Source organism: Ptychodera flava, unplaced genomic scaffold, assembly GCF_041260155.1.
Source record: "Ptychodera flava strain L36383 unplaced genomic scaffold, AS_Pfla_20210202 Scaffold_32__1_contigs__length_2955704_pilon, whole genome shotgun sequence".
NCBI lineage: Eukaryota > Metazoa > Hemichordata > Enteropneusta > Ptychoderidae > Ptychodera > Ptychodera flava.
Window position 1 is genome coordinate 1,986,382 of NW_027248354.1, and position 51,119 is coordinate 2,037,500.

Consider the following 51,119-nt stretch of genomic DNA (forward strand, 5'->3'; position numbering starts at 1 on the left):
GTATGGCATCCAGTCACCTTGCAAAACTACCAGAGTCAAAACCATTCATTGGATATTGAGAGATCAGGATGATTTGAAGAGGACAGCGACAGTTTTGTTTGTTAGCTAGTTTTTTGTTTGTTTGTAAATGTAACAAATGGCGACTCTTGCAAATATCTAATCATAAAACACAAATTTATGTTTTGATCCTAAGTTCCGCTACGATATAGCACGGCTGGCTCGGTGAGCGTCGCTTGCTAGAAATACCGTTGAGGGCGCACACCTGAGTAGCGAAGGAAAAGCTGTATAGTCTACAACTCTTCTTACCAACCACTCTTCGTCACTTTATAGAGGAGTACAGTGTTAAAACAACGTTAAAATGCACCAAGTTTCCCTCCCTTTACTACGCACATGTAGACTCTTTTCTTCATGAACTTGCTGCAATGTTACAAGTTAACCAGCTAAAATTTAATATGAAATACAAGAGTTGAGGTAAAGCCCTGGACAAAAGGAGAACAGGTCGGCATCCAAGGTCACATACATATGACGAATGAATATATAGAGAGTTCATCCAAGTAAAATTAGAAAAGAAAGTGAGAATGTAAATATAATGTCATCTTTTACTTTTAACAAATTAACAGTCGACTAACTGTTAGTCTAAATTGTAAAAATAACACTTTTTCGAGAAAAAAATACTCGCTATCAGGCAAATTTAATGTGACTGAGTTCCATTTATGTCTGCTTAACTGCCTTATTGGAGAACCTCAGGTTCGTAAGTTGAAAAATAATTCAGCTTATGATGGCGATATACTTTGTTGTGCAGTGACGTATTTGATTTCAGAATTATACGCAATCGATTTTTCGAGCATCCTTCATTAACTGAATTTAAAGAATGTTAAGTGACCCTCCCCGATATATTACAGCAAACTTGAGTATGTGCAGGGTATATTCTTGGTTGGGTCGAGTATTTTGCATCCCATTCTTCGAATCTCGGAAAGTGTGGCCTGAGATAAACAAAATCCGTATTAGATTCACTTATATTTGATTCTTTTCACATATTAAACAATCGTTCATACTTGAAACTCGTGTTTGCCAGCATTACAGCGGCAACTTTTTATTTAATCTTTTTCCAATCTTTAATGTGTTTTGTTGTTGTTGTTGTTGTTCTTTTTACAATCACATGATATTTTCTGACCAATAAGAAGTGCAAAGTAGGAATGGAAAACAATTCAATAACAGAACTCCGGACTAAGGCTATTAAGTACTGTTGGCATTCAATATCGTCTAATTTCTTATCAAGTTGTAAGAAGGATGAAAGTTTTATTCAATTTCTTCCTAAAAGCCAAACACAACTTAATAACTCTTCTTTCAAATTAGTTTTCCGGGATACCGCACACTAGAAAATTTACTTCAGGTGTCTGGCCGCGCGCCTAACCAAGTCATCTGCCAGTGCCGAGACATATGAAGAACTGTTGGCTTAAAAGCGTGTCAAACTCTCTCTCTCTCTCTCTCTCTCTCTCCTCCTCTCTCTCTCTCTCTCTCTCTCTCTCTCTCTCTCTCTCTCTCCTCTCTCTCTTCTCTCATGTATATACAATGCAAGATCCGAGGTACATGAATATTCCACATTGATTACGGGTCATTAGCATATAATTTTAATACCGAAACAATGCTCATTAATGTAATCTGCATATTTGAATATCATTATACCTCGCATCTTGCACTAATAGCTCATGTATGGTAAATAAATATCAAATTTTATGGAGAACTAGTGCAGTTAATCATGACATATATTGATAAACAAATTGACAACTACAGACGGTTCAAGTTTTAATTATGACTTCCGTATTGCATTTTGCTTCTCCTTATATCAAGATCTTGAAGTTGACAAGTAAGGAAAGTAATTAGATTGATATCTATTAATTATCGAATAACATAAGAAATAAATCTTCAGACTTACCTGTCAGCTCTAAATCCTGACTTTTTGATACCTACATCCACGATGTTCCAAGACAAAAAAAATAAGTGGTTAGGTCATAACATCGGAATGCCGAGTTCGTTTATCACAATGTCGGTTCATTTTTAGGTACATTCGGATGGTTTTGTGAACGTTTAGGTATACAGATAGAACATAATTGAGCTTGTCGCTGATTTTTTGAAGGCGATACACACGGCAGCACAGAGTATTGTTCCATAAACATGACCAAAAATATCATGACGCAGGATACTCGTTTCTTTGACACGAACACCAGATCTCAAATGATCGACATTTGTTGAAGACGTGTCACTATTGGATTTAATTCTCCTTTATCAAATGTAGGATCACATCTTCAACCGTTGTGTGTCTTGTCTTCCCTGTGACTTCTTGGACACAGGAGAAGCGGAGTGAATTCCACATGATTCAGAATTCTAAATAAGGAGCAGGCTTCTTCATAAGGTATCGATTCGTTAGTATGTAATGAATTTGAGATTTCGCGGCATCCGACGCGTTATGCTAAACACAAGCTACGTAAGGTCACATCTGAATACAGCATGGATTAGACATTGTTATACATTCAAATATGACTCGCTTGCCTGGTTGACTCTTATGTGCAAAGATTCGATCAGAAAACATTCAACAGTGCCCTTATCAATAATACTTATCACTTAAATTATCCCAGAAATACTTGGATCGGTGTACTTACATTTTTATTTTATCTTTGCCATTCTAATTAGATAGGATAAACATTAGGGCCAAATTAAAATGTTGTCGTTTGCTAGTTTCAAAACATGTAGTTGCAATACATTCAGTGTGTAGCAGCGAATAAGCATGAAAAAGTATACTCAATAATGCTAGCACAAAATAGTGTCATTACAATATCTGTATGTGATTATATCGCGACATCTGGTCACACTGTCATAGTTTGCTTATGTTTTTATGTATTATCACTTTTTTTGTTGTAAGCGTTTTTAATTAATTGGCTGTGTTCGGGTCAAACAAATAGCTATGATACAGAGTATGACATTTGCATGACACCTAATGTTTACTGGACATTGAAGCATCGCTTATGTTTTATCGTATAGTTTGCTAGAATCGATATACAGAGCATCAGTTATGAGAAACATAAGCAGAGAAAGTTTCATGTAACATGCATACTATCTTCCTTGCTGTATTCTAGTACATCCGACTCAACATTCGACATCAAATGCTCCTGATTAGCGCCCTCACAAGATCTTTGCATATACACATCCGTCTGCAACTCTACCTATATGCATTTTTTTCAATCGTAGCTTATGTATATTAAGAGGGAAAAGTTATATCGTTGCTTTATTATTATTATTATTATTATTATTATTATTATTATTATTATTATTATTATTATTTATTTATTTATTTATTTATTTATTTATTTCTTAAAAAGCGCACTACACTTCGTCTCAGTGCTCTGTACACAAACAATGAAATAAAAATGACAAATAAAAGAAAATCAATACATATCATTAAACACAGTAACATTCCTTAAAAAGATAAGTTTTCAACTGGAGCTTAAAGGATTGAACCGAACAGTTTAAAATAGCATTAGTAAACGCTAGTTCATTTCATAATATTGAGCAGCAACTGAAAAAGTACAAAAACCATAGTTTACAGTAGTGTTCCTCGTATCACGCCGAATTAACAATAGTTTATCGGAGGAACGGAGAACACGTCGTGAACCTAAATATCTATCAGTGACTTCAAATGCTCTGGACATTTACCGGTTAGGATTTTGAAAGTGAGGAGAATAATTTTAAACTTGAATCTTTCTTTTACACGTAACCAATGCATATCAATTAAAACAGGCGTGCTGTGTTCACATTTCCGTGTACGACTAATTAAGTGTGCAGCAGCATTTTGAACAGACTGCAATTTTCAAGTTGGTATTTTTGAATCCCATACAGGAGACTATTACAATAGTCAAGGCGCGATGTCACAAAAGCATGTATAAGTTTTTCTGTGGATTTCTTGTAGATCAAACGACGAATTTTACTATTACAAAGCGAAGAAAGCAGATTTACAAATACTATTTACTTGATTCGTCCTGAAACCATCAGACTCCAAAAATACTCCAAGATTTTTTACCGATGCAGACGGACTGATGTCAAATGTGCCAATTCTTAAGGAATTCAACTTCATCGCACCTCTTCTGAAACGCGATGAAAACTGAATTACTTCAGTCTTGCCATCATTAAGAATCAGCATATTTGACATTATCCTATGGCGCGTAATCAAGGCCAATATTCTAACTCCCAATTTTCAACTATACAACTCGACATTCAACATTCAAACTCCCCATTTTCAACTATACAACTCGACATTCAACATTCGAACTCCCCATTTTCAACTATACAACTCGACATTCAACATTCAAACTCCCCATTTTCAACTATACAACTCGACATTCAACATTCGAACTCCCCATTTTCAACTATACAACTCGACATTCAACATTCAAACTCCCCATTTTCAACTATACAACTCGACATTCAACATTCAAACTCCCCATTTTCAACTATACAACTCGACATTCAACATTCAAACTCCCCATTTTCAATTATAAGCTTACAACTCAACATTCAACTATCGAACTCAACATTTGGGATTGCTATTCCCCATTTTCAACTTTCGAACTCCACATTTTCAACTTTCGAACTCAACATTTGGGATTCGTATTCTCCCTAGGCATCCCTAACTTGCTTCATTGTAGTTACCCACGATTTTCCTTCTGGGCTTTACTACGTCAGAACGCATCATAGATACGTCACATGACGTTTCGGAGTTTTAGAGTTATTCTTATGTGATGTTCTAGAGGGTCCAAAAATATGAACCGGAAACACTTGTGATGCTATCAAGATTTACCGCCGACCTCCGCCATCACTTAGGCCTAATCGGTCGCTATCATGTCGTCTAATCAAGAGCATGCATGCGTGGCTCGCCATGGCTTATTTTAAAATTAACAACTTGCTTGCTAATTTCCACACTATTCACAGCCAAAACACAACTCAAACACTAAACTAGCTCTGCATGGCAGGGCTTAGCCCTGCGTACGATGCTGTGTGTTCCGCTACAGCTAATCGCCTGGTGAGCAGGGCGATTAGCTGTAGCGGAACACACAGCATCGTACGCAGGGCTAGGCAGGGCTGTGTGTTACCGGCGTTATACGGCCCGTATAACGCCGGTAATACACAGCCCTGCAATGAAGAGCTAACACTAAACACACCAAAGCACATACAAGACGAGATGGCTGATGTGTGAAGCCACTTTCCCTTTATTACACCGTGACCACTATGTTCAACATCATGTATTTCACGTTGAGCGGCTTGCACCAGCTGGACATACGCTCACTACACATTCAAATGCCACTTAACTGTGACAAAAGTCTAACAAGACTCTCACACCTACGTGACACATCTCCCCGTCTGTCGGGCTGGTCAAGGTCAAGTAGCAGCCTAGACAAACTACCACTGACGTGGTCACTAACGAACCCGGTGTCGTCCAAAATTAACTGCGAGGTCACCATGTGTTTGGACTCCCTAACAAAGTGATAAGTAGTTTCATGTAAAATGACACCGACGATTTTTTAAAGTCGTATTTGACTATATGTATGCTAATTTTTGCTTGTGTTCGCTGGCTAGTGGTCTAGGGGGACCTATGACTTCGATAGTTGAAAATGGGGAATACGAATCCAAAATGTTTAGTTCCATAGTTGAAAATGTGGAGTTCGAAAGTTGAATGTGTGGAGTTCGAAAGTTGAAAATGGGGAGTTCGAAAGTTGAAAATTTGGAGTTGTATAGTTGAAAATGGGGAGTTTGAATGTAGAATGTTGAGCTGTATAGTTGAAAATGGGGAGTTTGATGTTGAATGTTAAGTTGTATAGTTGAAAAGGGGAGTTTGAATGTTGAATGTTGAGTTGTATAGTTGAAAATGGGGAGTTTGAATGTTGAATGTTGAGTTGTATAGTTGAAAATTGGAGTTCGAATATTGGCCTTGATTACGCGCCATATATCCATTGACGAATATTTTGAACACATAATTCAAGATCTGATCTAACATCTACGGGGCTACTGCAAACAACATAAATCTGAGAATCATCTGCGTACAACATGTATTCCAAACCATGAGCAGAAATATATCATCAAGAGGTGCAGTGTACAGTGTAAAAAGGATGGGTCCAAGTACCGAACCTTGTGGAACACCATAGTATAAAAAGGCATCTTTTGAACTTGTTGTACATCAAAAGCGTGGATACCAATATAGGAAAATGCTTCCTTAGTCTGATCGATAAGCATTTCACCAAACCAAACCTTTGCACAAAATCTTTTCGAGAAATACACTGAAAATTAGTTATAGTTGCATGAGTAATATTGGTACAATAATAACAAACAACAACAAGGCTAAATTAAACAACTTAAAACCCAGTGAAAGGAATAATACAAACTGCAACTGCAATAATAAATGCCCGATGAATGGTAGTTGCAATGATGAACACATAATATACCAAGCAGAAGTCACTACATCGGACACAATACAAACTTACATCGGACTATGTGATACAACATTTAAATTTAGATATAGAAACCATATTTGCTCGTTCAAAAACCAACGCTATAAAAATGCAATTGAGTTAAGTAAATATATTTGGAACTTAAAAGACAAGAACAATGAGTATGAAATCAAATGAAGAAAGGTAAAACAGGCTAAGCCATACTCCAATACCAACAAGAAGTGCAACTTGTGTTTGTGGGAAAAGTATTTATCATATGTAGACCAACCATGGCAACGCTCAACAAAAGAAATTAGCTAATTTAGTGCTGCAGGCACTCTAAAAGATTTCTGCTATCCCACATAAATTAAATACGTATACGCGCGCGTAAATACGCGCATCATGATATGTTCCATTCAGAATGCCTTTGTTCTATTTTCTCATTACTCTAGAATGTATTGGTTTGTATTTGGCAGTTGCCTGATGACTGCATCGCAAGATGCACGATAACAAGTCGCAACTCCTTCCGGTTTGATGGCGCAGGGGTAAGCACGCATTTTGTGACGCTCCGCCAAAGTCAACTGCCTTTGAAAAAATTTCAAGTACAGAACACCTAGAAAGTTGTATATTGTTCCACCGTTTGAAAGAAAGAAGAGAATTATCGAATAACCATGCAAGTGGGTACCAGAACGACGAAAAACTCACAAAAATCAGCGGAAAACTCGTCGACGTCCACAAGGCCAATAACTGAAAACGAAGGCTTCAGTGTAACCGCCAGTAAGGAACAAGATGTTGTCGAAGAAGAACGCGAATTCCGCAAGTTCATGAAGACAGCGGTCCAGAATCTACAGGCCAAGTTGGAAACGAACAAAGACGTTCAAATAAAAATGCTTGAAAGACTGGACAGAGCAGAAGAAGCACAACGCGAATTTGAAAAGGCGCTAAATTTCTCTGAAGCGGAGGTAAGAGACGTCAAAACCGAAAATGCCGATATGAGAAAGAAACTTATAGAACTAAATACTAAATTGCAGGTTGCTCAACAACAATTGAAAGACTTGAAAGAAGATCAACTAAGGCAAGAAAGATATTCAAGAAACTGTAATTCAAGAATAGGAGGAGTAAATGAGCGAAAGGACGAAAATCCTCTCGAAATCGTCAGAACCATACTGTCGGACAAATTGAAATTGTCAGACAATTTTAGAGAAAATGCTCATCGAGTTGGACTACGAAGAAACGGGAAACCTCGACACATCGTTGTGAAATTCTACAGTCGACCACATAGATTCAACATCCTTAGAGACGCGAGAACAGTTTTACAAGACACCGGACTTTTCGTTACTGAAGATTTACCCCGAGAAGACATTGAACAACGTAGACAACTGAAACCAATCATGGATGCCGCCCGTGCAAATAACAAGAAAGTCAGGTACAGAAATGGAAATTTGCGTATAGACGGCAAACTTTACAGAGACTGAATCCCATTTTATTGAGTTAGCAATTTTCAATATCTAAAATCTATAGGGCATTTCAGCAAAATTTACAATTATTTTGCCCTTGTAAGTGTACATTTGAATTGCAGCATTACTTGAAGTGCGGCAACCGAAAAAAAAGAAGGAAAAAATTCAGCTGTTATGTAACACAGGAATTTTTTGCTTCGTTTAGAAGTTGCCACACCCATCAAGTTGTTCAGTACTGACAACTATCTGTAAAATCGTTTAAATGTAAATCGCGAAAGGTGTTACCATTTAGCATTTCAATACAAACAGCGTGCTTGAATCTGGAACTGACCAATCTATCAATCGGTCAAAATTAGTGTATACAGCGGAATGTCACACCTTCCATCCTTTTCTTGAGCCCGTCCGACTCCGCTGCTCACCCCATTTTTTGGGGTTTTTTTTGTGCGTGTGTTTTTTTTTTTTTTTTGTTTCTCCCTTCCATGTTGTCTTCTCTGAAATTGTTATCTTTAAATGTTAGAGGACTAAGAGAACAGAAAAAAAGAAGATCAATTTTTAGGTACTTGAGGAATCAGAAAGCTGATATTATATTGTTACAGGAAACCTACAGTAGCCCGGAAATCGAAAACAAATGGCGTAACGAATGGGGAGGTCCAATAGTTTATGCACATGGTACCCATCACAGCTGTGGCACAGCAATACTGATAAATAGAAAATCATCAATGATAAATATTGGCTCAGTTTTTAAGAGTGACCAAGGGAGATATGTCATTGCTGAAATAACAGTTTCTGATTTCAATTTCACATTGGCCAACATATACCTACCCAACGACGAAAAAAACCAAATTCCCCTCTTGCTTTCACTAAAACAAATTCTCACTTCTCAATTTCCACATTCAAATATTTGTATTTGCGAATACTTTAATCTAGCCTTGATCCATCAACTGATAGAAGAGGCACAGCAAAAGATAATAAAAACAGATCGAGAAATGAACTCCACTGTTTAATACAGTCCGTACATCTCTTTGATGCTTTTAGACAGCTTCACCCAGCTTTACATAGATACACTTGGCGAAGGCAAGGAAGCAGTTCAAGAATAGATTATTTTTTAGTTACAAAAGAAATATGAAAGAAACAAAGAAAGCTGAAATCATAGGGAGCGTCCAAACAGATCATAGTGCTGTGACTTTGACATCTAATTTACCTAACACAAGGCAGAAAGGCCCGGGTTTCTGGAAATTTAATGTAAGTCTTCTACACACGCGATTGTGCACCACCTTTGTTGAAGGTCGATTCCCTCCAAGGTTGTGCTTGCGTTCATGCTAAAGCTTAGACAAAGCTTTGATTCAAAAAAATCCAAGTCAAAGGTTGTATTGCAATCTTGTACAAATGTTAATGCCCAAAGTTTGAATGAGGTTATTTTCGAAGGTTAAATACAACTTCAGCCTTAGAACCTTCGTCAAATGTTCACGATGAACCTTTCGACAACCTTAGTTTTCCGAAAGGTTAGACAAAGGTTACTGTTGCCATTGACAACTATCTTCCTCGGGGAATCGCCATGCGAGAGGGTATCGGGATACAGAAACAGCGTAGAGACTCCAAGTCTTCAAAGATAACACCGTTTATTTCTTATAAATGGATGCTACATATTGCCAGATAGTTCCTTCTCTCAAGATGTTGTCCCCTCGTCTGAGCTGTTGTTCGTAAAGACACCGTGTATATACAATTCAATGCATACAACCCTTATTGACATACAAATAAATGCAATCTTTCCCTGACATATTTGGTGCCAAGGTACCTACGTGTATCAATCGCCAAGACCATAAACACGAGAACAGTGTGTACTTGTTAGATTTCTCACATGACGTAACAGTATGTACTTGCTAGATTTCTCACCTAAGGTATAATCATCGCACATAATTAATAAGTCTGAACCTGTCTGAACCTGATAATTAACCTTTATGCAGAATTGACGTCAGAGTCAATGAACTCTGTAACATTCCCCTTCTTTCTATGAATGCGTCCCGCATGAATTTTCAATTAGAAATAAACGGTAAAATGAAAAGCATACAACCAATAATAAAATAAAGAATAGAAGAAAAATTACATAACTCAAGAAAGCGTTTTAAAATAATTCTACACAACAGTTAATATACTTCGTCATAAATATACATGAATAATGAGTAATAAGGGCCCGTTCTAACTACAATTTACAAAGAATATTTTCATAATTTCTTACAAACCCAAAGTGGAAGGGTTATATCCCTTCATTCTGAAAAGTAAATCTTTCCTTTGTTTCCTTTTTTTCTTTGTATCACTACGTATTACAGAACCATCATTAATATCTCTCTTTTTCGAAACTTGCATTTCTATTTCATATCTTGTACAACTTCAGTCACACAAAATTCACCATTATAGGAGGCAGAGTGGGTTTTATCGCCGATTTTTCAATTCAAATTTCAGAGAATGACGGCTTAAACTATTCCCGTCCTTTTCACCTCGTGTAGCTCCCTTTAGGGGGCGTATTAAATTTAAATAGTCTCAGTTACGTCTTTCTTTTGGTTTCTTTAAGTGGAAGGACTAAATCTCTATAATTTCAGAAGATAAATACATCACTATAAATTCATATTTTCGTTAATTGATCACATTCAGGGGCAAACGAATCGAGTCACGCCACTCACAAAGTTCTAACATACTTAGGCCGGCCTTGCATACACACCAATCATTCATCTCAGACTAACCGGTGACCACACATTCGTTTCACCTTTATATGTGACCAATTAGCAAATTCGTAAAAAAGACAACAATGCCTTGCCTGTAACTTTCACAGGGTGCTCTCGTAAATACTCTCGTGCGGCATCATTCAAATTATTTTCATCTTCCCACGTATTATGTTTGTGCGAATAGTCCTTCCACTTGACTAAATATTGTAATTTGCCGTTTCTATATCGACCCCTTACAACTTTCTCAACTTCATAATAAGGTGCCTGTTCACTTTCTGAGCCCACTGATCGTGGAGCGTTATTGTCATGATCACCACCAATTGTTAAATATTCGTGAACTGAATGTTCATTGTCATCATCATTGTAAGAATGCACACTCTGACTGTAAGCTGAACTAACATCGTCATCAGGAGAATTCCTGATCTCATCAGCTACTGACGATTGAAACGGAACTTGTAATTCATCTTCAGACTCATCGGAAGTCGACGAATTAAACTCTGATGGACGCAAATAAGCTTTCTTCAACCTATTTACGTGGATCACCTTACGATAATTCTTATTGCTATTCAAAAGTCGTAACTTATAATTAACAGGAGATACCTGCTCCGCAATTATATAGGGGCCCGTCCACTTGTGAACAAATTTCTTATTTACTCCTGGCTTAATTGACGGCTTGTACAAATACACCGCATCTCCTATCTTAAACTCTTGAGATTTCTTAATACGGCGATCATAACGCTCTTTCATTTCACACTGATATTTCTCAATATTCTCTCTTGCTAACTGATAGGCTATGTTTCTTTTACTTGCCAAGAATTTCAAATGGGTGTCTATATTTCGTGTTCTACCCTCAACTGGTTGAAATTCTACATCCATAGGGAGGGTAGCCTCCCTTCCGTATAACAATGAAAAAGGGAGATAGCCCTGTTGCTTCTTGTGGACTAACTCGATAAGCAAATAACACAGAAGTTATATATCGGTCCCAATCTTTCTGTTTGCTGTCTACAAACATTGATAACATGTCAACTAACACACCGTTAAAACGTTCCGTTAATCCGCTTGTCTGCGGTCTATACGGGGAGGACACTTTGCGCTCTATATTAAAATATTTACATGTTTCTTTTACTACCTGAGATAAGAAATTTGATCCTTGATCACTCAACAAAACTCTAGGACTTCCATATGTAGAAATTACTTCATCAAACAATATTCTGGCCACAGTTTCTGCTCTGGCATTTCTCAGAGGGAAGGCTAAGGGAAATTTGGAAAAATAATCGGTAAGCACTAAAATGTATTTATGACCATCATAAGTTCGGGGTAATGGTCCAACGATATCCATTCCTAGTCGATCCCATGGTCCAGAAACTGGAATCGGCAGTAATTTAGCACGGGACGGGGCTCAGCACGTTTCCTAGTATGACAATGGGCGCACGTTTTAACATACATATTAACATCTCGAGGCATTCGCTCCCAAAAATACCTTTGTCTCAAAACTCCTAGTGTTTTAGTGTAACCAAGATGTCCACCCAGGACACAATCGTGGGCCCTCTTCAACACATAATTCCTCATAGATTTGGGGATAACTACCTGCCTAATACAATCAGTTTTCGTCGTAGCTTTCCCAGTGGGTTTCCAATAGTGATATAGAACTCCGTCAACAATATCATAATTAGGAGCCATATTTACTAATTTCTTAGCTAACTGTTCATTCTCAGGTAGTTCGTTACTCTCCATATAATTCAGAAGGTTAATCAAATACGAATCATTTCTCTGTTCCTTTCGTAAGTTTTCTATAACTTCTTTGTCAATTTCATTGTCTGCCTTGTCGGTATGGGTTTCCTGATCTGAGAAAGTGTCTTGCCCTGTGGCGTAATCTTTGGTTAAGCTTTCCTTGCTCTCAACAGTCAAACTAGAAATGGTAGGAGGCTGAACTAAGTCTGTATTGACTGCTTTATCAACCAGCTTGGGACTGTGATCAGGTCGATAGTTTATTTCTGGAGCATTCTCAAGATCTGTGACGTCGGAAGGAAAACCTTCACACTGACGATATGGTCGCCTTGACAACCCGTCAGCGTTCATGTGTTTCTTTCCAGGCCTGTAAATAATCTCATAATCATATTGTTGCAATGTCATTATCCAACGACCAATTCGACCTTTTGGTATCTTTTGTTTAAACATGAATGTTAGATTGGAATGATCAGTTACAATAACAATGTGATTGCTCCTTACATACGGATCGCAATATCTTATAGCATGTATAACGGCCAGGGCCTCTAACTCTGTGATAGAATAATTCCGTTCATGACAGTTTAAACTCCGTCCTCCATACAAAATTACACGCTCGACGCCATCTTGCTTTTGTGCCAAAACAAATCCAAGGGCATAAGTCGAACAATCAGTATACAAAATAAATTCTTTACTCATATCAGGGTACCCCAAAATCGGTGCTTCGCATAGTATCTGTTTCAATTTCTCAAATGCCTCCTCGCATTTATCAGTCCACTCAAATTTGACATCCTTTCCCAATAATTTGTGTAAAGGCCTTGCTATTATTGAAAAATTCTTAATAAACTTCCGATAGTAATTTGCCATTCCCAAAAATGACTTTAATTGTGTCACTGTGTGAGGGCGGGGATAATTCTTTACAGCTTCTACTTTACTTTGATCAACCGAAATTCCATCTTGACTTATGATATGTCCTAAAAATTTAACACTACGCTTCATAAATTGACACTTGCTAGGCTTCAATTTTAATCCTGCTTCACGTAATCTCGTCAAAACGGTGTCAATGTGTTGTAGATGGTCTTCGAAGGTGTTACTAAAAATAATGATGTCGTCAATATAACACAAAACGTACTGCCAATTGATGTTACGTAGGACATATTGCATGGTGCGTTGAAAACAACTGGGACTATTTCTCAACCCTTGAGCCAGCCTCCGATATTGATATAACCCTTGATGTGTGACGAAAGCTGTCTTTGGCCTACTTTCTTCATCCAATTCTAACTGAAAAAAGCCAGATTGCAAATCTAAAGTCGAGAAATACTTGGGATTGTTTTTACCAAGCATTTCTAAAGATTCATCTGTTCTTGGCAAGGGAAAGGAATCAGGTATAGTTAATCCGTTCAAAAGCCTAAAGTCCGTGCAGAATCTGAAAGAATGATCATCTGATTTCGCAACTAAAACCACCGGACTTGAAAAAGGAGAAGTAGATGGTTCGATAATACCTTGTTCTAATAAGTTGTCAATTTGTCGTTCTATTTCCTGCCTTTTATCAGGGGTCACTCTGTAAGGGGCGCGACGAAACGGAACAGAACCCTCTTGCAATTGAATCTTATGCTTAATCAAATCACAGTGACCCAGTTTACCACTAGAATCAACAAAAGCATCGGCATTACGCAGTAAAATATCTTTAAGTTGATCACGTTGATTATCAGTTATGTCTAACTCATCAAGTTTCAATTGACCAAGCAAGTAATCTCTCTCATATTGTGATTGACTGTGACTGCTAGCAACGTTATTAATCATGGGTTCAACCAGTGGAATAATTTCACTTGAGAAATGAAGTGGTGAAATGCTCCGACAATACTATTTTCCTTGATCTTAACATCTGTATCTAATGTATTCAAAATTCTCATTGGCATTGATTTCTTATTCGAATACACCAAACCACTAGCTACTAAAACACCAGGCGTTAATCGGGTCCGTTTATCACAGCAACACCCTAACACTCCATTTGCATACTTATACGGCACCTTAACGGGAATTATCATTTCACGCCCTTGGGGAATTATCATATCGACCGTAGTTCTCAATGGTACATCAGATTGTAACTTAACACTATTTGCAGTAAAATCAATGACAGCTCTATAACGCTTCAAAAAATCAAGTCCCACAATTAAATCATGAGTGAGAATATCAACTAAGTTAACATTCAACATTACACGCTTATTCCAACATAAGCAGGTATCTTCATAAACCCAACAACATTCAATTTTCCCTTCCCCGCTGTTTGTACACAACTATATTTTGATTTCAAAATTGGATATTTCCGTAACTCAGGAATTAAATCTAATAATCGCATGGGAGCCACTGTAATACTAGCCCCTGTATCAATCAAAGAATTTACCTTTCTGTTACAGATAGACACAGGAATTAAATTTTCTTCAAAAGTATTATCTTTCCCAGAGGAACAATCTGTATGGGAAATTTTACGAGTTTCACCTTCAGTAAATGACATCCCAAAAACAGCTGGTTTAGTAAATTTGCTCTGGTGAAACCCTACAAACTTCTTAACACATTGACGGGCTATATGCCCTGGTTTCCCACAATTATAACATATTCTACTATCGAAATAGTCTCTCGAATTTCTAAAACATTTCGAAATATTATGTAAAATACCTTGACGGCGATTAGACCGTATTGCTTTGCTGTCAGCCTTTCTTCTTCCGTATTTCTGTACTTTCCGTCGTCTCTGCCTGTCTGTTGTGAGTAATTTTGACGCGATTGTTCATGCAAGTTCGATTCAATGTCCGACATTTCTTTCACAAGTTCTTTCAATTGTCCGATTCTTTCTTTGATCTCCTCCGTTAACTCTGCTGACTCCTCCTCTGGCTCCTGTTGCAATTTGTTGACAACTTCGGCCGTCTTCGCGTGTTCATAGGCGCTTGTAAAGTTGGTGGGATTCATTCCTGCGACGAATGCTTGTAGTGGAGGTTTCAGTCCATTCATAAAGTACGATAAAATTTCCTTGTCGGTCTTCCGGGCTTTCTCTGCCTTCAGCTGTAACAGTGATGCATATTGGTCGACTGTCTGGTTAGACTGCTGTTTAAATTTGAAAAGCATTTTATCGTACAACCATGTTGGACCACACTTATCAAATCGCTCAAGGAAAGTCTCTCCTAAGATTTCCATGTCAGCCCGTCGATCGCCAGGTAAATTCCGAAACCACCTCTCGGCTTCGTCTGATAAGTAAAGGCCAAAGCCTTTGAGTCTTTTTTCATCTGACCAGCATCGAAAGTCCGCAAAGTTAGTATATCGCTGCCACCATCGAAGCGCGTTCTCATTTTCGAGACCGTGGAAAATGCCCGGTCCTAAACAATCGCCGTTTCCAGAGACGATGTCCTGTAACTCTGCCAACCTGGCCGTGACATCGCGCTGCCATTCAGCCACATTTATACCTTCGTTCTCGGCTGCATCCATCGTGCTGTACGTATTTTTCGTTCGGTGTTAACTTTTCCAACTGGAGCTTGCTCTGTATGTTCGGATTCTGCCACCATGTGTTGCCATTGACAATTATCTTCCTCGGGGAATCGCCATGCGAGAGGGTATCGGGATACAGAAACAGCGTAGAGACTCCAAGTCTTCAAAGATAACACCGTTTATTTCTTATAAATGGATGCTACATATTGCCAGATAGTTCCTTCTCTCAAGATGTTGTCCCTTCGTCTGAGCTGTTGTTCGTAAAGACACCGTGTATATACAATTCAATGCATACAACCCTTATTTACATACAAATAAAATGCAATCTTTCCCTGACATATTTGGTGCCAAGGTACCTACGTGTATCAATCGCCAAGACCATAAACACGAGAACAGTGTGTACTTGTTAGATTTCTCACATGACGTAACAGTATGTACTTGCTAGATTTCTCACCTAAGGTATAATCATCGCACATAATTAATAAGTCTGAACCTGTCTGAACCTGATAATTAACCTTTATGCAGAATTGACGTCAGAGTCAATGAACTCTGTAACATAACTTTCACAAGGTTAAATACAGCTTCAGCCTAAGAACCTTAGTCAAATGTTTACAATGAACCTTTCGACAACCATAGTTTTCTGAAAGGTTGGACAAAGGTTACCTTCAGAAGGTTAAATAAAGCTTCGCACCGGGAACATTTGTTGAAGATTTGACTTGAACCTTCAGATAGTTGTTTCTAATAGGTATGTCGCGTGAAGGTTGTTTCCAAAGGTTATATGTTGGGTCAACTTCACTCCCTGGTCTTAGGGGTTTTTTTGCATATACCTGATGTCGCCCCGGAAACAGACAAACCGCAGCTGAGTGGTCATGCTGTGCTGTTCGCATAAAATTGTGATGGTAACTTTTACACTGCACTGCACTGGTCTGAGACAGTGATATGTGTGTTAACATGTTGTCAACGCTGGTCATATACCATGTGGAAAGAGGGGTGTCCGTATTACACTTTGAGGGATAAGCAAACAATAAGCGACCGAGAAATGCGGAAACTATACTGAAAAGCGTATTTTAGAGGCGATTTTGCTTTTTGAGTAGAAAAATTGCTTCATCAGAAAGTTCAATATCACATCATACCTTATAATTCTGACGTTATTTTCACTTGCACTTGACCGAGAATCGATCGTTCTCAAAAGTGTCAACATTACCATCATCCATCTTGAAATGAAAACGAGGTTATGTACAAGGCGTCGGAATTTGAATGTTGTTTTCTCGTGACCGTCGTTGTAATCCGTCTTCGACAAACGATCTGGCAACATAGTGGACTTCACTATAAGCATGGAGGTAGAAAGGAAGAGACGGAGATCTGACTGCTGAACATTTTGCGAGGGCTCCGGAGAGGATTTTATCAAAAGACCAGAATGTTTTCCCGGATCTTACACGATCTTCAAGGTAAGTTGCCACGCGCCACGTAACGTATGCAGACGACAAAATGTTTCAAAATTACCTTCTGTGAATACTTTACATCGAAAAAATGAAAATGAACGTTGTACCTGGCTAATCTTCAAACAAATGGAGTAATTTCGTGAAAACTACATGGAAAATATCATGACCAACAAAACTAAAGTATCAGCAGTGGGCTTATCGATGATAGTTTGACAAATCGCACCACGACGCGATGGTCACCTGACACCAGATCTGCAGAAGGATGCCTCTATCAAAGTGGTTTTGTCTCCCTGAATGTTCTGACACGATCGTTTACAGTCCAGATTTTGTCACGGTCACTCCTGACCGCTGACTTAGCTGCAGTATAGTAGTGGCTCGAGGTTTAGCTTGGTTATTTGGATCGGATGGAAAAATTTGGTTTTACCGTCCGACCCAAATACCCAGGCAAAACCATCACATGGCATCAGCTGCTCCTGACCGTGATTTTGTGTAATATGTGTTGTCTTCATCAGGTTGTAGCGTCTCAATCTGACAGATGTTCCTATTTGCCAACATTGCATTTGCAGTGTCCCTAAGTGCTAATGTCTCAGTTTAAGTTTGCAACCAATGGGTGCAAAAGAGTAATTGACAGATTTTCTTTTTTCAATTTTTTTCAGTGAAAGTTCTTGAGGGAGGCTGTTATGCCAAATGTTTTGTTATTGGTCAAGGGAAAATAATGACTCTCCTCATAAACTGTCTGTAAGTATTGAATCCTCCCAGTATGTTATTTGTACTAACAGTAGTATTTTTTTTGTATTTAATACATTTTATTAGGTTTTCTCAAAAGTGTACAAGGTAATATTAATGTATCAAGGTGTACTTATAAATATGTTTTTTATCAAATTCTCAACTTGATCAAAGTATGCACTGATTTTCCATTTATGACCAGTGATCTAGTAAATATATAAATTTCCACTCATGAATCAGAAAGGTCTGCCTTCCATAAACATTAAAAGAAAATAAATAACATACAAGAACCAGTCAATTTATCTTGAACAGATCTTGAGAAATGTATGGCTAGAGGGTGAAGTTAACATATTGAAAAGTTTTTGTTATTTTTTGCTCTCCTCATCAATGCAGTCAATATGTCAGGATTCCAAATCACGTTGTTCACATAGTGTGTGGCATATCAGTAAATGAATTCATGTTCAGCTGTAAATTCAATTGTCAAACAATAACAATCACTGAAACACAATCTCAAAAATCTGTATTGACAAAGTGCAGACAGAATTTTAAATTTGGTTTTACATGACAATGTATGTGATGCAATGTAAAAATACTGGCAAATTGTCATTAATAGAATTACTTTACTTGTCTTTTGTAGATCACTTATCTGAATAACTAGCCAGTGAGGAAAATCACTGCCATGTACAGCCTGGAAAGGGTTTTGCAACCACATGTCTGCCATGCTGTATCAAATTACACACTACAAAACTATGGGGATCAGAACTGTTCCAGAGATTTAGAGCAACACATCTGTACCACAGTGATGGCATATACCACCCTGGATCCACAGCTTTAAAGCCTGAGACAACATCTGCAAAAAGTTTGTGTAACCAAAGTGTAGCTGTCGTGAAGCATGCGTGAAAAGTACACTTTTAACAATCCCATGAACACTGAATTTCCTGATTTTCACTTTATGACACATTGCAGGAGAGTTCATTGCAACATCACAAGTTTGTACAATTACTCCTAGTGCTTCCAGACAACCATGATAACCTAGCTGCCTCTCATTGAAACAGCTCTTGGTAATTTTGTAGTTGGTAGTCGTCTCTAACCCTAGAAATTAAATGTGCCCAAAACAGAAAATGCTCCTATCTTAAATTTGAGCGGGGAATATAAAGACTGAGAAAATCTAAATCTCAGGAAAATTTAGTGATTTCAGCTAAACAGTAGATTTGCTGACACTTATTGCCAATATTTATCAAATGACATGTAATTCTGTACCTATACTACAGACAATGAAAGCATAATTACATTGCATTGTAATAAGAGATATAGGTAATTAATTATCAAAACAGCGTAGTATGTTGTCATTTACCATGCTGCCTTTTGTTGTTCAAGTTGATTTAAAGGAATTTATTAAACTATGTTTTTACTAAAAATATGTTGTGTACATGGTGATATACAAGTGCGTACAATCACTTGAAAAGACAATGATTAATTGGTGTGACAAAAAGGCAATTTGATGTAACAGGCTAGTATGGCTCTGTAACTTTCAATGATTTTTTCACTATTTTTGTCCTTAATGTCAACTGCAGTTTCTTTTTCTACTCCCTAAGCCATGCTGAGTTACACAGTGTCAAATTTGTAAATTCAACCTGTACATTGACAGACTGCGATATTAGTGTTGACAAATTAAGTGGGCATTGGTCTGGATAAGGGTTAAAATGCAAACAATAACGGTGTAGTTTACAAATTCATGTATTGACCCTGTATTGACGAGCTAAGTAATTGTTTCAATATACTTCCAAGAGTTACACAAGAACTTATAACTGACATTCAAAACAAAAAAAAAATGAAAAAATCATCAAAATGGTCCTTGTGATTCTTGAACAAAACACACATTGGCAAACACAGTTAACAGAACACCAGTGTGAAGAAGACTTTTTGAGTATTTCAGAAGGAAAGAAAAGAGAAATAAAAATTAAACTTTGGGAAAACATACTTAAAAGCAATAAGTCACATTTATAATACTTACCTGAGATAAATTACAGCAGATGTAATCTGTACTTTTGATGATTTTCACAGTAATTTTGTTCTGCCTTACAATTAGATTTTCTAGTTCTACCACATACGGCATGAATTGCCAAAATGACTGATATTAAATTTCTGAACAGAACTTGTATAAATGTATTGTGCTTTGCTATTGTTAAAGTATATACACTGTACCTTTAGGTTATGTTGAAAAGCCAAGCACTGGGCATTTCATCATCATGTATCATCTACAGAACAAGAAAGTGCAACTGTAACAATTTAGTACAAAATTACTGTAAAAATCATCAAATGTTCAAAAGGAATAAACCTTCAGATAATATTGGCAGCACAAAGCTTTGAGAAGGGTTGCATATGGCAACATTGGTCAAAGGTCAGAAGGTCAATGGTTCATTGAAGGTTGGAAGATCGAAGCTTCAACAATGATTGATACGCTGAAGCTTCGAACAAGATCAGGAAATCAAAGCTGCAGTAAAGGTAGGTAGTTTGAAGATTTAACAAAGGTCAGAAAAAGGAAGCTTCGAAAGAGGTTGGAATGTTGAAGCTTCGACAAAGGTCAGAAAGAGGAATCTTCGAAAGAGGTTGGGATGTTGAAGCTTTGACAAAGGTCAGGAGGTCAAAGATTCAACAAAGCTCGGCAGTAAAGCTTTCCCGAAGGTTGGTTCATCAAAGCTTCAACAAATAGGCAAACCTTGGCTGAAGGTTAAAATCACGAATCTTCAAATAATCTTGGTACGCAAATTGGTATTCAAAGCTTGGGCATGAAGCTTCGTCTGAGCTTTGAACAAGCTTTGTCAAAGGTGTTGCACAATCGCGTGTGTAGATGATTCGGATTACATACAAACAATAATGAACACCTTTATTGAAGATACTCTGAAAGAAATTCATATGTTACATTTAAATCCCAGGCGGCTTTTGAATACCTAAAATTTAAAATGAGGGAAAAAACTATTTGTTATAGTAAAGTAAACAACGTAGGATAAGAAACAAAGAAAAGAACTGCAAAATCATATCAACGATTTAGAACAACAAATAGATGAAACCCTCGATGAAAATATTTTAGTCGATTATGAAAGAACTAAACAAGAGTTAGAAAAATTACTTTAGAAAAAGTTCATGGATCGGCCATAAGATCAAGAATTAGATGGTATCAATATGGTGAAAAGAGTAGTAAATATTTTCTAAATCTTGAAAAACGAAATTATGAAAAGAAAACGATAAACAAGTTGAAATTAGACGATACAGAAATTTGTGACCCAAAGATAATATTAGCAGAAATTAAACAGTTTTACAAAACGCTTTACACAACAACAAACCCTGTCATAGATGAACAGATTCAACCTTTTTTAATCCTGACAATATACCAACATTAAAACAAAATGAAATTGAACAATGCGAAGGAGGACTCACAGAAAAGGAAATATTCGAAGCTTTAAAGTCATCGCCTAAAAATAAAACCCCAGGTAGCGACGGATTCCCCCAGAATTTTACGTAGCATTTTGGAATAAATTAGGACCCCACAAGGTAAACAGTTTAAATAACGCCTATACAGTTGGCAAACTCTCAAATACTCAGAGACAAGCAGTTATTACACTTCTTCCCAAGCCAAATAAAGACACGCTCTATCTACAAAATTGGCCTCCAATCTCTCTATTAAACTCTGATTACAAAGCAGCAAGCAGATGCATGGCCATAAGAATCTCTAAAGTTCTTCCATCCATAATACATCAAGACCAAACAGCTTTCATTAAAGGCAGGAGTATAATGGGAAAATATTAGATTAATATCAGACTTAATAGAATATATGGAAAATGAAGATTTATCAGGAGCAATATTATTCATTGATTTCAAGAAAGCTTTTGACAGCCTTGAGTGGGACATAATGCATAAGGCTTTGGAACTATTTGGTTTCGGGCAAGTTTTCTGTAATTGGATAAAAGTATTGTATAATAGTGTACAAAGTTGTGTTGTTAATAATGGCTTCTCCACAGGATGGTTTACTTTAGAGAGAGGTATAAGACAAGGCTGTCCTCTGTCAAAGCCCTCTTTGTTATTTCAATAGAACTTTTAGCGATTGCTTTCAGAAAATCAGACAATTTGAAAGGAATTACTATTCCCCCAATGTATGAAAAAAGAATTTCTGGCTTTGCAGATGATACGACCTTGTTTTTAGAAAATGGAAAAGATATTAAAACAAGTATATTAATTCTAAATAAATTCACCATTTGTTCAGGTTTGGAAATAAATTATAAAAAAACAGATCTTTTATTGTTTGGACGGTTAAAGCGATTATGGAAATACTCAGGTGATTATTCACCCCTTTTCACAGAAACTAATGATCCTATCAGGCTTCTTGGAATTTATGTTGGGCACGATAAAATACAAAACGAGAATTTAAATTGCTGGAATACCTTAAAACAACTGAATGATAGATTAGACATATGGAAAGCCAGAGATCTAACATTAGCGGGGAAAGTCACACTTGCGAAATGTTTTGGAATTTCAAAACTTATTTACACACTGAAGGCTTTACCCGTACCAGACGACTTTGTAAAAGAAGCCAATTCAGTACTTTTTAGATTCTTATGAAAGGTAAAAAAACACATATTAAAAACGCAACAATTATGGGTGACCTGGAAAATGGAGGGCTGAAAATGAGAAATGTCATAGAAATGAATAAAGCTTTAAAGTTATCTTATATAAATCAACTATTAAAAAACGACTCCCCGTGGACACACCTACCAAATTTCTATTTTCAAAAGTTGGGGGACTAAATTTCGTACTAAATTGCAATTACGATATAAAAAAGTTAAATATTAAGCTACCTAGATTTTATTTCAATCTTATGACATACTTTATGGAACTTAAAACAGTAACTATACAATCACCCAAGAAGCATCCCTACAGATACTTTGGAATAATCAACATATTATAGTCGGGGGAACTTCCATTTTTTATAAGTCATGGCTAGACCATGGTATTAAATATGTTAGTGATTTATTTGATGAATATGGTACCCCGCTCCCCTGGAACACATTTCAGGAAAAATACAATATTAAAGTAAATTATGTAACTTACATTGGTTATTAAAAGCTATACCAAATATGTGGAAAATTTATTGAAAAATGAGACGTTTACACATGTAACTGAAAGAGATGATGGGGATTGTCTCAGACAAATTCATATTAAAGGAATAGTCCACCCAAATAACAACCTGCCTTTAAAAGTTGAAGAAGATTATTTTTGTAACATTGATGATGAAAAGATGAAAAATGTGCTGTTTATTATCCTAGAAATTAATGTTTTATTAACTGATGTGTATGACGCCATTTTCGCGATATGGAAGCGCCACCTATCGGAATTCCTCAGAGAGGCTTAACTTTTGATGACGTAAAGTTTTCGTGTTTGGTTGAGGAAGTTAGGGGGTATCGCTAGGGGGTCTGGTCTACCGTACGTTTGTATTGAGCTACTGCCCCATGGATACACTTTGCCTTCAACCTTATAACTTTGAACCGGAATTCAGCGACTCCGAACTCCAGGATTTCGAACTTGGTGTTTTCAACGAAAAGACGGACACATCGATAAATTCAGAAGTAAAAGAAGGGCACGTGGCTCCACCAATTACCGAAGGAAGCTGTACAAGTATGGCTCTTTTGGTAGCTCACTGTTACGTGGCCATGTTTGGAGCTGAACCACGGTCCCTCAACCGTGGCTGAACACATCTTCGATATCGCCTGGTGACGAAACGAACTCTAACTTACCCACAATGGTTGTACTTTTGGGTAGAACATTTTGATCAGCATTGCAAGCTAGCTGTTATCACTTGAAAAATACGATGTTGGATTTCAAACTCCCAAAGAGAACTGTATGTGACGACATTGCTCCGCATGTTTAGCCATTGCAACGCTGGTTTTAAAATACGGTTAACTCTTTTTATAACAAAGAATGATTAGCGAAAATTGCCAATTCAAAGTGCTAGTTTTTCAGTTACATATAGAAAAAGAATGAACGAATGAGGAAAAAATTCCAAGCACCGTTCCCCATGGGGGAGGGAGGAGAGACAAAGCGGACGACCGGAAACGGCTCAGCTGTCCGACTCTAAATGGTATGTCCCTCATCTAACAAGCAACATTTATACATACACACTTTCATATTCTCCGGGGCACTAAATTAAACTTCAAACACACTTTCATGTTCTAGGAGTACTAAATGAAATTTCAATTTATCCTTTCAACGTACAGTCATAAAACACACTAAAATTTTCCTGTTCTCACAACTCACATTGAACTTTAAACGTAAGTTACCGGTAATTAGAAACCGCCATGGGAAAGATATCGCGAATCTAGTAGCCGTTGCTGCTGTCAACTTGGTGCAATCTTGGAAAAAAATAATTGAGAATGGTCAAAATCTGAAAGCTACGACTTCACGACCAGTCATTGGGAAAACTTTGGGAAAAATTCAATACTTTACAGCAACGTCCAGGCGACAGGTCGTGGAGAGAAACGACCGAAAAAATAAACCTGAAAGCCACGACCTCGCGGCCGGTCTTGGAGAAATATGTCGGCAAAAATTCAACACTAAAGTTACAGCCACGACCTCGCGACTGGTCGTAGAGAAAAATTACAGAAAAAAAGGGAATGAAATAAACTACCCTTCGACAGATCAGGAGCGGGAAGATGGCAAAATTAAAAAGTCATGTACTATTATATAGCAATCAGGAGAGAAACAGCTCTGAGAAAACAAATCTGAATCACGGTTACTCTATGATTCTACAAGAGCAATGGTGTCTGAATAGCCTGACTGAGAAACGTTAAATATTTGCGATCACATATATTGAGTATCTGATTCCGTTTTTTCACTTTGGAACTTAAGTTTTCAGGCTTTAGCTCAATGATGTTATTCTATGTGCTTGCTGAGGTTGAGTGGCGTCTTTGAATTACGATACGATGCACTCAAATCTTTGCGTAGTTGAATGGAAATTTCTAGAAACCCCACAAAGAGAGCCTCGTTTTCACTACAATCCAACATGGTCGTACGACCGGTCGTGCAGCGTGCTTATATGAAACGTTGATTCATTTTGGACCATTTATTGAAATCCATGTGATAATATATTTGGGGAAAATCCCTTGTAATTCCGCACTGGCAACGCAGTAACGAACTTCACTTACTGCTTCTTGTTTTTATTTACAATTTAGTGGCAAAATTGCTCATTATTTTTTTCGACGCCACAAAAATATGACTCGCTGCCGTGGTATCGTAGAAACATTGAACTTACAGCATGGATGCCCGATAATAAAGTTTACTTTGACGTGCCTATTTTTTTCTAAAAGGAAGGAAAGACATGTCTGAAATTTTTCCGACATCAATGAAAGTTGTCATCTACGCATCTACTTCTTCTCGAACTCTTTTGAACCTATTCTTGGTTCCAGATAACTCATTTCAACATATATCGTTTCCGTTGACTTGATGCGTGGATGCTATACGGTAGTTGCGTTGATGTGGTTAAACATGCCCGAGCAAAAATACAACTTTCTGATTTCAATTGATCACGCAAACTTTATTATGTTTTAAATACCAATGCGATGTCATAAAAATAACAAGAATAATAAGTAAACTTTTTGTAAGAAAGATGATCTCAACAAACTCTCCGGCGGTTCAGAAAAATCATAAATATTTAAACCATGAACCTCTTTTCTTTTATGGAGAGTCTCTCCCACAATCGCCCTTGTATGTCCTCTTTTCACCAATGCATTTGCTTTCCAGTGTAAGTTTGTGGTACAGCATCATCTTGAAGTCTTTTCCTAATCCAAATTTGATTGTGGGTCGTCAAACTGCCGACGAAGTCCTCTCTTTGGAAACGGCCTTTGCATACGTAAAAACATGCACTGCACTTATAATTTTGAAAACTTACGTCAGTGGCAATCTTTACCGGCAACAATTTCTAGAGGCGGTGTTTTCACTTCGGGTTTCGAATCATTCAGAATGCCTTATCGAAATCTCGCTCACGATTATTGGTACATCCGTAATACTTACAGGCAGGCATAAGCTATTTATGAGATCTCCCTAGATAAGACCCCCTAGCCAATGCACCAAAACACGAAAACTTTACGTCATCATCCGGGCATTTCTCCCGACATGCTTTGCGAGGAAGTAGACAATATGGTCGCGCACAGTCGGCTAAAAAGGTCTCCATATTGCCTGATTTTGATATTTATTTTCATAGATAACTTCAAAAAATCGCTGTTTCTGTGCAAAAGTAATGATAAATGCTTTTATGACATACATAGAAACCTTGTATAGGCAGATTACATTTTGGGTGGACTATTCCTTTAATAAAGCCTCCACAAAGGAATTTTATGAACTATTCAAAAACCGTAAATGCCAGCCTCCATCATCAGAGATTGCATATACTAAAAAAATTATGCAAACAATGTAGAATGGAAAAATCATGGTTATTAATTTGTTCAACAACAAAAGAGACCAAACTGAGTATCTTCCAATTTAAAGTTATGCAACCGCATTTTAGCTACTAACTCGTTTCTACATAAAAATAAGATTAAGGATACCCCACTTTGTTCATACTGTAATTCAGAAGAAAATATAGAACACTTGTTTTGGAATTGTCAAGAAGCTAGCAACTTTTGGGCCTCTTTCCAGTTATTCTCTTTCACAAAAAGACACATCATGCTTTAGATTTTACATGTAAAGATGTTGTTTTTGGAGTACTACCACAAAAGGGGAACGAACTTTTAAACCACTTGTTGTTAATAGCCAAATATTATCTGTATTCCAACCGTTTTTTGTTCAAACACCATCCTTTCCCATCTTCCTAGAAAAAGTAAGAAATATCCTTTTCACTGAAAGAAGTATTGCTAAAAAGACTGGGAAGATGGAAAGCTTTAGATTAAAATGGAAAATCCTTTTTCCCTTTTTTGAAGTGACTCTTTAAATTCCTTGGTACATTTTTGTAAAGACAGTCCCTCTTTGTCGGTTTTATGTTTTTCCTTCCTATTGTCTTCTGCTTTTGTAATTTCTCTGTTTTGTATGTTTTCTTGTGTCTTGTTGTTTTGCAATAAAAGAAAATGAAAAAAAAAAAAAAGATGCACCGAAACTCTGAGTAGCGAATAAATGTTTTAATCAAATAATCCAGCTCCGGACTTTCATCTACCTATGGCTCTAGTTCAACTATTGCACTCTGCCAGTCCGATGAAGACATCAATCTACGTCCTTCTCGTATATATATATATATATATATATATATATATATATATATATATATATATATATATATATATATATATATATATACTATATATATATATATATATATCAATTTATTTCTTAGTGGAGCTTTAACTGTATAAACAATGACACACTCTTCAGGGTCCTGTAAAGTTGTTGATGCTAATGCATTTATATTTGTAACAAAAGAGATACAAGTCAAGGATTGTCTCCTTCTGACTTAATACTCCACGTATTACCCAATATCTCGCACAAGGCAGCCTGTCCAATTTGTAGTTTATATGCAAAGCATCTCAATTGTCAGTTATCAATTATTCGTGGTCTGCAGATGCCACTTATACAATAACTTTCTAAGCAAATCATATCAACTCAAGTGTTTATTCTCTGACAAACAATAAAAACCTCAGATAAATTTCTTTTATCGTATATTTTAGTAATAACCAATATTCTCTGTTTGACAAAAATGAGCATTTAGTCTCCTTAGTTTTTGTTTTTTTATTGTTGTTTTTGTTTTTCCTTCTTTCCTCGCAGTTGAGGAAATTTCACATAATCTTCATAAAACGTTAAAATGACAACATTACTTGCTTAAAAGGACGTTTATCGATTCTAAAGCTTGTCTACATTTTGTTTTACTCACAGGGGACATGCGAAACGTCCATTGAAAATCCCCCTGGCCATATGACATTCGTTACGAGGAATCTTCAGAAGTGTGCCTTATTCTTCCATCGGCAGAATTTATCCAGTCAACTTGATGCCCTAGTGTGCAGGTTTCAGGTATATTTACCCATCAATTGAGGTTCATTACGTATGTCTCAGCGAGTCATAGTCACTTTCATGAAGCAAAACATAATCACGTGTAAACAATGTTCCTATTCCGTCTCCTTGTGAAATCGATCATACCATTGCCCGGAAAGTATCCACCTAAATATATACGTGACTTCCCTGGCAGACTCCATTTGCAGTTATTTTTCTTGACTGACGATGGACAGCACATCAGGGATGTTGCCGTTACGTGTAGTACTTGTCCTGATCGGTATCTGCGGTGGTGTTGTTGAAGCCCAGGGGCAAACAGGTTCTCACCAGGTATGCAAACTGCATTTCTGTTGCGACTGCTAAAAACGCGGTCAAGAGTACGAATACTTCGAGTAGTGTGACCCTACTTCGATTGCTCAATCAGTCGAAAGTTTAATGTGTAATGCAATCAGCTGCGTGTGCCTTTGAACTTGTATAAGCACTGACAGCTTTTATTATACAAACAGTATGATCATGACTGATACTTATATGAAGGGCTATATTCTGATCTTCCACGTTATGTTCAGTAATCTTCACAAATTATTCAAAATAAAAAAAAAACATATACCTTGTCAACTAACGTAACACGCATGCAATTTGATCCACAATTACTGTACGTGAAGTTAGCTCCTACGATGAAATAAGCATAGTCGCCCCCGGGTTTGTAACTTTTCATAGATATTTCATGAGCTGCGTGCATCGACTGGCATCTGTGCGCGGCAAAGGATGCTGTGCAATATCCTTACAGGGCGGGCGGTATCCGTTGCGTTTGTACATAGTGAGAGTGTCATAATTCACTAATCAGTAAATAACAGTGTGGAAATATGAAGAGTCAAGTAGGGTCAAGGTAGTTTTACGAGTAAACAATTCATCCAAACGTTATGGTTGATATATTGACAAATTATGAGCAATTCTGTTGCCTTTGCTTCCGTATTCCAATGATCTCAGCTCTCGAGTTGCAAATTAACATGGAATTCTAGGGATGTTTTTCATATTCAGTCCAAATTTTGACAGAAGTTGGTTTGCTTTTTTAGCTTCATTCTGTAGGATGTCCAGCGCCAGCTGGTATTCCAGGAATCCCTGGCACACGAGGCAGTCCAGGTCGTGATGGGCGGGATGGGGTCAAAGGTGACAAAGGTGAAACAGGACAAGCAGGTCAGAAGGGAGGGATCGTAGAACGAGGTCAGGGCCCTGACCCTCGGAACATCAAACAATGTGCTTGGGACAAAATCAACGACAGTAGAAACAACGGAATCATTAAGGTAATCCATATTTATGAATATGACACTATATATATATATATATATATATATATATATATATATATATATATATAATATATTATATATATATAATATATATATATATATATATTATATATAGGGGCATTTATATATATATATATATATATATATATATATATATATATATATATATATATATATATATATATATATATATATATATATATATATATATATATATATAATCCCATGGTATTTTTCTCTGTTTGACGTCTCGTATACGAGTGTTTTTCGCGGAGCCGTACAACCTTCGAGCCGAAGGCGAGAAGTTGTGCGGCTCCGCGAAAAACACGAGTATACGATGACGTCAAACAGAGAAAAATTCCATGGGATTATATATTTATCACATGAACAGTCTTCTTATTTTTCTTTGATGTGGATGGATCAAAATTATTTTAACAAATTGCATGATTTTTATCGCGATTTTGTGTTTATTTACGCGGATTACTTTCATTTAACGAGTAAAGCGGCCCGTCACCCAGGAGATGTGCAAATGTTTACAGGTATACTTTCATTCATAAATCCGATTAAGCTGAAATTTCGCTACAGCGAAAGGTATCTCCACCAATCAGACATCCGGATTCGGTCACGTGCGCGTGTCAATCATTGTCTCGCGCTGGAGCGATGCCAAGGCAAGTCTGCCATCGATAGCTTTCACCGTACCGTGCTACCGACGGATAGCCATAGTATTTGGGTATTTAGAATATTTACAATTACATTTATGAAGTTAATACAATGGCACTATCGAACAGTAGTTATCATTCTTAGAGATGCTGTGCTTTTTAAAATACCTTAGCGAGCCCGAAAGATTCAGATCGATGACACACAGAGTGTACGCTTGTTGTTGTGGGCACTGCCGTACGTCACCGGTCTCCGCCGCGCCGGTGGCCATCTCAGTCGTCAATGTTTTCGTTTTATGGACTTTGACGTATCTCCCGTAGGTGCATCTCAATTTTGTTACTTGATGGGAACTCTGTTCTGTTGTACGGTGAGTGTTGTCTGAGTCAACTTTCGAAATAAATCAGATTCTACAGCGCTGCACTGCAGAGTAGGGCTACAGGTCGACAGCTGTATATGTCTTCACTACAGCCTTCCGCTGCAGGTTTGATCTCGATCGAGAAACGACGGAATAATTTGTGTGATGAAGGAAATTTATCGTTGTTCGAATGACTTTATGCTTGTGCCTTCTATGTCGCTTTCCCGAAGATTATACGGTACTCATTTATTAAGTTGAACTTTCGTTGAGGTGTATCTTTAGGGTTTATCGCCAACCGGGATCGCCAGGTACGACGTCGCTTGGCGATCGCCAGGTACGACGACGTCCACACTGAGCCTTACGACTGGAGCAGTGACGTTACTGAGCCAAATGATCGATGGTATCCTCATTCGATTCTTGGGAATAGCTAAAGCTTTAGCGACTTGGAATTTCGTTGGACATGCCTTCTATGTTTCCATATCTGGATTTATCGCGCCGGGTCACCTTTTTGTCAAAATTCCATGAGCACGGCCGAAGCACGGCATCGATCACGACAAATCGGTCTGTGTTGCGACGCGTCGACGAACGGTACCATTGCAGGAAAAAAGTTCCGGTTGATGACGTACAACAGGGGTAATATAGATTTCTTATCTGTGCTGGTGTACGTCACACAGGTGGAGATACGGGCCAGTTAATGTGATAAATAAATATAATATATATATATATATATATATATATATATATATATATATATATATATATATATATATATATATATATATATATATATAATATATATATATGGGCCGTTTGTAATTGAAAGCATGCGCACAGTAAACGCTAAGTGCGTTTTGCCTTAACCCTTTCGCCCCTCTCCTTAACGAAAGTTTGGAAGTGTAAAAATCCACCAAGTCTCATTCTGTATCTGCATACCTACAAATAATCGGTAATTATGACGCTATGAATTCACGCATACGCTAACAACCCCTCATGCTGCATGCCCGTCTAAAATCAATATTTGTTCAGCGCCAAGTAGACAATAACGCAACCAAAAGAAATGAATTGGAACAGAGTATCCAAAATGATTGATACGTTATTTTACTCGTACGCTGAACCACATGTATGTCTAAGGAATCCTGGTGTAGTGCCGGTGTCACACTAGCCTGGTATACGCCAAACAATGTGGCGCGATATTTTGCGATACATGTCGCGGGATGATGCGAAATGAAAACATGTAGTGCGATTTTTGATCACCGTAATCGAAATACAGCCGAACTCTCTTCCCCTAAACAAAAACATTGCGTTTACCATTATTTATCTACGGCCCCTAAATAAGATAGACCACATGTACGTATGTTCAACATGAAATTATAGACCCAGAGTAGTAGACTTTTCTTAAGTTCTGAGAGTTTACTTAGAAAGCGATGTACTCACTAAACCACGCGTACGTAGACATACACTTGCTTTGTTCAACCATTCAAAACAATACCGGGAAGCAACACTGCTTATCTGTATCCGACATTTAAGGAAAGTGCATGTCCCCCGGATTTTATGTAAAACGCCATAGGATTGAATAGCATTTACATTTACTGTTGAAAGTTATCATTCATGAAACGAGTGAACAAACTATGGCAAGTAAGTTGCAAGATTCTAACGGGTCAATCATACTATACAAAGTTTGAATAAGAGAGGTGTTGAGATTAAGCGACAGCTTAGCTACACATGAGGAGTGATATGTATATCGGATATTTCTGACATTACTAATTTTAGTGGGTAAGGGTAGTACGCGCAGCAAAACTGAAGAGTGTTAACCTTTTGCTCAATTTTCACTCAATGACAGTTTCGTTCGATCTCTTAGCATGTCAATAATAAAAAATCAGGGGTCACTGTGCAAAGTAGGAAACTAGAGAAACTAGCTACCTGACATTTACAGATATTGGCAATTCACAATTGCCGCCCCCCTGTTTTAACTCTACGAAAATCTACGATGGTTACTTTTTATTTCTCCTAGAACTTAAAAATAGGCCTTCACAAGTAGTACATCAGCAAGGAATCATAAAATAATCAGAATCCGAAAATCAGCCTCTTGAAGGTAGAGTTGACCCTTCAGATCCTCAGATTCAGACCTCAGATTCAGACCTCAGATCTCAGATCCTATAACTTCGGACGCAGATTCAAATTCACAAGCCTTTTACAATACCCATATTAACAGTATGATTATAATATTTAAAATAATAATTTGAATATGTGTACAAGGCAGGTATGAAAAAAAATTGTCTACATAAAGGGTTTTGCTCAGCAAGCCACTGATTAACTTGCTTCTTCCGACCCCTGAATTCCTGATCCGGCGAGGAGTCACTGGCTTCCAGCATTGATTAGTTATATTCCCTCGCCATCAATATTACGAACGATGGTAAAATATGGACGGTCGATAGCCGGCATTTACATGATCGTCGCAGTCTTGATCGTTCGATCGCTGGTGTGTTTATCGCTATGTATTGACTATAGAGGGCGTATATCGGCACTAACTTGACGTTCCTTCTGCCATGATTGCCTACACACGTTATCACATAACATAAGTGGAATCATTGTGCACCCTGTCTTCGACTGATGACGTTCTGATTCTGAGATCGAAGTTTTTAAGTTCAAGATTCAAGATAGGAATAAAATAATTTCTGAAGCCTTTTAAAATTTAAATTAAATTAAATTATTAAATGCTTGTCCTTTCAGGAATGCCAGTTCAATAAACTATCAGATACTACTGCACTGCGTGTTGTCTGGAATGGTAACTTTCGTGCAATGTCTTCTAGCACACCTGTACTCGATGGTATTTTACATTCGATGGCGCGAGAGTGCAATAACCCTTTGCCAATAGACACGTCATCCACACACATACTAATCTGAATATGCATTTCGGCTCATCAGGTATGTAACACTTACACTCACTCACCTCACTCACTCTCTCTCTCTCTCTCTCTCTCTCTCATCTCCTCTCTCTCTCTCTCTCTCTCTCTCTTCCTCTCTCTCTCTCTCTCTCTCTCCTCTCTCTCCTCGCACGCCACCGCCCGTCAAGTAACTTGGCTTAACGCTGTTGCGTTGATATATCCAGCCTAGTATAATGAGATCATATCGCTAAAAAGCTTTGTCCCTGTTTTACGTTTCCCTGATCTTGGTATATGCTCAGAAATTCAACTTTGAATTATTTTTTTAATTGTTATAACTGCTGTCAGCATGTACAATCTGCAATATTGGTTGCATACCCGGTGGTGGCAGTCCCCGATTGGTGGGTACCCATGCGCGTTACCAAATTCACGGAAAGGGGGGTTTTTCTTCAGTCATCTCGGAGATTCTAGGACCGTGAAATCGAGAAAAAGGGGTACTTTTTCAGAGTAACCTCCGAGATTAGGGGTAGTCCTTTCATAATCTCCCTAGGACACTAAATCTGGTCTAGTCTCACTCACAAAGAAAATGAAAAACAGGTGAGGGGAGGTGTATTGTCACACAGGAGCCAGCAGAGAACTCTATAAGGAAGATGATTGTGTATGAATGTGACTAAAATCAGGTGAGGACAAACATTTGTGATGTATGTACATGTATACAAAGTCAACCTCCAGGGTCAACCCTGGAAGTCAACATACTAACCTCCTGGATTTCGAAAATAAGGGTATGTTTTTACAGCTAATTTCTCCCAGATTTGCCACAAATAGGGGGCGTTTTTCTCAGAAATATTCTAGGAAAGGGGGTACTTTACAACTTGGGTACAAGCATGGGTACCAACCAACCCGGGGACTGCCACCGCCGGGGTTGCATATAATTCACAACACAGTGATCAGTACACTATGATCAACTGTTGCGGTGCAGTGCATGCCTTTCTACCCTCAAAACTCTTCCGTGTCTTGATCTCTTTCGGAATTTCATCAAGACATTTAAACTCAGGTTTATTTATCGTCCCGTGCTGAGTTGTTACCTCCACACTTACTGTTATGTCATAACCAAACCCCTGGAATTTGTCGTGACCCCGTGAATTTCGATACTCAGTAAAAGTTTTAAATATATAGTTTTAATTTCTCTATTTATTGCAGTCGAGGGTCTGTGCTTCGGTATTGGAAGAGGGCGAGTGGACATCGAATTTCGCGTAGCAACAGGTTGCTATGACTACCCAGCAGGGGATGCCTATACTGGTTGGCAGTCGGTTAGTAGGATCATTGTCGAGGAAATATCGGTGTAGCTCTGAGGCATTCTAATCAGGACAACGGGTGCATTGGAAGCATCAGAGTGTATGTCAGCAGTTGCATGGACGGTTGATTTGCTAACATCTGGAGATAGGTTAAAGAGCTGCCATTGTAACATTTTTTTATTTCGTGAAAGATTAATTCTTTATCAGAATGGTCGACTCATTTGTAACACTATCTCTGTGTGCATATGATCTACTGAATTAAAACACTGTGCAGCAATTGCTGCTTGAACTGTAAACCGTGTAGCGTACATGTATCTGAACAGATGGGAAATATTCTATAATACGTACCTTGGAAAGCCCTTAATATCAAAATTTGCGTACCACGTTTAGGACTTGCAATCGGACAAGTGCTTTAGTTGTGTGTGGGTCGATTTCGTGTATCTCGGCAGAGACTATCTCGAGCATGCATATATGCAGGTCAACAATAATGTGAATAAAAATCGGGCCTTGAAAACAATAAAATATGATTAATGACATTCACCTGTCCGCAAACACAATCATGAGTGCACGCAAAAATATTTCTCGATGATTGTATCACTTGTAAAGAAAGGTTTCTTGCTAGAGTATTGCGTTTAAGTTTGATTATCCTTTTTCAAAAAACTTGATACGACCCATTCACAGTTATCTCAATGGTGAAGTCGCGTGTCATAGAGTTGCAAAGATGAACTGTTTTTAGTTGCCCAGGGCGCATACGTACGTGTTACCTATCTATGCATGATCTTATTCTACACTGCGCGTAAGGGGGCGGGGATGAAAACTGACGAGTCGAGTGTTTCTGGAATTTGTTGTGAATACGTGGGTCTAGAGAATGGTAGATTATGGATGATACAATGCGTTCCGACTGGCCGAAGGGTATAACATTAAAATATTCCCGATAACTAGCCATGGTCAGGCACGACTTTCGATAGTCTCGATAGAAACGGGGATGCCTTAGAATTGGATAAACATAATGCTTCACTTCTTAGTTTACGGTCACTGAGTTGAGATTCTGGTCTAGGATCTTACTGCTTTCAGTAACTGAGGCTGACACACAAAGTCGTTGGCTGAACGCACCATTTACATCTTTATGCAAAGTACCAACGGTGACCACTCAATTTGCAACTCTCTACCAAATTCTCAGCTCTACTTTTGTCCAGAACGTTTACAACTTGAATAAATTGCAAATTGATACATAATAATGAATGACTCGGCATAGAGCTTTAATTAAAGAAAGTCAGAAAATATTAAAGTGTGCGTGGATTGTCAAAACAGGATGAGATGATCTTTAAACTTGAACATTTGACTCAACGTCAATCTCCGGTCATTTCTGCAGTTTAGCATCTGTTAACACAATACGTCACTCAAGGCAAGCAAATTGTCACTTTGGGTTGGGAATGTAAAACGTTGCAGCAGATCACTCTTTATTTCGACTAATAGGGTAAGTTTCGTCAATGGCAATCGTCAAGGGAATAAATATAGAAACATCACGTGTCTTAGAGGCTACAATCGATCACGTTGATTACTATAACGAAATGAGGCAGGAGGTATGGTGAAGGCATTATAACATATACGTGTGCTAGCCACAGAGTAGATTGACTTTGAAGTTAAAATTAACAAGATGGTTTTGAAATTTTGTTGTCGAGGAACTTTGACCTATGGATTAATATTTCATTTGTTTGTTTGTTAATTTCAGAGAGATATTCACACAAGTGACTCCCGACGGGGTTTTTCCTGTCAATTGATGAAACTAGAGAGTAAATGACAAAATCAATGTTTTTATTAACAAATCATTGCATTTATTTTATTAAAAAGATGTTGATCGAATTATAAAACACATTAAAGTATTTTGAACATCGCTGGAAAGACTACGCAAAGTGCAGATATCGGCAAGTTGATAAAAAATCTCCATAATTCTGTCTGAAGCGAAGGTGGCGCTCTAAACGTGTAACAGAGCGTACATTTTGTCAATTTGTTTCGCTGGATGGGAGAACGATCGATGTTTTAAAAGCCTTGTTGCTAATGAAGAAATACGTGTATTTACAGCGAGGCATGCTTCTTACAAACAATGAGCTTGACTGAGTGATATCAATATAACACATGATATAAAATCAAAGGCAGATATCAAGAAAAGTAAAAAAAAGTTTGGAATGAAACGATTTCCTGCTTGTAATCCTCTTGAGTATATATATATATATATATATATATATATATATAATATATATATATATATATATATATATATATATATATATATATATATATATATATATATGTATATATATATGTAGCTAAAGTTATACCAAGCTTCCATTATATTCCCTAATTTACAATTTTTTTTAAGAATCACGGTCTATCATACGTACAAAGCGTTAGGAACACCTCCCTATAACAGCACATCCAGTAACAGACCCCAAAGTGAACGTCGAGTCCATTTAGCTTGACGCATGCGTACTTATGAACATGCAGGAATCGTTATTTGTCAACATATTCCAACATTTTTCAAATAATACTGAGGTTACTTAAGCATTTCAAATCTTAAAGCTAAAAACTCGCTCATTATTTGCCTTAGTTGATACTTTGGAGATCAAAAACCAGGGTCCGACACCTTTGTGAAAAAAAGCACCAAATTAGCTACAACTTAAATTTACCAAAGTCTGCAAAAAGCTATCGTGGTTCTACTAAACTCTCTGGGATAATTACAATTTTGACTCTCATATCGAATACATTGTGCGAATCAATGGTTCTTCAGACCACTTTGGCAAACTTGCTGCTACAAGTTGCAGTAAAGTGAAGATTTAAGCTCCCTGTAGAGCACTCTACGTCAATTGTAGTCTCTAAAAGCGTAATTTGGAATAAACAGAGTTGTGTACAAGCTGTTAACATCGTCTTTGACGGTCTGCTATTATCCGTACACATATGACGTGTAAATATTGCTAAAACGTTATATCTGGTTTACACCGAAAATAACATCACTGATGCCCTAATGCATTTACATAATAAGTATTCGAAGTGTACAATATCTATAACCTGTCACGTATCACCAGAAATGAAATGTAATATTTGCCATTTATAAGTATCAAAGTAAGCCAATGTCAGATTTGAAATAGTGATCTTTTTGGCTTATTTGTGCAACCATGATTGGTTGTGTTTTCGGCATGTACTGTAAAAAGTACTATATACATCTATATTTTGTTTATCATTGTTGTATTTACGTTTTGTGACTAGTTTCCGAAGGCATACATTCACATTGCTCTAACAAGTAACTTTCATTTCATTAACACATTACTACAAGAGAAGACATGGTTCATCCAATGAATTGAGCCATAACTCCTTTGTGTTTCTTCTTGCGTGTCACTATCACTCACTAGTAACAATTGTTTTTCGTGAAAATTTGATTAAACATACTTCTCATAATGCCTACAGTAAATAAACATCAAACTCTGTCAAAAAACACTTGGTATTTACACTTCACTGTGTACATGGCGATGGCACTGATATAAGGAAAGAGCTGGAAAACATGAATTGCCAAGTGTACTCATGTTTGCAAACAGCATCAGCACATTTTCCAGGCTGTATTCCTGTTTGTTCGGTGCCTGCGATGAGAAAGTTTTTGTTTTGCTTACGAAATCGCTGTGAATGAATCTAGTTCTGGCATAGCTGTGTGACATCACTTTCGTCAGAGACTTTACATGTGATTGAACTCGCTTTTCAACCAAGCGCTACAAATCAGCCTAATTACATCTCGTGTCACTCACTCTCATTGCAGCAAACAAAAAAACAACTCGGGCAGTTTGTGGGCAGAGTAGTGACATACAAAAATCAAGCCCTCTTGTAATATGCCTGCAAAGTCCGCCTGTAATCGCACATACTAGCCTTTCAGGGGAAATGGATGTGATTAGAACGGCTCATTTCACACTTCCTGTATTCTCGATCTGAGTCCTCAGACCGATATTGCGATAATATTTTCAACCTGCAACAATAATTTGATCCATCCACATCAAACGCAGAGTTAGCAGACTGTTCATGTGACATATTTATTTTTCCCCTGTTTATCTTATTCTAAACCCGTAGCGCTGAGCAGCTTCTCGCTATTGGCTCGATGTTGTACAGTATTCCACGAAAAAAAATCTCGAATGCGACGAGGACGAGAGGGAGAGTTTTGTGGAATTAGATAGTAGATAGATAGATAGATAGATAGATAGATAGAGTGATAGATTATATTAACTATGCACTTTGACCCTTAACTTTCAATTAAAATTACAATATTGCTCTGCACAACTGTCATATTATATTCGATGAATCTTAAATCAACTTACAATGAACGTGAATGCTAGCATCTTGCCTCTTGAGGCTGTGTCCTCCATTGGAGTCTTACATTTCATTCACATCAGTATTGTAATAGGATTGCCTGGTATATATTTGCAATATATATATATATATATATATATAATATATATATATATATATATATATAATTTTCAGTTCAAAAGCTTTACTGTTCATGCATCAGTATAATCAGTATTTCCCTAGGCTGTTAAAAACACTTGCACACATAACCAATACCTTGAAATATGTTTAACATTCTGTGCTATAGCCTTGCAACAGTATGCAATGAGGTACCGGTACGTACAAAGCTGATTGTTTTCGGTCATTAAATCAATGGAGTCCTTTCCTCGTTCTTGTTAATTGACCGAGTATTTCAATGAAACGGGTACGGATTATTCTAAAATGTTACATCGCCGATATATTAAGGTGAGATTTCTAAACAATGTTGCAACATTAAACAGTTTTGGTCCCGATTTATAAGAATAAAATGTACATTATTTTTTATTATATTATTTTATATTTTCTGCACTTGATTCTCTTTTTATTTATTTATTTATATAATTCACGACCAACAACATGAATTTAAAATGACTTCATTTTTTAAAAAGCCATGTTTTCTCCCGCGGCTGTCGGACTATTACCGTGTAACTTTCATTCCCCAAAATCGAAGAGCAGCAGAAAAAACAACAACGCAAATGTGCGGCAAAACTGCGTGCACATGTATAGTTGTGGCCGCAAGATTTATAAGATGGCGTAGCGAAAGTGTCCGGCTTTGATAACGTTGCCTTCCTCTTTGCGTTCGTGCTGTTGATAGAAACTGTTGGCGGTGCAATCTCAGGAAGTGTGTGACGTTTGTTTATCTAACTGTTTATGTTCACTTTAAAAGTTTTTGGTCACAGAACTAGATAGGTGATCGTCATTTCAAGTTTTACTGATCTGTACCAGTTTGGGGTAACGAGGAGTTGTTCTCGAGTGGAATAGTTTCTGGTCGAAGAGATTTTCGTAAGAGAATAATTTAATTCAACGTCGTTTTGATGTAAAATGGTTCGGGACAAAGCGGTGTGGCTCGACGTTAATTGTACGAAGTGTCTGACTACCCTGAAGACACTGAGGAGGTTGACGTCTTAATTTCCCTTTTAAAAAGTAATTGTAATGCAAAAATTCATTTTATTAGCGATGTGATTATCTCTTCACGGCTCCAGTCTTTCCTGTTAAAAGATCGGTTGTACCGACCGGGTGTGATGTAAGCGTGGGTAAGTACTGTCCCCTATATCTATATTGATAGGTTTTTCTCCATCTTACCTCTGATGTAAAATTTAAACAAAAATTAGGAAGGTACAAAGCACTACGGGCCTTTGTCACTCTCTTTGCTTTAAGTAGCGTACGATCTTGAAATTGTAGATAATTTACATCACCAGATAACATGATGAATCAACGCATCTTGTTCATGTAATATATGTACACAAAACAAGACCCGTGTTATCCCATATTACCAACATCAATAAATCAATGACATTCATGAACCAGTTCGAAAAATATAGCCTGGATATTCGTTTGACCATCGCAGTAAGCCATGGCATGTTATTGAAACACCCCAATCCATAGAAAGAAATGTGTGATAGCTTAACATTATATTGTCATTAGATTTGTCACACACATCAAACATTTAAAGTCCTTTATAGAATAAAGGTTAGCTATAGGCATATTTGAAACTATAATCGACAACACTGAAGTTTCGGAACTGTCTGGATTTAACACATATACAAGAGCCAGAACTGGTTTTGTTTCCATGGTTAACTCTCACAAGACAAACGGGGTAGAACCTTAGGAATACAGAGGAAATGTTCATCTGGCAGGTTGCGTTGGCTGCTCGACACCTCAAGACTTCGATTGTTAACGGTGGCTAGTCCAAGTATGATCGATTGTGGCTGCAAGGCATTTGCACGGAGGCCGTTGGTTGCTCGGTCGCCATTGCTTCCAGCATGTTGACGCGTTGCATCTGTTTGCGAGAAAAGGCATTACCGTAATGTGTTCGATAGCTGTATGGATTGCCCCATGTCAATAGAAAAAAACTCGTCTTAGGGGGTCTATAGTTCGTGGACTACGCGATGAGATATTTCAAGACATAGTGGCAGTTAATTTTTATCACAGTGAAAGAGGACTATCACCCACAAAAAATGAGCCGGTATTAAAGAAACGAAACATTTCTTTTCACTTGTCATTATATGGAGAACCACTGGCCAACGCAGTAGTCCCAAGAACCTACAATCAGGTGCAGCCAACGGAGCTATTCACCAAAAAAGCTGTTCCAGGCGCAATTTTTGAGGGCAGGGGAAATTTAATTTTGCTCGGGCAGAAGACATGTTTTTAAGTAGCAGGGGAGCAATTTTAGGGTTTTTTTGGGCAGGGCAGATATCGGTTGAGACAGCGCTTGGCGAAAAACGAGGAGAGGGAAAGCTACTTTTAAAACGGGGACAGGGGAAGTTGAGCCATGGTGTTTCCCGGGATTGGGACACAGGGCAAGTACTTATAACTTTTCATGCCTGCGGGGGAAATGGAATGACAAAATTTGAGGGCAGTGTTTTCCAGGGCAGGGGAAATCGGCAAGTTTTTTCGCCACAGGGCAGGGGAGCTTCAAAAATTCACAGTGGGGAGGGGAAACAGGCAAAAATAAGTGGGGAATGGGTAAAAATGAAGTTTGAGTGCGGGAGGGTAGGTCGAAAATTTTTTAGTGGGAGGGCAAATTATGAACAGATAATTAATTACCCTCATGACTTAAAATTAGTCAGTTCACATTGCTTGTCACACACAATATATCCTAACATAGTAGGCACCCCTTTAAAAGTGCATTGTTCGTTGGCTGCACCTGTACAATGTCGGATGCACGTATAGCTCCTCACCGTGCTTTCAGGAAGAATGTCAGTTTTGCTGCCAGTAGGGTTGCAGATACATTCCAAGATGGAAGGAAGTCTCAAAACCTCAGCCATTACTCTATGAACAGTATAAATGCAGCAATGCATGATATTTGAGAGACGCTGAGAAAGGGCGAGGTGTGTCTTATTCTCAAGTTAACCCTGATTACACATATACGCCTTGAACCTTGTCAAAAATTAATCACTAACAAGAGACTGTGTTTACGTCTAGAGGCAGTTAATTTGTTTTTTTAACGCAGCAAATTTTATGGAAGTTGCGAAAAAAATTGAAGATAAAAGTGTCGTTGGAGAACATTGGAAACAGGAGATGATACACAAAAGTTAGAAGTTTCCATAGGTCACCAATGATTTATTACCTACCGAGTTAGTAGGCAAGGTATCAAAATAGGTCCCACTAACGGTAGCACTGAAGTTAAATACAAACATTACCAGTCAAAGAAACATGTCAAAAATTACAATAACATAAGGACCGTCTTGAATCACCAATTAATGACGACACCAGGTGTCGAGAATGGGTTAGCGCACCCTATTATTATGCTAAAGTAAAAATTTAATGTAATCTGGTAAAACCACCAAATTAGCGATGTGATTCAAACCCGGGTCATTTGTAATAAATGATTATTATTATTTTTATTTATTGTTTTACAATGGTGTGCAGTTTTAAATACAACACGATTGGATCTATTTTGGTATAATTGGATGGTGAAGTAATGTCGATTTCATCTGCAAATGTGACTTTATCTACTTTTCTTTTTACGTTACACTATTGTTTTTATGAGTAATTTGTAATATTGAAACATTCAACTATAGGGCACCTAAAAGTTTTGAGAATTTGAAAAATATGAAGATCCAATTATCCCAAATTAGTTCCAATCGTGTTATACGAATGTTAAGGATTTATTTTACACTCTTTACTATTAACTAATACAAGTATAACCATATGAGTTTTAGCAAATGAATTGTCGTGTTTATGTCGCCGTAGTTTTTCCTATTGTTATATTGTGTGGGCTGGGGATCAGAATACAAATGGTAATTTATGAGGAGGAGCTGAATATGTTGCAGCACAAAGTTAAATCGGGTAACAACTAAAAACACGGTCAAAGTATTTATAAAATGATGAATTTACCGTCAAAAGAATACAACTCACAATCTTATCTTATGACAAGGGACCCTTAAGTTTCGAGCGTCGTCTCTTAAATTCGTAATCAATTAAAACAAATCTTTGGGATCTTTCCGAATAATGTTTATTTTAACAGTATGATTTTGACAAATAAAAATACATGTGTTTTCGCATTTAACGTTAGCATTGTTTCCGTACCATAATATATCTCAGGGCAAAGTACATTCGCTATACTCAATATAATTCTGACATTAATTGTATACTTTTTCTGTTTCATTAAAGGTGTATATATTTTGTTGGCACGTTAAATTTGATTGAATAAATAATAGTTGGGCATGTAAAAGTAACCCTTTCGGTGACCTATGTTTATCCTGCCTTATTTAAATTAATACATCACCTGGGGAAATTAAAATGTTGAGTACTCGGACGAAATCAGAGAATTTGGACCGGGGATTAACACATACTGCTATTTATGATGAAACGTTTTTCAACTTCGCAAACTTTACTTTAAAAAAGTCCGCAGTGAGCCTGTAGAACTTCTCTGTTGTGATTGTCGCGGTAGGGTAACAACAAATAGTATAAATTAAATACGGGTCATCATTTGTTAGTAAATTCTCCCCTTTAACTTTTTAAACGTAACCGTCTTCCAGATTTGTTCCTAATAGTTTATTTTCACCTTCAGGCATGTTTGCTTTTGACATGCTGATCGAAAGTCAGAGTAAACCATCCAGCGGTGCCAAACTATTTCTGATTGAATATTATAATAAAATGTACAAGATATATGAAAAATCCTCTTGTGTTAATATATTATTCGAATTAAGTTTAATACCCGTCGAATGCTCTTTGGTTGTACTTCAATTAGGTATTACTCGGATATTTTTAAAAGTTTGTTAAAGTAATCGGTAATGCATTAAACAACATGTGATATGGAAATCAATAACAACAATCTATATGTATAGCAAAGCAATACGTCTAACAAGAAAATTCACATCCGACTCATGAATACACATATTACCCTAATGTATACGGAATTGTGATAACAATGTTTAACGTAGTAAAAGCAACACTCTTCATAATTGACGTTATCTTAATACCACGTGGCTCGGTTCTATTTATGCTAATATATTAATATAAGTGTTTTAAAGTTGACATGTAACAGTACCATGGCACTTGCTTATCTTAATGTCACTAGCTGGTTTACGTATCTACTCAACTATGCATGTTCATTAATCTTCCTGAATTTAATTGAACCTATTAGTAGTTAACTTTATATAATTTCTCTCATGTGTTGGTCCATTAATTTGTTCATCGTCCTCGCTAGGCCCACTGTGAAGAGTTGGTGTACTTATTCTTACAGCTTGTTTGACAAGAATATCTATACGGATTTCTTCGGATTTTGATTGTGTTTTCGTATCGAGGTCATTGTCTCCTTGCCGGGAATCGTTAATCTAGTGGTTTGTCATAACTATTTCTCCGTAGTTCTTGAATCAGATGAGATATCCCGCATGCGACAATCTTCTTTTGAGCAACGATCTTGTACTGCAGAAAGATATAACAATATGTCATACCAATGTTCTATATGGATTTTTGCCGACGTATTACCACCAAACGCTGCAAAGCTAGCCAGGTCAAATAAATTCATCACAAAAACAAGACTCTCTCGGAAGCACATGTTTTTTATTGTACATTTTAAAGATTATCTGTCATTTTCTACATATGAAATCGAAATGGTCGAATATTGTTTTAAGAAAGTGGTGAGTCACACAGAAATTATCAAGACGCTTAATTCAATCCTTAGGAGAATTTAAATCGCAAATACTAACACCAGTTCCTTGAACCTTTCTATTCAAGTAAAGAAGAAAATATGCATTTTGAACTACAATTTATAAATCTAGATGTTAATCTGGAGATTATAACATTTCTTTTGTGCGGACGTACAGATAGGAACAATATATAGCGCGAAACGGATGTGAGATGAACGCTTTACACGAATAAATGAGTTTCGCTAGTCTACGAATATTTCAATTGTTTATTGACCCTTACACATGTAGAAAGTTTAATCACATGTCCTACATCATTTATATAACCAATAAAAACGATACGTCAGTGAAATCTTTCGTATGAAAGCGATAATATGCGTATGCTTGTATCGGAAAATAGCTGGATACTACCGCAACTATAACGACTACAGTGTCTGCTACATACCAAAGATTCAGATATCGTTCAAACACGTTATGTATCTTTTTAATAACATAGTGAGATATTATCCCCTATGTTGTTGTTTTTTCGTTCTACGAGGGAAAAATCAAGTGACGTAATGACCGTGTCACTACATGGTCTACCGCATGAAAGTACTCTGTGCGTCGAAAGTTCAGGCCGGCGTCGGTGGGGTCCGGGATACGAACCCCCATATTGGCTACGAAACTGACACAGAACTCATATTTGCTAAGCGTGTGTATTCTGTCAGACTGTAGATGACTGATTTTACAAATTTTTACGTCAGACAAATTTTGAATGCGAGAGAAATAAGGGCCGCCATGTCGTTTACATCGACGAGCGAGCACATGGAAGTTCGCGATGATGCAACAAATGTTCCGACACACCAAAATTGATAGACTCGGGTTGCCGTGACGTAGAACGAAAAGAGTATAAATATGGTTCTGTTCAGAGACGACAAACTTGGCTTGTACATGTGATAAGTGTCATCATAATATATAAAAAGCATGGTAGCTTTTGATTTATACTTACTCGGTTTTCGTGCAGATCGTCGGTGTTTATTAGTAACAAGTACAACCAGTATGACCACAGATAATGATGTGATGACAATTAGGCACCTTACTACAGCAATAATGACATCGTGGCTCTTTTGTTCAACGTTTCCTTTGCCGGATTCAATGTGATTTGTATGTTTTCGAGACGCATCTGTAGGATATTGAGTTTCTGTACAAAAAGCAGAAACAAAGGTAAAAGTAACTAAACCTCAACATGGGGAATGGTCAAATTATAAAGTGAAATCGGGACAGGGATTTAATGGTCTCCAATCCGTGCGTATAGATTTTAATGTCTCAATTGCAATCAAAAGTCGGTCGATGTGTAGACTGAAACTTTTGAAGAAGTACAGAGTACAATACCAAACGTAGAGTCACTTCCGTGATTTAATATACAATAATCTTGATTACTGGTAAAAGAAACCTATATCGATCTCGCTTCATGACACCAAAACTACAATATAACAAATCACTCTGACCCACAGAAATATTTCAGGGCCTCATAAGTGAACAATAAACGCCAAAATGACAAAAATATTGGACAAACGTACAAGTTTTACTGGTGACCTTAAAGTTGGAGCATAATGTACTAATGAATAGACTTAATCAGAATTCTGTACTCTATTGCTTGTTTAATGTGCCAAAAAAACTGCTGGGTTATAAGTAGTTCATTTTAGAATTAACTACTTTCTAGTTATATTTGTTATTCGGTATATTCGTTATGAGAAACCGTTTTATGCTGTCCGATTTTCGATATAAACTGTTTACTGAGTTCTACATCGAGGTTCGGGTTCCTTTTTATTGAAGTATAGCTTACCAATTTCGATATATTCCTGATGTGTGTTGGTTTATACAAAAAAGACGTAGAAAAAAAATCATACGTGGTTATGTTCCGCTCGACAATCTATTACGTTTTCCGTCCTTGTTATAATTTCATTCATGTAAACACTTGGCTAGACTTAAAGCCCGAAAACCAGAGAGATGTTTGACTGATATGTGACTACAGTATTTAATTTCGCCGCATCGTGATTTCACCCTATTGAGTTCAATATTATCACATTACATCACCACCATATATTTGAGCTATTCTATTAATTAATAAGATCAATACGTAGATATTAAGAATAAAAATTGTCTTATGGTGACTCAAGTACCCGACGACACATTTTCTTTGGCGTAAGGCGATGCCCGATCTGTAAAAGAAGTAATAGATTACTAAATAAATAGCCTTTCGATAGTTGCATCAAGTCAATACTTAATATTCAGTTTGATAAAGATGACTTAAATGTCAGGGAAGTTACAACTTTTTGTACAGCAAATTGCAGACTGGTAGTAGGAGATGAATCTAAAATCATTATTAGGCATATAAATGGGACATTAGTTAAAGGGACAAATGAAAGATACTGAATGAATGGGTGACCATGCATATATATTTGACCCCGGTTTTAGACACGACACATAAAACCATCGCGAAAATGAATTAATGTTCATGACCATAATTCATTAACGCCATGATATCATTTAATTTGTCTAAACTCGGGGTCGAATATATGCATGGTCACCCATGTATTCAGTATCTTCAAACATGTGAAACAATATAAGCTGTATCTTGCATCAAACAAAATTCATGAAAAATGGCCGACTTTGTCCCTTTAACATGATATATGTGACTGTCACAGACTAATACCTGTAAATATGATAGTACTAGTTTTGTAAAATTAAAAAAAATAAATGTATCTGAAGTCGTCAGAAATAGCCTTCGAATTATCCGTCATAGTTTATCGAAAAAGCGACAGTCAAGTGATCAAATACCTTCCTTGCAAAGTTACAGCAAAAGCAGCAAGTTAATATTTTTATTCACAATTTTTGTTTTCGCTTTATTGTGCTGCATTTATGAATAAAGTAGTTATCAAAAGATAAACAAGTGCATGAACAATGAGGGAATAAAAAACCATACGTACAAAAATAAGACAATATCCCGACTTTGTGTAAGTACTAAATGACCTTACACAGAAACAAAGTTTGATCCACAAGTAGTAAATTGTACGTCGCTGGTTCTAATTTCAGTCCGTGTTATAGAGAAATGATGAAATCATCCGTTTGTCAGGCATAGGACGGAACGTTGAACATCTCTTCCCCATAGGACCAACAAAACTACAAGGTCAAGGCTAAAATGGTTTTCTTCTTGATAAATATAGTGTTCAACAACATATAGAACGATACTCACCGACAACATGTAGAATGATATATTCGGATGAAGATGGCGACCATGGGAACAATTCATTAACGGCCTTGCAAGAAATATTTTCGCCGTTTTCTCTGATTGATAACTTAATTGTAATACTATGTTCAGTCATATTTCCTCCATAGACGCCAACATGGATATGTTCACTTTGATTAGCCGGTGATCGCAACGGTTTGTTACCAAGATACCAGTGTATGGCAGCAGTCGGTTTGCTGCTACATGATGTACATTTAAATGTCACATAAGTACCTTCAGGTATTGAGTTTGTTGTGTTTCCCTTCGTTCCAGATATATTTATTCTTGTTTTACAGCCGTCAGGGAGCCTTGGTGGAACTAGGGTTTTTGAATAAATTAACATTTATTTCAAATGAAAAGATATGAGTCATAGAGGGGCAAACACTAAATGAAGGAAAAAAAAATGTTTACTCTTAATGTTGGTCTAACTTATAAACCACTTTCTAGGTTGCTATCGATATTCACTAACTTCGATTCGGCCACGGTAATACATTCCTAGACATAAACTGTCATTGAAACAAAAATTGACATCATTCTTAGTGTTGAAAAATTTGGTCAACTCACATGTGGCCACAATGATTTTTTCATTTGAAGATGCTTCGTCTTCAGTAAAGTTTGGATTTTGTGCCGAACACTTTATATGCACGTCGTTATCGCCAGGCAGCATCAATATACTCAATTGTTGTGACGTCATAAAACCACCATTCTCACACTCAGTCTCGATAACGTCTTCAAATGTTATGTTGTCCATAATGCCATCAACCATAATACCATTCACATACCAATTCACTTCAGCAGCTGGATTACTGCAGTCTGTATAGCATGTCAAATTCACAAACTTTCCGTATCGCTCCGAGGTGTGCTTGGACAAATTTGCAGCTGTTGGTTTGACTGTAAAAACAAATGCAGGAGCTTTCCCATTTGTTTTTATACAATAAATTCATGTGTTTCAAGAATAAGATGAGCAAGGTGTCAAATGATGCCTGCACATAAAACGACGATCAAGAGGAGATTGCAAATCAAGTTTGTTCGTGTGATTAAGAATGCCAAACTCAAACAATACATCCAGTGTCAATCACGTCTTTCTCTAATAATTCCCTCCTGAACAAAAGTGTTCAAGAGCCATTGAATTAGATCATATAAATTCAGATTATTTTAAGACAATATCAACTAAATTGCGCTTCTATTTTTCTTCAAACAACATAAGTGTATTTCCACGCTTTTGATTCCCTGTCCACTTAAGAGAAATTGGTACTCTAGCAAAAAAGCGGAAGCCCTTGAAGAAAAGCAAACTTGATTCGTACACTCACAGTTTATAGTGACATATGTATAACTGCTACCATTCAAGTTCCAACCGACATCATCACATAATTTATTGGTTGCATGGCAAGAGTACACTCCTCTGTGTATCCTTGTGACGTTCAGAACAGTTAGGATTTGTCCAGGATATATACTGCTATCAGGTGCAGTCCATTCAATGTCAATAGCTTGTGTTATTGATTTGACATTGCAATACAGTTTAAGGTCTTGACCTTCATTTATTTCGTATAAAGTAGGTGTGCTGACGCTTGGCTTGTCTGTTGATCAAGGAAGGAAATACCAAGATGAATATTTAATAAGGTTAATCAAATGAGAATTGTACGCAGAGGGGAATTTACCAAACTGAGAGTAATGTCACCGAATTTAACATTTATATCAATTCTAACATAAGGATAGCAACATAGTTGCCGTTAACAACAAGCCATAAAAGACTGCATTTACCAAGGTGTCCTGTTAATTATTTTGTACAAATATTGACAACCATATGGACGTTATTTGAATTAAGGACTTACCCCGAAGTATTTTAAAAGGGAAGTTCATTAATTTCAAAGTTATTGCATAACATTTAACCTACGTTCAAATTGAACCATAGTTATTCCATCATGTCGTCCTTCACTGCCATCAAAGAATGTGTTGGTAACAATGCATGTATAGTTGTGAAGATTATTCGAATGTTCATCGACACTATCAATGATTAGTGGGTTATCTCTTGTGGCTGTTTCGTCATTCGGTGCTTTCATTTCACCTGTGTATCAGATGGATTACCGGAGTGTATTCACAGTCTAATGTCTGATGGGTACCCTCAGCGACACATAAGTATGGTTGGACTTTGGCGACGGGTGAATCTATGAATTAGAACGATAACATCATATATATATATATATATATATATATATATATATATATATAATATATATATATATATATATAATATATATATATATATATATATATATATATATATATATATATATATATATATATATATCATCGAATTTCAATGATATGTTCTCCTTCGCACTGGATGTTTTATACATTTACACTACTCATACAAAGAAATTATTTTATTTATATGTGGCATTTCCTCATCGCTCGTCCGCTTATAAATTACAAACAGAATTGAACGGAAGTGTAGGGCGTAAAGTTGAGAGGAAATTATATAATATTTATATGATTGTTTCTCTTGCATATACTATTAATGAAGTTCAATGTTGATCATTTATCTCCCAAAAATGCGAGTAATTGTTGTGTTATGTGTTGGTCGATTTCTCAATGTCCTCATCTTGGATAAAACCTCAGTAAACTTTGATGCAACTCCCATAAAAGGATACCAGAATTATAAGAAAATAAAGAAGGACAACACTGCTCTTAAAAATGTGATGATTCGTAGGATGGCCAACAGATGCCGGATTTCCTTGGCTTACTGAACGACTTTTGGGGAAATTTAGGAGTATCTCTCAATGTAAGGGCTGAACAATATCGACATCAAGTTTACAGACAAGGGTTTGAAGTAGAGGTGCTTATGCGCTTAAATACAGAAAATCTGATTGAAGGAAAAAAACTGCGAGTACTCTGAGCACTGATTAGCAGTATATTTATGAAAATACGAAACATTTAGCAAGCACTTACACTGTACATCCAATGTAACTATGTCTCTACCAAAAAAGGAAGTGTCTCCATGTTCCAGTTTACAGCTAAAATTAGCACCATGGTCTTGTATCTCTACTGACACTGTGTGTGATAACTGATTGTGGTGGACTTCCTTTACATTCTTGTTATCTCTCATCAAAACGAGTTTTGCAGACGATGGT

General features: G+C 37.1%; 4 long non-coding RNA genes across 4 annotated transcripts in view; 2 read left to right on the forward strand and 2 right to left on the reverse strand.

Annotated features, from left to right (window-relative positions):
• Window positions 1–9,180: 9,180 nt before the first annotated feature.
• On the forward strand, window positions 9,181–20,868 carry LOC139127480 (uncharacterized). The gene is made up of 4 exons (XR_011551016.1): window positions 9,181–9,435; window positions 16,503–17,303; window positions 17,954–18,035; window positions 18,661–20,868. It is a non-coding gene; the product is annotated as an uncharacterized lncRNA (long non-coding RNA).
• Window positions 20,869–29,262: 8,394 nt separating this feature from the next.
• LOC139127499 (uncharacterized) lies at window positions 29,263–34,838 on the forward strand. The gene is made up of 2 exons (XR_011551028.1): window positions 29,263–29,347; window positions 34,448–34,838. It is a non-coding gene; the product is annotated as an uncharacterized lncRNA (long non-coding RNA).
• A 10,866-nt stretch (window positions 34,839–45,704) lies between these two features.
• LOC139127481 (uncharacterized) lies at window positions 45,705–48,873 on the reverse strand. The gene is made up of 4 exons (XR_011551017.1): window positions 48,553–48,873; window positions 47,956–48,306; window positions 46,883–46,921; window positions 45,705–45,900 (listed from the first exon to the last, which is right to left on the reverse strand). It is a non-coding gene; the product is annotated as an uncharacterized lncRNA (long non-coding RNA).
• A 436-nt stretch (window positions 48,874–49,309) lies between these two features.
• LOC139127492 (uncharacterized) overlaps window positions 49,310–51,119 on the reverse strand; it is a 5,522-nt gene continuing 3,712 nt past the window's right edge. Inside the window, exons 2-4 of the long non-coding RNA XR_011551021.1 lie at window positions 50,938–51,119; window positions 49,883–50,153; window positions 49,310–49,565 (exon numbers count right to left, since the gene is read on the reverse strand). The exon at window positions 50,938–51,119 is cut by the window's right edge and continues 103 nt beyond it. This is a non-coding gene — a long non-coding RNA (uncharacterized lncRNA). The remainder of the gene's footprint in view (window positions 49,566–49,882; window positions 50,154–50,937) is intronic.